This window comes from Scomber japonicus, chromosome 1, assembly GCF_027409825.1.
Source record: "Scomber japonicus isolate fScoJap1 chromosome 1, fScoJap1.pri, whole genome shotgun sequence".
Lineage (NCBI taxonomy): Eukaryota > Metazoa > Chordata > Actinopteri > Scombriformes > Scombridae > Scomber > Scomber japonicus.
Genome location: NC_070578.1, coordinates 37128404 through 37200246, shown reverse-complemented (window position 1 = coordinate 37200246; position 71843 = coordinate 37128404). Strand labels below are relative to the sequence as shown.

The 71843-nt window shown below is 41.9% G+C and overlaps 2 protein-coding genes across 2 annotated transcripts; both read right to left on the bottom strand.

Moving 5' to 3' along the window:
• Positions 1-19683: 19683 nt before the first annotated feature.
• LOC128355156 (gamma-aminobutyric acid receptor-associated protein-like 2) lies at positions 19684-32490 on the bottom strand. Its single transcript, XM_053315396.1, has 4 exons — positions 32255-32490; positions 27915-27970; positions 27020-27192; positions 19684-20077 (listed from the first exon to the last, which is right to left on the bottom strand). Exons 1-4 carry the CDS (start codon positions 32286-32288, stop codon positions 19984-19986), a joined length of 357 nt encoding a protein of 118 aa, XP_053171371.1. The 5' UTR covers positions 32289-32490; the 3' UTR covers positions 19684-19983.
• Positions 32491-34658: 2168 nt separating this feature from the next.
• LOC128364927 (NAD(P)H dehydrogenase [quinone] 1-like) lies at positions 34659-67303 on the bottom strand. Its single transcript, XM_053325579.1, has 9 exons — positions 67258-67303; positions 59260-59459; positions 58730-59029; positions 44267-44349; positions 40309-40502; positions 38509-38639; positions 37276-37389; positions 35962-36063; positions 34659-34988 (listed from the first exon to the last, which is right to left on the bottom strand). The coding sequence occupies exons 1-9, from the start codon at positions 67301-67303 to the stop codon at positions 34659-34661; spliced, it is 1500 nt and encodes a 499-aa protein (XP_053181554.1).
• Between the last annotated feature and the right edge of the window lie 4540 nt (positions 67304-71843).

The window sequence follows — 71843 nt, the reverse complement described above, 5'->3', positions numbered from 1 at the left end:
TCAATCACTGAATAGCTGTATTGATGCTTGTTAAATTTTCTGGAGAAGAAGCTCACGGGACAGTCTACAGCCTCTGCATTCTCCTGCAACAGGACAGCCCCAACGCCCACATTGCTGGCATCTACATGAAGCTTAAAGAGCTGATCAAATCTTGGTGCTGCCAACACTGGGGCTGAACACAACAAGGCTTTTACACTGTCAAATGCATTTTGGCATGTTGACGACCAAATATATTCGGCTTTAGCTTTCAAAAGGTCAGTCAAGGGGGCAACCACAGATGAAAAGTTCTTGCAAAAGCTGTGATAGTAGCCTACCAACCCTAGGAAGCGCATCAGCTCTTTCTTAGTGGTAGAGGGGGGGGAACTTTTGCACTGCCGTGTCCTTGGCCTCCACTAGTCGAACCTGGCCTTGACCTACCACCTTTCCAAGATAGGTCACCGTGGCTCTGGAAAACTCACATTTGGCCAGATTTACTGTCAAGTTGGCCCAGACCAACCTGTCGAAAAGAGCACCTATACGCTGGACATGTTCTTCCCAGGTGTCAGAATACACCACAACGTCATCTAGGTACACTGCACAACCATTAAGTCCTGAAACAACCCGATTCATTAGCCGTTGGAATGTTGCAGGAGCATTCCTCAAACCAAAAGGCATTACAGTGTATGAATACAAGCCAGAAGGAGTTATGAAAGCTGAAATATCCCTTGCCCTTTTGGTGAGTGGGACTTGCCAGTACCCTTTGAGAAGATCAAATTTGCTCACAAATGTGGCTGAACCTACCATATCAATACAATCTTCCATACGAGGAAGAGGATACAGATCAGGTTTAGTGATACTGTTCACCTCACGATAGTCAGTGCAGGGCCTCAAACTAGCATCTGCCTTTTTAACTAGGAGGCATGGGGAGGCCCAATTTGATGAACAAGGCTCAGCAATACCATTATCCAGCATGTACTGTACTTCAGCCTCCAACTGTCTCCTCTTCTCATCTGACACACGATAAAAGCGCTGCTTGATGGGCTCAGCAATTCCAACATCTATGTCGTGCTCAATTAAGTGTGTTTGGGTTGGGGTATCAGCAAACAGTGATAGATGGCTGTTAATTAGTTTAATCAACTCCTCACGTTTAGCCACATGTAAGTGTCCGACAAGGATATTCAGATCTTTTAATGTCTCTGAATTTTTCAACCGGCCCTGCAACAACCCATCATCAGGAGCAATATCCACCCCTTCCACCTTTTTCCAGTGCCCCCTTGCCTGACAGTACCTACAGGTGTCAGAATTGACGGCTGAACCCCGTCCACCACGACTAAACTTTTGCTGATCTGCCTCGTTGGCTATTCTTACTTTTCCAGACCTAGAATAAGTGTAATTTCTATGACAAGCACCGCCCATTGTGTCACCAAAACTTCTGTGTGTTAGAACATATTCATCTGCCAAAACTGCAGCATCTCTTGGAGTTTTTACCTTATGCTCAGTAATGTAGGTAGCCACCCGCTCAGGCACAGAATTTTTCAGTTGTTCCAGTACCACCAGGTTGCAGAGATCATCAAAGGTATTAACTTCAGATGCTGCACACCAGCGGTTAAACTGGGAAGTCAAATCACGGGCCAATTCAGTGTAGGTCTGATTATCCAGTCTCTTCCTAGATCTGAAACGCTGGCGATATGCCTCTGGCACCAGTTCATACACTTTTAACACCGCTGCCTTCACTATGTCATAAACCCTACTTTCTGATACACTTAAAGCAGAGTAGGCCTCCTGAGCCTTTCCAGTCAGAACACACTGCAGCAGCATTGTTCTGTCTGAGTCCAGCCAGTCTCGAGCATCTGCTATCCTCTCAAACAGAGAAAAAAATGAATCTGGATCAGACTCACTAAACCTGGGAAGCAGGCGGAGGTTATTAACCAGGTCACACTGCGAAGACTTGCCCCCTGAGGCCTCGAAACTATCAGCTCTGCCCATATCTGAAAGTTTATCCTCCTTTACCAGCTGTAATTGATGCTGTTGCACTTCTAACTTTGCACACTCAGTTTTATGCTTTATCGTTTCCAACTCTACTTCCTTTTCAAATTTCAACCTCTCCAACTCTAACTGCTGTTTTAACTAACTGCAGCAGCTCCTTCTGCTGTTCGAATGTTAGAGTTCCAGGATTAGGCACTACACTGGACACTGGACTGCTAACTTGCTGCCGGCCCAAGACTCCAGCCTCAAACAAACCATCCCTTAAGCATGCCTTCACACTCCCTTTTAACTTCCTATCTGAAATGTCAACTTCATAGTGCTCTGCTATCCTGAGAAGCTATTCTTTTGTGCACTGTTCCAGCAAAGACTCTGAAGGATCCTGGATGAAACTCTCCACAAGGGAAGCCATCCTCAAAACAATCAGCCTAACAAGTTACAAACCTTTGACTGGGACACACAGAAAACGCAAAACTGAGGTAACAGGTGAACAGGAGCCTCACCCCTATACTATTGTTAACTACAACCATTAAACTAGCTAACTAACTCTTCCCTAGTCTTCGTGCAGTTAATGGTGGGGGGTACTTATGCACGCTAAACCAGCGGTGTGAAGAAAGTAACCAGAAAACTGGCCACCCTCTCACAACCACGGAGATGCTCCCGAGCTAAAAGCTCTACCCACCTTCGCCACCGCCTAAAGAGATCACCACGAGCCCCCTAGAGGAACCCGCTGCCAAACCTAACAGGGGGAAGGAACTCCTGCTCAAACAGGCACCAACATACCCCAGATAGGTTATACTGCAAAGCCCCAGTCAAGTCCAATCACATTTACAACAAACAGATGGACCAAATACCTCTCCCAAATCTCCTACAACCTTCTCATACCGGAAGTAACCAGCACTAACGACCTGACATATCCCCTCCCAGAACCGTTGGTGAATAACCACAACACAGTCAGCTAGTAGTACACTTCAACCAGGCAAACCAAAGACCATTGTGTGCAATAAGAGGAAACACCCACCAACCTAAACCAGGTCAATTTACCAGTACAGACCAAATTCAAGCTAATTTAATCCTCATACTGGACCCCGGATGAGCCCCCACTTGTCACAAACTGGCTCAACATATGTGACATGGAGGGGAGACAAGTCAGGGTTTGAAGTGCCAAAAGAAAATATTTTATTGTAACTAAAACAACATATATACAAAAAGCATGAGGTGTGGAGTGTAGTGGTGTCAGTGGTGAATGTAGTGTGTGGATGAGTGAGATATTTGTGTGCGGCTGCTGAGTGTAAAAGGAAAACGCCAAAACGAACCCAGAACCTGTAGCGGCGTGGAGCCTAGGAGAGGGAGAGGGGGAGAGAGAGAGAGAGAGCATGAGACCAGGCTGGCATTTATCACCTTGCTAGAGGCCTAGCCAGGTGTCAGCACCTTGCCTTAACGACCCTCCCTGACTACCAACTCCTGCAGGAAGTGATCAACTGCATGATGGCGAGCAGAAAGGGAGGGGTCGTAACAAAGACAAAATAGCATTAAATAGACCTAGAAGTCACCTGAGTATTATTTGTATGTGCTTTAATTCTGTATATTTGTTGTGGATATTTTGATTGAGTAGGTAAGTTCAGGTGGTTCAGCCTTAGTTCCCTTTTGTTTGTTATTTTGCAGAGAGAGAGTGTTTTCTCTGGCAGCATCTCTCTCTGGTATGAGAACTCTTAACACTGAAGAGGAGAGTGGTGAGGACAGCAGAGAGGACTATTGCGGTCACACTGCCACTTATAGAGGATATGAGCCAAAAACGCATGCTGGCTAAAGCAACCAGCATCCTGACAGACTCCACTCACCCCTGTCACAGACTCTTTTGCTTGAGTAGGTAAGTTCAGGTGGTTCAGCCTTAGTTTCCTTTTGTTTGTTATTTTGCTGTTAGCCCACCCTGAAGCAAAGTATTTAAAATAAAACCTTAAAGTCCGGGTAAAGTAAGAATAAATATGTGTTCTGAGTTTGACATACCACAGAAAAGTGTGTTGTTAACCACCCTGCCAAATTTGAATGATTAAAAAAAATCGCCAAATATATGAAATTAGGCTTCAAAGTTGTGTAAAAATCAGCCTCTTTCTCTGCTCCCAAACGCTGTGGGCGTGGCCGCGGAGTTCGCTGAAGCCCCGCCCCCTACCAAGTGTCACCTGTCAATCAAAGTCACCACCTCTACCAGAAACATGGACGCTACGTCTGAGAGCTTTCTGCTGCTAACTCAGCTGCTAGCTCGGCGGCTAACTCAGCTAACTGGCTAACTGTAGACTGTAGTAGTAGTAGTGTGTGCTGAATGTATTTATACCTCTACAGCAGCAGGGGCGGGTTTATGCTAATCACTAAATCCTGAACACAGAAATCTTGAAACACAGTTTGTGAAGCCTAGCTCCACAATTCAAATCTAAATGGTTGAAATGCTTTTTACACCTTTTTTGAAATACATTTAGGAGGGAGGGTTAAGGATGAAATATGTTTACTCCACACCTGCACATACTGATTGAGTATGCTGTATTGTAACACACAGATGTGAAATGTATGAAACATGTAACCAAATACACTAATTCTTACATTATTCTTAAAAAATTTGCAGTAAGAGAAAAGGAAAAAACATAATGATATATTTTGAGGTTGAAACATTGTCTTAAAGAATCAATGTATGAAAGATTGAAACATAATAGTGTATTTTGAAAAGGGGACTGAGGCATATGACCTGAATTGAACTGAGTCAAATGTGTGGGTGGGGTTGGGTACTTCTCCACACAAACCACTGACCTCAGCAGTCTTTTTTGGGGGGTATAACTCACTGACATTGTAAATTAGATCATTTCACATAGACTTTCTCTGTGTGATGGTCTCGGGTTTTGCTGCCGGCAATAAAACTCTACTGCGCTCAACTTTGAAAACTCCTGAGACTTTTTGAAAGAGTCTGATTGACCAATTTGACCTCACACTTTCATCCAAACAGCAACACATCAGTCTCTGTCGGGGAACCATGAAGACGCTGCCGACTCTCATACTTCTGGCTCTGATCTGCTTCTTGCATCACAGCTCTGCTGCAGGTCAGTGACTCTGCTTGACTTCCTCTGCTTGAGACGCCACTATAACTGCATTTAAGAAACAAAGTGTTACAAATGTGTGTGTGTGTCACAGGTCCGATTCGTCCAGGTCTGGTCTTAGAGAAATGCTGTCCAAGCGTCAATCGAAGGCCAATTCCTAAGCAAAAGGTGAAACATGTGGCACGGACTTCGAGTGGCTGTAAAACCAAAGCCATTCTGTAAGTATACTGGTTTTTGTTGGTTTTGCATTAAATTGAGCACATGTTAATCATCTACTCTATATTATCAATACTTCTAATGCAAACTACTTTACATTGAGGGGCTAGTTCAACAAGGCCTCATATTTTATGAGGCTTCATATATTTTTGTATGTAATCCACGTCTAACTTTGCATATTACAATAATATTACACTTTAAAATGTTGTGAAATATGAAGATGAAAATGAGTAAAAGTACATGAAAATACAGAAAACATTACTTAGAGACCAAGTATTTTTCTACAACAATAAATATTTATGACTAGAAAAGCAACAAAACACAAATACAGAAATCTTGGATGTTTAGTAGTTTTCAGAGTCTTTACAGAGGGGAGCTGTTCATTTTTATGTTGTACATCAGTAAAGAGCCTGAATACTACAGCTGAAAATTAATGACTGTGTGTAATTATACTTCTAACAGTGCACAATATGTTTTGTGTGTTTCTTACAGAGTCACAACTGTGTGTGATACGAAGTCTTGTCTTGATCCCGAATGGCCATTTGCGAAGAATCTGTTGGCAGAGTTTGAGATGGCAACAGCTAACAACAGGTCACCTTCTGCCCCTTTCAACACGTCCTGGTGTGACAAACCAAAGAAACAGTAGTAATCCAGTGTGTGAATGCTGTTCCTTTGTCCGTTATTACATGTAATTATGTATTTTATTTAATTTTCATATTATTGTTTAATTGGCTGTATCAATGATGATTACTGAGAAAAGTATCTTTGTGCGTGAAAGCAAACTTTATCTGACATTTTCACTGTGAAAGTTTTGGAGCTCAATCAGTGGCATGCACAGACTTTTTGAAGGGCGGGGGCGAAAAGAAAAAAAAAGGGCACATACAGCACGTTCTCGCCACTGAAGAGGGCACTTTAGCGCGTTTTTCAACAATTGGGCCACGAGTGGGGGCGACCGACCCCCCCCCCCCCCCCTTGTGCACACCACTGAGCTCAATGTTTTTCTATGCATTGAGACAGAACGCAAAGGTTATTTAATACAATATAATACAATAATTTCATGTACATTATACTATTTTAAAGGGGGGAACGAACCGCTACACCTTCCATGTGAATACACCTCCTTCTACGCAAATACAAAAGTCATTCAGTGTTAATTTAGGTAGTATTAGAAAAAAATAAAATAAATCTGAAACTAAAATTTCATAATTACAGTAATTATAATAATAACAGTAAAAGTATATATGTGTGTATATATATTCGCCCAGCCTGAGTTTCTATGTACTGAAGAAGAAATAACCAGATTTACTTCTCCATATTTCCTTGTATAATTATATTGTGGTTTAACTTTATTAATCAAATAAAAATCTCTTTCCTTTTTTTCATCATAAGTGTGAACACAGTTTGTTTGTTCTCAGAATGAGCGCACGTGTTTGTTTCTGGTGGAAACAGACGAGGAAGTGAAACTCACAAAGTGTCGAGTGTGCAGAACATTTACATCTACTAATATTAATACAACTATGACTGCTTATAAGCTTCTGCATATGGAACAATATTTGTTTTAATCGGGTTTCATGAGCTTCAATAAGTGTAGCATGTTATTCTTATTCTTTATTTTTTTAGTCACTCTTACCATCAAATCTTTCCCTGCCAGTTGTTTCAGTTTTATTCATCCAGGTTTTCTTTTGTCTCTACTTTAAAACACCGGAGGAGAACTGAACTTCATGATTGCTTTGAAAACAAAAACTACAACGTCTCTGTCCTGGATCATCATTCTGATTCTCTGCAGACGTCACTGTGAACTTTATTTATAGGAACTATTTCTTCAGTTGTTCCAGTGATTGCTGACCAAGTCAGCAGACTCGTATGATCAGCAAAATTGACTAAAAGTATCATAAAGTACTCATTATGCAGAGCGGCTTATTTAGAGTGTTATATTATGCTTGTTTGTATCAATAAAAATCATCTTAAGTGTATCGTATGTTTTTAATATAAATAATAATAAACTGCATTTATATAACACCTTTCACACAAAGTGCATAACTTTTTTTTAAAAAGGAGGAGAAAATTAAAACAACAGAATATTAAAATATATTTTATGTAAGAACTTGTAACTATATGTGGCAAATAAATGTATTGGACTATAAGTACAAAATAGCATTAAATAGACCTAGAAGTCACCTGAGTATTATTTGATTCTTTAATTCTGTAAATTTGTTGTGGATTTTTTGATTGAGTAGGTAAGTTCAGGTGGTTCAGCCTTAGTTCCCTTTTGTTTGTTATTTTGCAGAGAGAGAGTGTTTTCTCTGGCAGCATCTCTCTCTGGTATGAGAACTCTTAACACTGAAGAGCAGAGTGGTGAGGACAGCAGAGAGGACTATTGCGGTCACACTGCCACTGCACACACAGGATATGACCCAAAAACGTATGCTGGCTAAAGCAACCAGCATCCTGACAGACTCCACTCACCCCTGTCACAGTTTGTTCTCCCTCCCACCTTCAGGATCGTTGTGGATCTTTTGCTTGAGTAGGTAAGTTCAGGTGGTTCAGCCTTAGTTTCCTTTTGTTTGTTATTTTGCTGTTAGCCCACCCTGAAGCAAAGTATTTAAAATAAAACCTTAAAGTCTGTGTAAAGTAAGAATAAATATGTGTTCTGAGTTTGACATACCACAGAAAAGTGTGTTGTTAACCACCCTGCCAAATTTGAATGATTAAAAAAATCGCCAAATATATGAAATTAGGCTTCAAAGTTGTGTAAAAATCAGCCTCTTTCTCTGCTCCCAAACGCTGTGGGCGTGGCCGCGGAGTCCGCTGAAGCCCCGCCCCCTATCAAGTGTCACCTGTCAATCAAAGTCACCACCTCTACCAGAAACATGGACGCTACGTCTGAGAGCTTTCTGCTGCTAATTCAGCCACTAGCTCAGCGGCTAACTCAGCTAACTGGCTAACTGTAGACTGTAGTAGTAGTAGTGTGTGCTGAATGTATTTCTACCTCTACAGCAGCAGGGGCGGGTTTATGCTAATCACTAAATCCTGAACACAGAAATCTTGAAACACAGTTTGTGAAGCCGAGCTCCACAATTCAAATCTAAATGGTTGAAATGCTTTTTACACCTTTTTTAGAAATACATTTATGACCTATTTAATGAGTTTAGAAGAAAATGTCTGAATTCACTTTACACAGTATTTAAAAGGGTTTCAGCTTTTTTGTTGCTGCTGAAAGAGGGAAACTGTTTATTTCTTGTTGCACCAGGGTTTCCCTTAAGCTGGGTTGTAATCATAGACTGTATATAAGAAATGGACGTAACGTCTGTGACGTCACCCATTGGTTTGTGGACTGCTGCTCGGAAGCCAATAGTTTCGAATCTAGGCAGCGCCATCTTGAAAATTTCAGGTGCATGCTGGGAAAAAAAAGAACACGGATTCTACTTATATGGGCATGAGGCGGAGCCATGGATGGAAGTATGGGCGGGGGTAATGGCGGAGCGGGGAGGCTGCGATTGGTTGCGAGGGCTGGATCTCAAGGACATTGGTCAATCAACCTGTCAATCAGGACGTAGCCACGCCCTAATGCATACCCTGCTTTATCGTCACATATAAAATCAGGGAGGCCAAAATGTCCCAAATGAACATCATACTGCATTGAAGAAGGCTTTAAACTAGCGATTGAGACCATAAACACATTTTGAAAACGTTTACTGAGGTTAGAAATCAAGTGAGAAGTTGGTGAATTCTCCATTGACTTGTATAGTGACGGTCGCCCCCTGGTGGCCTTTTGATAGAATGCAGTTCTAAGTTACTTCCGCATTGGCTTCTTTTCAGAGGATAGGAACTCCCCGCCTGGTCGTAATACGATTTGGAGGCTCGTCCGGGATTCAAACATCCATGAGGTGAAGTAAATGTGAGCGTAGTGATAATTTCTTGTTGTTGCTGTTTGTTTGGTTCTGGATTTGACTGGGTAATTGTTTCAGTAGCTTGGAGTATCTCACTAGCTAGCCCAGGCAGGTGTGAAGAGCTTGCCACTTTGTTGTTTTGTCTTTCTTAGTTTTGGTGCTGATACTGAGTGGGGGCACGCTTCAGTGTTTTACAGTTGGATACATCTTCAGTTTTCTGTGATAATCTCGAGCTTGGCAAGCCGCTCAAGAGGAGCTATGTTAGTTATTCATCTCAGTGGGCAGATAGTGGTTCCTCTCTACGACTTATTTCCCTGGTTTGGGAAGCAACTTGTTGTTTTGTATGAGCATCTCTACTTTTGTTTTTGCCATTTTTTCTTGTGCAGCTGTGATAATACTTCTGTGTGCAGTCGTCACTGAAAGCTGTGCAGGTGGACCGAAATGCAGGAGCCCAAAGTCAGAAAAAGGTTTCATTTACTAGATGTGTCGAAAACCAACAGGACCAACAAAAAACTACTGACAAGAACTTGTGAAAGCTCACAAATCTAGACGAGACTTGACAGAGGATCCAACAGACACCAAAACTTAAATACACAAGGGGGGATACAAACAGGACACAGGTGAGTAAAACAAGACACAGGTGAAGCACATGAGGGAATCAACTAAGACAGTGTGGTGGAAATCAGAAAATAAAGGCTGTAAATCAAACCTTGTGTTCAGATCTTTCATTATAAGCTTCCTGCAGAAAGGATTCGAGTGCCGTCTGGCAGTGTGTAGAGTCAAAAGTCAAGAACACAGGAATGAGCATGCACAGTGATATTTATACATTGTATGAAACAGTGAGAAACATGAGAAACCCAGACAGATAAGGAGTCAAACATTTCGTGGGAAACAGGCCCTGCTTACTCATTTGCAACTTAAGATAGTTACACGTATCGTGCATCAACTGCAAGTTGTACTAGAAGAGAAACAAGCGTCTTATGCAAGAACACATCATACTTTTCCATTACAGCAGGAAACCACAGGAAGGAAAGATGACAGAAACACGAGGAGAAAAACAGGAACTAAAACAGAAAGTTCAGGCGGCTGTACTGTTGTTGGGTCACTAACTTTCACAGATCATAACACAAAAGTGCAACAACCATTACATTATTGGGAGCTTGTCTGGGACGAAGTAGCATAAGATAGAAATACTCAAGTAAAGCATAAGTACCTTAATTTGTACCTCAGTGCAGTACTCAAATGTAAGAAGTAAAATCAGTCTGTGGATTATTGTCCTCCATCACTTCCATTGAAAACACATTTGAAGGAGATCTTTTAATAGTCAGTATGAACAGGAGGAATGATTACAGAGAAGAAAACCCTTTTCACTGTTCATATGGACACCTGACTGCTGGTTTAAGACACTTTAAAAATGGTGAACCTGTCCTTTACTGAGGGTCAGAGAGTGTTTCTGTAGGTTTTACACTACTTTTTAATGGAGAAAAAACATTCACAATCACATTAATAACGTCCTATGTCTTTAGAAAGAGCCTTAAAACTTCAGGTTAACAGAAGGTGCTCAGGGTGATTTTACTGCTATCAAATGTAAAAAATTGGTCAAATTTCACATGAACAGTATGTAAGGGTTAAAGAGAACACAGAGAACAATTGCTCCATTATTAGTAAAGGTTCAGAGACTGGTAACGTTACTATGAAATTGACTGACGTAGTTTTCTTTTCCTATTTTCACTTCCTCATGTGCAGCAGCCTTTCTACATACGTGCTATACTTGGTAGTAAACAAACAGACTTCCCCTCTCTTAATATTGAGAGGAACAAATACTCTGCCGCTGCTGCAGTGTGTTTATACTGATTTCCTCAGTGATTTTGGGGAAGTAAGAAGTATTCAGATCCCTTTTAGTTAAACATCTTCCAGTATTTCAGAAGTATTACAAAATGCATTTAAAGTATCAAAAATGTCCCACTTTGGAGTTTTTAATTAACATTCATAAATAATCATAATAAATTTATACATTTCCGTTCACCTATAGAACATTTCATCTATCATTCCAATCAGCTTGATATCAGTGCCGAAACTCATGAATCATATGTGTAAATTGTGCTAAAAAATGTCAACCAACTATCCTGATCAAAAATCAATCATCAAATCTTTGAGTAACTTTGATTTATAACTGCACCTTTTTAAAGGAATAAACTGAAAACTTAAACCTCAAACTACCTTTTTTCATTCTTCTCAGACATCTTAAAACTTTATCTGATTTTAGATTAGATTAGATTTCTTTATTTGTACCCGCAGGTAAATTTGGCTCGCAGTGAGAGACGTTCATACAAAACAATACAATAAAATGAAAACAGTAAAATAGGATGCCTCCACGGTAACCAAACTCAACACACGTCTGGAGTGCGTTCATTAAACATCCTATGTACTTCAATGTGATGGGCGTGACTAAACGGCTCAATGGCGCCCCCTTGAATATTTCAAAATTGAACCTCAGCCTTCCCGATTGACGTAGAAGAATGAAACTCGGTAGGTTTATGTATCATCTCCAGACGCACAAAAACGCCATTTGGACCCATACCCTAAGTCCAACAGGAAGTCGGCCATCTTGGGAAAAATGCTATATTTTGCTGAGTTTTTTGGTCATTTCCAGGCCTCATATTTGAACGAATTCATCCCCATCATCATTCCATGCTGCGTCATGAAGTGCATTTAATATGTAAGGTGGCTACTCTAAAAGTGCACGGCATAAGGTGCATAAGTGTACTCATCATCATATCATCATCGCCATCATCAACACAATCATCGTCAACATCAACATCATCATCAACGGACCTCCTCTATGTTTACCACCCTTCACGGGACCTGCGCTCCGCCGACTCGGGCCTCCTGTCCATCCCCCGCACCAGAAGGCAAACCTTTGGGAGCAGGGCCTTCAGTGTGGTAGCTCCTACACTGTGGAACTCGCTCCCTCCTAACATTCGCCAAGCACCAACTCTGGACTCTTTTTAAATCACTGTTGAAAAGGCACTTGTTCCTGCAGGCTTTTGGGTTAGGGTTAGGTCTGTGTTCTTGTTCTTGTGAAGCAACCTTGGGTTTCATGAAAGGCTCTATACAAAATAAAGTTATTATTATTATTATTTATTATCATCGTCATCACCATCATCATCATCATCATCATCATCATCAACTCCACAACTCCCCAACCATCATCAAGGGATCAACTGGTTCTTATTAAGATGTATGATGTCTGCAGGGACAAAGCTAAACCTGTGCCTTTTAGTTTTGGTCCTGATGGGAGGAGCAGGAAGTCACTATACAGGGGGTGAGACCTGTCCCCTAAGATGGAACCAGGAAGTCACTATACAGGGGGTGAGACCTGTCCCCTAAGATGGAACCAGGAAGTCACTATACAGGGGGTGAGACCTGTCCCCTAAGATGGAACCAGGAAGTCACTATACAGGGGGTGAGACCTGTCCCCTAAGATGGAAACAGGTAGTCACTATACAGGGGGTGAGACCTGTCCCCTAAGATGGAACCGGAAAGTCACTATACAGGGGGTGAGACATGTCCCCTAAGATGGAACCAGTGAGCCGCTGCAGCTGTCTTATATACAGGGCTTCTGGGCTAGGCTGTGACTCACCGATCGTCCTGCTAGCCCATTTGACGACCTGGCTCAGTGAGTTCCTGCTCTTTAAAGACAGGTTACCAAACCATGCCACCATACAAAAAGAAAGGACAGACTCAATAAAAGCACGGTAGAACAGCTTCATCAGTGATCTGTCAACATGAAAGTGAGACAGTTTCCTTAAACAGAAAAGACGCTGGTGTCCCTTCTTACACACAGCTTCACAATTTTCATCAAAGGTAAGTTTAGTGTCTATGATTGTACCCAGATACTTGTAAGATTGTACAAGTTCTTATCAGAACACAGAGACTGGCAGACACAAATGCAGGCAGGCAGAATCAGTTCTCAAGTGAATTTATTCAGTCCAAGAGTCGGAAACCAGGAAGTCCAAAATCACAGGACAGAAGTACAAAATCACAAGGCAAAACGCGTTGATAACACTGGGAATCTAAACTAGGGATAACGCTGGAACTCCTACAGAAAACTGACAAGACAATCTGGCACTGACACACAGGGGAGCACTGGTTATATACACACAGGAGGGAAGGGATAACGAGACACAGGTGAAACACATAAGGGCGGGGACAGGTAATCACACGGGGAGCAGGAAGTGAGCACAGAGACTAGGGTGTCAAAATAAAACAGGAAACAGACACATGACAGACCCTGACAGTTCTATTGTCTGACCCTTGATGTATGTGACCTCATGTGGAGGGGCTTGCTTCCTAAAATTGATTTTCATATCCTTGGTCTTTTTTGTGTTTATCTCTAAATGGGACTCCTCACACCACTAAAATGGTTGACAACCGGACCATGACCTGTCAGGCTGATGATGACTGTGTCGTCTGCATATTTCATAATGGTTCTCCTATCAAACCCACTCTGACACATGTTACCATACAAAATAAAAAATACAGGGGACAAAACACAACCCTGTGGAGGAGCAGACTTGGTCAGATAAGGATCCATTAACCCTCACTTTCTGTGTTCTGGCTGGGATTGTAACTGTTTCTATTAATCATTTGTTGATTGTAGGTGTCTGGCCTTTGCTGTGTTGTTTCTTTATGCTGATTGTGTTGCTGTCTCAATTCCAGTGAACATAGTTTTCAAATAAGAGAGCGTTCCTCAAGCTAATGTCTGTCTTGGATAGAAATCCCCTCATGCTTCTTGTCGACAGGAATATTACATGAATGTAACCTAAAAGGAGAAGCAGCAATTAAAACGTTTTAATTTCCCTAAGGCTTTTTTGCAGAATTGTATCACACGTTATTTTATTTTTCTCTCTGTGGACCACAAAATAGCACTCGACAGAGAAAAGAGGAAGAGAGATGGACACCACACGCTGCTTTCTTAGAAGAGTAAACACTTCGAAAATTATTAGAAATGGACTCAGCTGTGTATAAAGGTGTCCAGAGCAGAGTCTCCGGCACCAGGTAACTCCTGAAGATCAAGATCAAGCTTTCATCCAAACAGCAACACATCAGTCTCTGTCGGGGAACCATGAAGACGCTGCCGACTCTCATACTTCTGGCTCTGATCTGCTTCTTGCATCACAGCTCTGCTAAAGGTGAGTGACTCTGTTTGACTTCCTCTGCTTGAGACGCCACTATAACTGCATTTAAGAGACAAAGTGTTACAAATATTTATGTATGTGTGTGTGTGTGTGTGTCACAGGTCCGTTTGCTCCAGAGCTGGTCTCTGCTGAACTATGCTGTCCAGGCTTCAATCAAAGATTAATCCCTAAGCCAAAGGTGAAACATGTGGCGAAGACTTCACATAGCTGTAAAACCACAGCCATTGTGTAAGTACACTGGTTTTGTTGGCTTGCATTAAGTTGTGCACATTAATCATCTAGCCCATATTGTTAGTACTTCTAATGGAAAAACTTTATACTGAAGGGTAATTTATTTGTAACAATGCCAAATACTTTATGAGGATTCATATATTTTTGCATGTAAATCTACGAATAACTGTGCAGGTAAATATGTCAGATTAATGAGTTAAAAGTATAATATTACCCTTTAAGATGTGGTGAAATATAAAGATGAAAATTAGTAAAAGTATCAGAAAATAAAGAATACAGTACTTAGATCCCCCCAAAAGTATTTATCTAGAACAATCAATAATTATGGCTAGAGAAGCATCAAGCTACAAATATGGAAATCTTAGATGTCAGTCAGTAAATGATTGAAATGTAGTTTTTAGAGTCTCCACTGGGGGGAGCTGTTTAGTTATAGTGTGAACAGACCTGCAGGTCCAAAACAGGATCAATTTGATTATTTCCATTTTCTGTTACTTTACAATTATACTGCACTTCATTTCTGAATGACCTGTTCAGGCTACTTAAGTAAAGTAAATTAATAAAAGAAAATTAGTATTTTTATGTTGCACGTCAGCAAAGAACCCGAATACTACAGCTGAAAATCAATGACACTGTGTACACTTATACAAAAATGACAATGTACAATTTGTTTTGTGTGTTTCTTACAGAGTCACAACTGTGTGTGATGAGACGTCTTGTATTGATCCAAACTGGAGATGGGCGAAGAATCTGTTGGCAGCGTTTAAGACGGCAACTGCAAACAACACGTCATCTTCTGCCCCTTTCAACACGTCGGAGTGTGACAAACATCAGACACAGCAGTAAACCAGTGTGTGAATGCCGTTCCTTTGTCCGTTATTACATGTAATTATGTAGCCTATTTTATTTTATTTTTATATTATTGTTTTATTGGCTGTATCAATTATGATTACACAGAAAAGTGTCTTTGTGCGTTGAAGTTATCGTAAGCTAACATTTTTACTTTGAAAGTGTCATACCAGATTTTGGTGTAAGATTATTATAAAATGACAAATACTGTTTATTACTGATTTTTGACTGTATGTTTATTATTACTATGAGTTACTGTCCCTCTGTGTAACAGCTGTATCTTTGTATTTTGTATTTAGCTCAGCTTTTTGAGAGTTGGAGCTCGATGTATTTCTGTGCATTGGGACAGAAGTTAAAGGTTATTTAATATCAATAATTTAATGTACATTATACTATTTAAAAGGAGGGAAAATACCATATACCTTCCATGTGAATACACATCCATAATGTGAACTTCTGTGTTGGTTTCCAAGAATAAAACCTGTTGAGACATAAATACAACAGTCACTGAGTATTAATTTAGATAGTATTACAAATAAACAAACAGAAATCTGAAGCTTAAATTTCATAATTACAGTAATTATAATAATAACAAATAATAAAATAACATAAGTATTATGAGTGATGTAGTCAAAGTATTAAAAGCACATAAATATTATGAGCTTGATAAGTATAAGAGTGTAAATGACTCTTATAATGATCTGTTAATAATAATTTCAAAACCTTATTTTTTTCCTGTAGTTCCCTCACCCACTTCCTGTAAGCTTTTATTTTGAATGGGGGGGGGGGGGGCGATACTGTTCCCTATAGTTGCTATGTGGGCCTGCCTTTGTTAAACTACTGAAATTAAGTGATTGGGGTAAAATATTATGGAATAGTTATGGAAAAGTTTTGAGAATTCAATGATAAAAATGTGTTGTAACCCTGGTTTGTGTTTGTGAATTGTGTTTTGGAAGAACGGAAGGAAAAGTATTTACCACTTCATAGCGGTCGTAGTAAGCAAGTCTCAGTTTCAACTTTGAAGAGAAGACTTGGAGTTGCAGGTTTGACAGGTTGAGTTGCAGCAGATTTCTAAACCATTGCTAAGACGTCAGAAGAAGAAACACCACCAATGGACTACTGAAGACTGGAAGAAGGTGTTATGGATTGATGAAGGAGTTTTATAAGCCGTCAAGTAGGTGAAAGGATCCTCAGTGTGTGACATTAACTGTTAAACATGGAGGAGGAAGCGTGATGGTCTAGGGCTGTTTCTCTGGATCCAGGGTCAGCAACCACAGCATTCTGCAGCACCATGCAGTTCCCTCTGGTATGCACGTAGTTGGTCAGGGGTTCATCCTACAGCAAGATAATGACCCAAAACATACATCCAAGCTATGCCAGAACTACCTTAGGAAAAATAAAAAATTGGAAGCTTGAAAAACAAAATCAATAAAAAACTGGAAACATTCTGGGTGACACACAGTCACACACTGATGATATAATCTGATGCAATACTATTACCAATAATCTCTCTACAATAATATTTTGCTGATGCTACTATTTTGTTGATATGGTCATTATCCACAGAGAGGGAGCAGACCGATGTCTCATTTTAATGGGTGCGGTCACATTTTCACTGGAACTACTAAAGACAGACTTCCTATACTTCAAGTTCACATTTGATGTCTGTGGTCAATAAACAGTTTTTCTTCCCCCTCAAAGTGTATTTTGTTGTTGTCAAGCAGTTTCACATGTCAATGCTCATCACACCCGAAAGATAAAGGGGGAAAAAAGGATGTGGTTTCATTTTTATATTTTTATTGGTTAGGTCATCCAGATACTTTCAGCAGTGAATTGAAGCTATTATTATTATTATTATTATTATTATTATTATTGGTCCAAGGGGCAGACACCCTCTCTACATTTAAGAGTAGGCTTAAAACTTTCCTTTTTGATAAAGCTTATAGTTAGGGCTCTTAGAGCTCTTAGCTTATGCTGCTATAGGCTTAGACTGCCAGGGGACTCCCATGATGCACTGGGCTCCTCTCTCCTCCTCCCTCTCTCTCTCTCTATCCATCCATCTATATCCATTAACATTCATGTTCTATTAATTGCATTCAATAAGCTAAACTTCTTCCCCGGAGTTGTCTGTGCTTTCTGGTCTCACAGGTAATCTGGGCCTGGAGACGTCCGGATGACAGATTCCAGTCCCGGACCTTCTAGCTTCATTGTTGATTTACATTTTGCTTCTCTCCTCTATCCTTCATTTCTCTCCTCTCCTTCCTCTCTCCCCTCTATCCTTCATTTCTCTCCTCTCCCCTTCATTTCTCTCCTCTATCCTTCCTTTCTCTCCTCTATCCTTCCTCTCTCCTCTCAACCCCAACCGGTCGAGGCAGATGTTCTCCCACTCTGAGTCTGGTTCTGAGGTTACTTCCTGTTAAAAGGGAGTTTTTTCTCGCCACTGTTGCTCATGTGGGAATGTTGGGTCCTCTTTAAAGTTAAAACCTGAAGAGTTCGGTTTAGAACCTGCTCTATGTGTAAAGTGCCGTGAGATAACGCTGTTGTGATTTGGCGCTATACAAATAAAGATTGATTGATTGATTATTATTGTTATTATAATCTACCCAAAGTATCTGAAAATGGCTTGGAGTATTTTGTTGCTGATGCTACTATTTTCTTGATGTGGTCATAATCCACAGAGTGGGAGCAGACCGATGTCTCATTTTAATGGGTGCGGTCACATTTTCACTGGAACTACTAAAGACATACTTCCTATACTTAACGTTCACAGTGATGTCTGTGGTCAATAAACAGTTTTTCTTCCCCCTCAAAGTGTATTTTGTTGTTGTCAAGCAGTTTCACATGTCAATGCTCATCACACCCGAAAGATAAAGGGGGAAAAAAGGATGTGGTTTCATTTTTATATTTTTATTGGTTAGGTCATCCAGATACTTTCAGCAGTGAATTGAAGCTATTATTATTATTATTATTATTATTATTATTATTATTGGTCCAAGGGGCAGACACCCTCTCTACATTTAAGAGTAGGCTTAAAACTTTCCTTTTTGATAAAGCTTATAGTTAGGGCTCTTAGAGCTCTTAGCTTATGCTGCTATAGGCTTAGACTGCCGGGGGACTCACATGATGCACTGAGTTCCTCTCTCCTCCTCCCTCTCTCTCTCTATCCATCCATCTATATCCATTAACATTCATGTTCTATTAATGCATTCAATAAGCTAAACTTCTTCCCCGGAGTTGTCTGTGCTTTCTGGTCTCACAGGTAATCTGGGCCTGTAGACGTCCGTATAACAGATTCCAGTCCCGGACCCTCTAGCTTCATTGTTGATTTGCATTTTGCTTCTCTCCTCTATCCTTCCTCTCTCCTCTCAACCCCAACCGGTCGAGGCAGATGTTCTCCCACTCTGAGTCTGGTTCTGAGGGTTCTTCCTGTTAAAAGGGAGTTTTTTCTCTCCACTGTTGCTCATGTGGGAATGTTGGGTCTCTTTAAAGTTAAAACCTGAAGAGTTCGGTTTAGAACCTGCTCTATGTGGAAAGAGCCTTGAGATAACTCTGTTGTGATTTGGCGCTATACAAATAAAGATTGATTGATTGATTGATTATTATTGTTATTATAATCTACCCAAAGTATCTGAAAATGGCTTGGAGTATTTTTGTTGCTGATGCTACTATTTTGTTGAACATACATCCAAGCTATGCCAGAACTACCTTAGGAAAAAAGAAAAAATTGTAAGCTTGAAAAACAAATTCAATAAAAAACTGGAAACATTCTGGGTGACACACAGTCACACACTGATGATATAATCTGATGCAATACTATTACCAATAATCTCTCTACAATAATATTTTGCTGATGCTACTATTTTGTCTCTGTGGTCATTATCCACAGAGAGGGAGCAGACGATGTCTCATTTTAACGGGTGCGGTCTCACTTTTACTGGAACTACTAAAGACATTGTTTTTATTCCCCTTGAAAAATATATTTAATCGTCGTCATGAAACCAAAAGAAAAACAAGGACCCAGTTTAACTTTAATATTTTTATTGGTTAGGTCATCCAGCTACCTTACCTTCAAATAATTAAATTAAAATTCTTTTAAATATTGTCTTTTAAAGAAGAAAGCATAACTAAAAAGCAAAAAAAAAAAAAAACCCTCATTCACACGCATATCGTTTCAAAGGTGGAAAAAAAAAAAAGAAAAGAAAAAGCTAAAAACACTCAAATCACAACATCAAAAACAAATAATAATAATAATAATGATAAGAATTGAGATTGAACACACTATACACAACTTAATCTATGACCCTATAAAGAACTGGTGCAACATGGGCCAGAACAAACACACCGGTGCACTCGTTTAACTTCTATCCAGTCGAGGTGAGCGGTCAAGTCAATCTTTCTGTGGCGTTCATGTTCGCTGAATCTCTCTCTCTCTCTCTCTCTCTCTCCCTCCCGCGGGTTTCCCCAGCGGGAAGGGGGGGGGGGGGGCCGAGTCAGGGCTGTGATTAGATGTTTGGGGTGGGTGGGTGTCGGTAAGGCCGGTCACCATCGTCGGCTTTATTGAAAACCAAAGGTGTTCTCACCGCTGTAAGCCACGTATAAAAAGCCGTCCTCGTCCTTCTCTTTCTCGTACAGCTGCCCCATCGTGATGCTGAAACAGGAAGTGGAGACGCAGCGTTATCAACCCATTATAACAGCATCATCATGTCTATATATGGACTTATCATATGATACATGGACATGACCTTTGACCTCAGTATTGACACACTTCACATTAGCAGCCAAGAGTCTATTCATGTCACATTGGCTCAGTGAGTAGTGTCCTCCTGTTGATGATTTTTAAATATGCAGCCCCCATATGTCAGTGGAGAGAGTAGACAGAGAGTCCAGGATGCGTTGAAAAGGAGATGTGTCTTTAAACCACACAGATAACGATGCCATATGAGAGCCATGGTCAAATAAGGATAGATCTAACACATTTACAGCATATTGAATTTACTTTAAAACATTGCCTAAATGCAAATCAGGGCCTTTGTCCTTTATCCCTCAGCGTTTTCTATATCCACCTCTGACTCAAAGCTGCTTAATTAATCTAAATTAATGTAATTTAACTAATTTAAGTTTGACACCTCTGCTTTACAGTTATCTTACATATGTGTAAAGACTATGTGCAGCTGTTAAAAGGGGAAAATGTACAAAAAAAAGTAAAATAAATAAATAAAAGGTATTTATCATGACAGGGTTAGATGGGATATTACAATTTAAATCTTCTAAAACTGTGAATTCTGAGTAACTAATACTTAACAAATCAATTTATTTCATCACATTGTCACAAAAACATATATCAGCAGCACATAACACTCAATGAACTGATTATTTGATTCATTTTAGTAATTTTTTTAAGCAAAGAATTTCAAATATTTACAGCTTACAGCATCTCTAAAGTGCTGATTTGTTACTTTTCTGACAGTAAACTTAATATTTATGGATTTTAGTTGGTTGATCCAAAACTATAATCTGCTCTTATTATGATTACCTGGTGTGTTTACTAGTTTGATTGATCGTTTCCGAGGTAACAACAACAAAAGCAGGCAACACTTAATCATTACAGCACCGAGCATGTGATGTTTACGGGGGTTTGGGATCAATCTGACTCATGCTAGTGAGACTCCAGTAGAAACGGGGGCGAGAGTCTCCTGGTTTAGAGCCAAAACAAGTTTATAAGTCTGGTTGGAGTCTCCCTCTACTCCTCCTCCTCCTACTACTACTCCTGCTCCTCCTCCTCCTCCTCCTCCGCCTCCTCCGCCCCCACACAGGCCACTTTCCCTTCCTCTTCTGTAATCCTCCCGGCCTGTTGCTCTCACTGGCGGCTCTAAAAATACTGGCTCAAAGTGCTGAGTAATGACGAAGAGAAATCGGCATGCTGGGTGTGTTTACACATCCAACACATTTACAGCACATTGAATTTACTCTGAAACATTGCCTAAATGCAAATCAGGGCCTTTTTCCTTTATCCCTTAGTGTTTACCATATCCACCTCTGACTCAAGGCTGCTTAATTAATCGAAATATGATCGTGATTACGATTTAGGGGCCAAATGATCTTGAAAACTAATAAAATGGAGGGGAAACGATTTTTAATAATAATGAGATAGCGCTCAATAACAAAGGTTTTATTTTGAAAAGCTTAGACAGGAAGCCGCCGCAGCTCTGTTAGTTTGACAGAAGCTGAAACACACGGTGAAATGTTTTAACTGTAAATAAAAGTGCAGAGTTTCCAGCCTGCGTCAGACGATGCTGAGTTTACTGACTAATTATTAAAAACCAGGAAGTGATGTGTGAACTGTCGTCATGGTAACCAGCTCAGCACTAATATCTCTGCACATTTTCTGCTGTGTGTTGCGTTAAGCGGCAGATAAAAGGCTGCTGCTGGGAGAGAAAATTAATTAAGCCGAATGGACAATAAATGTCTAATATCCAGAAAGCCATTTATTGATGATGTAATCTGCTTTTATTATGATTACCTGGTATGTTTACTAGTTTGATTGATCGTTTCCGAGGTAACAACAAACAAAAGCAGGCAACACTTAATCATTACATCACCGAGCATGTGATGTTTACGGGGTTTTGGGATTGATCTGACTCATGCTAGTGAGACTCCAGTAGAAACGGGGGCGAGAGTCTGGTTGGAGTCTCCCTCTACTACTACTACTCCTCCTCCTCCTCCTCCTCCTCCTCCTCCTCCTCCTCCTCCTCCTCCTCCTCCTCCTCCTCCTCCTCCTCCTCCTCCTCCTCCTCCTCCTCCGCCCCCACACAGGCCACTTTCCCCTCCTCTACTGTAATCCTCCCAGCTTGTTGCTCTCACTGGCGGCTCTAAAAATACTGGCCCAAAGTGCTCCTTCCTCCCTTTCTTCCATCATCCATTCCTCCTTCCTTCCATCAGTCCTTCCTTCCTTCCATCCTTCCTTCCTTCCATCAGTCCTTCCTTTCTTCCTTCCTTCCTTTCTCCTTTCTCTGTTCCTTCCTTCCTTCCTTCCTCCCTTTCTTCCATCATCCATTCCTCCTTCCTTCCATCAGTCCTTCCTTCCTTCCTTCCTTCCTTCCTCCTTTCTCTGTTCCTTCCATCATCCATTCCTCCTTCCTTTCTTCCTTCCTTCCTTTCTCCTTTCTCTGTTCCTTCCTTCCTTCCTTCCTTTCTCCCTTTCTTCCATCATCCATTCCTCCTTCCTTCCATCAGTCCTTCCTTCCATCAGTCCTTCCTTTCTTCCATCCTCCCTCCCTTTCCTTCCTTCTTTCTTTCTTTCCTTCCTTCTGTCCTTCTTTCCACCCTCCTTTACTTCCTTCCTTCCTTCCTTCCCTCCTTTCCTTCCTTCTCCCTCCCCTCCCTCTACTCCTCCTCCTCCTCCTCCTCCTCCTCCTCCTCCTCCTCCTCCTCCTCCTCCTCCTCCGCCCCCACACAGGCCACTTTCCCCTCCTCTACTGTAATCCTCCCGGCTTGTTGCTCTCACTGGCGGCTCTAAAAATACTGGCCCAAAGTGCTCCTTCCTCCCTTTCTTCCATCATCCATTCCTCCTTCCTTCCATCAGTCCTTCCTTCCTTCCATCAGTCCTTCCTTCCTTTCTCCCTTTCTTCCATCATCCATTCCTCCTTCCTTCCATCAGTCCTTCCTTCCTTCCATCAGTCCTTCCTTCCTTTCTCCTTTCTCTGTTCCTTCCTTCCTTCCTTTCTCCCTTTCTTCCATCATCCATTCCTCCTTCCTTCCATCAGTCCTTCCTTCCTTCCTTTCTCCTTTCTCTGTTCCTTCCTTCCTTCCTTTCTCCCTTTCTTCCATCATCCTTTCCTCCTTCCTTCCATCAGTCCTTCCTTCCTTTCTCCTTTCTCTGTTCCTTCCTTCCTTCCTTTCTCCCTTTCTTCCATCATCCATTCCTCCTTCCTTCCATCAGTCCTTCCTTCCTTCCTTCCTTTCTCCTTTCTCTGTTCCTTCCTTCCTTCCTTTCTCCTTTCTCTGTTCCTTCCTTCCTTCCTTTCTCCCATCATCCATTCCTCCTTCCTTCCATCAGTCCTTCCTTCCTTCCTTTCTCCTTTCTCTGTTCCTTCCTTCCTTCCTTTCTCCCTTTCTTCCATCATCCATTCCGCCTTCCTTCCATCAGTCCTTCCTTTCTTCCATCCTCCCTCCCTTTCCTTCCTTCTTTCTTTCCTTCCTTCTGTCCTTCTTTCCACCCTCCTTTCCTTCCTTCCTTCTGTCCTTCTTTCCACCCTCCTTTCCTGTCCTTCCTTCCTTCCTTCCTTCCTTCCCTCCTTTCCTTCCTTCTCCCTCCCCTCCTCCTCCTCCTCCTCCTCCTCCTCCTCCTCCTCCTCCTCCTCTTCTTCCTCCGCCCCCACACAGGCGACTCTCTCCTCCTCTACTGTAATCCTCCCAGCTTGTTGCTCTCACTGGCGGCTCTAAAAATACTGGCTCAAAGTGCTCCTTTCTCCCTTTCTTCCATCATCCATTCCTCCTTCCTTCCATCAGTCCTTCCTTCCTTCCTTCCTTTCTCCTTTCTCTGTTCCTTCCTTCCTTCCTTCCTCCCTTTCCTTCCTTCTTTCTTTCCTTCCTTCCCTTCCTTCTGTCCTTCTTTCCACCCTCCTTTCCTTTCCTTCCTTCCTTCCTTCCCTCCTTTCCTTCCTTCTCCCTCCCCTCCCTCTACTCCTCCTCCTCCTCCTCCTCCTCCTCCTCCTCCTCCTCCTCCTCCTCCTCCTCCTCCTCTTCTTCCTCCGCCCCCACACAGGCCACTTTCCCTTCCTCTACTGTAATCCTCCCGGCCTGTTGCTCTCACTGGCGGCTCTAAAAATACTGGCTCAAAGTGCTGAGTGAGTAATGACGAAGAGAAATCGGCATGCTGGGTGTGTTTACAAGCATGACTGCTGCTCAACGCTGGATGTCACTCTGTAGTTAATCATTTCCATATTTCAACTTTTATCTCCATGAAAACATTAAAAGGCAAACTGTCTAGACTAGTGATAATAATAAAATGAAACAGGGCCATAAATGTGACTTCACTGCTGATGGTTTAATCTTAACTTAGCCTTATATGACCCTGAAGGTTTCTGTACATCATGAGGTCACATTGTTACAGAGCTAATTAAAAAGGTGATTTCCAAAGTCCCGCTGTTTAACCTTTACATACTGTTCAGGTCAAATTTGAGCCGTTTTGACATTTCACAGCTTGTAAAAACATCCCAAATGTATTTTATTCTGAAATTACTATACTTATTACTTTTGTCCATTGAGGCTGGTCTGGGTCTGATACTACTTGGTATTGCTTTATTTCAGTCGATACCTTAAAAGGTATTGAGCACTGATACCCAGACTAATAGGGAGGTTAAGATTAGATCCAGTAATTGTCCAAATTTGCTGCCTTTCTTTCTCAAAACTGCACAAAGTGGCGTCATTAAATATTCTGTTTTATGTCCAATAAATAGTCAGTTTACTATCATGTAATAATCAATAAGAGCAGTAAATTCTCACATTTAAGAACCTGGACAGGAGATGTTTAGTGGTGTTAAAGCTAAAAAATACTGAATTAAAGGTTTAATCACATTTATTGATCAGTCAGATTATCGACTATTGAGGCTTTCTAAACACATCTGTGGATCAACATTTGGTTTAGACTCTTTTTATGAGGAGATTCTTAGACCGGGTCAAATCTGACCGGTAACACAGGTGTAGACTATGAACAGTATATAAGGGTTAACCTGATATCATTTTGACAGATTTATGTCAGATGAGGGCATGGCCTAGTTCAGATCTGGTTCAGCTTGTTTATGAGGCTACATGACCCCCCCGCCACCCCCACCCCCCCCCCACACACACACACAACCTTTCCGCTTTGAAAATCCCCCTAACTTTCCGAATGTGACAATCTGACACTCACAACAACTTTCCTGATTGATTGATTGGCCGAGTGCTGCGGAGGAGGAGGAACTATTTCTGTCTCTCTGTGTTCATATGAAAGCATGTGAGTGTGACGCTGTGAGAGGACCGATGAGCACTTTATTTAAAACTAGTGTTGTTTATATTATTATTAATTATTTTCTCTGTTGGTCGTTATTCATCTTGGCCTGTAAAACGTTTGGTGATGTCTTCAAATTTATCATTTTGTACGACCAACAGCCTAAAACCAAAATATATCTGGTAAAAAGGAAGATGCTCATTTTCATAATTAACAACTTAACTAGGCTTCTTTTAAATTATTATTCTTTTTACCCTCCTGTTGTCCTCGAGTCAAGGAAGGGTGGAAGGGAGGAAGAAGGAAGGAAAGGAGGAAGGGAGGAAGGAAGGAGGAAGAAGGAAGGAAAGGGAGGTCCAATCCGGCCCAGTTTACTTCTTCCTCTTTTCCTTCCTTCTGTCTGTCCTTCCTTCCTGTCTTCTCTTCCTTCCATCTGTCTTCTCTTTCTTTCCTTCCTTCCTTCCTTCCTTCCTTCCTGTCTTCTCTTCCTTCCATCTGTCTTCTCTTTCTTTCCTTCCTTCCTTCCTTCAATCTGTCTTCTCTTCCCTTCCTTCCTTCCTTCCTTCAGGTCTTCTCTTCCTTCCTTCCTGTCTTCTTTTCCCTCCCTCCCTTCCTTCCTTCCTTCCGGTCTTCCCTTATCTTCCTTCCATCTGTCTTCTCTTCCCTTCCTCCCTTCCTTCCTTCTCTTCCTTCCTTCCTGTCCTCCCTTCCTTCCTGTCTTCTCTTCCTTCCATCTGTCTTCTCTTCCTTCCTTCCTTCCTGTCTGTCTTCTCTTCCTTCCATCTGTCTTCTCTTCCTTCCTGTCTTCTCTTCCTGTCTTCTCTTCCTTCCATCTGTCTTCCCTCCCTTCCTCCCTTCCTTCCTTCCTTCCTGTCTTCTTTTCCCTTCCTTCCTTCCTTCCTTCCTTCCTTCCATCTGTCTTCCTTCCCTTCCTTCCTTCCTTCCATCTGTCTTCCTTCCCTTCCTTCCTTCCTTCCTTCCTTCCTTCCTGTCTTCTCTTCCTTCCATCTGTCTTCCCTCCCTTCCTTCCTTCCTTCCTTCCTTCCTGTCTTCTTTTCCCTCCCTTCCTTCCTTCCTTCCTTCCTTCCGGTCCTTCCTTCCTTCCTTCCTTCCGGTCTTCCCTTCTTTCCTTCCATCTGTCTTCTTTTCCCTCCCTCCCTCCCTCCCTTCCTTCCTTCCTGTCTTCTCTTCCTTTCATCTGTCTTCTTTTCCCTCCCTTCCTTCCTTCCAGTCTTCCCTTCTTTCCTTCCATCTGTCTTCTTTTCCCTCCCTTCCTTCCTTCCTTCCTGTCTGTCTTCTCTTCCCTTCTTTCCTTCCATCTGTTTTCTTTTCCTTCCCTTCCTTCCTTCCTGTCTTCTCTTCCTTCCTTCCATCTGTCTTCTCTTCCCTTCCTTCCTTCCTTCCTTCCAAGCTCAAGGTAAAAACTAGCCCATAAAGTTATCTAAGCATCTACAGAATGGTGCAGTTTACTCTCAGCCTGGTGCTAAGTTTCATGAGGTCCAGTACCAGTCAGTCGGTACTGGTACTGGGACTGGTACTGGTACTGGTACTGGTACTGGTGCCGGTACTGGTACTGGACCCCTCCTCCTGTATCCCGGCCCTCACCTGGACTGAGGCACCGTCTTGTCCACAAACAGGAAGATGGCCTTCTCTGAGGGCAGCTGGATGCGTTTCCTGATGATCCACATGAACTGAGCCACTGTGATGTCGGAGGGGACCAGGTACTTCCTCTTATCGATGTCCACTATCTGCGACCCCGACACTTTCTCTACGATCACCTGCCGAACCACAACAGGAAGCACACACACACGCACACGCACACACACACACACACACACACACACACACACACACACACACACACACACACACACACACACGATTACAGCCGACACGCCGACTCAAACTGAACTTCTTTTAACCCTCGTGTCATCCTCCCGGGTCAAATTGACCCAGTCTGTTTTGACTTGTTTGACCTCCTTTCCTTCCTCCTTCCTCCTTTCCTTCCTTCTTTCCTTCCTTCCTTCCTCCCTCCCTCCCTCCCTCCCTCCCTCCTTCCTTCCCTCCTTCCTTCCTTCCTTCCTCCCTCCCTCTTTTCCTTCCTCCCTCCTTCCTTCTTTCCTTCCCCTTTCCTTCCTTCCTTCTTTCCTTCCCTTCCTTCCTTCCTCCCTCCCTCCTTCCTTCCTTCCTCCCTCCTTCTCTATTTCTTTCCTCCTTTTCTCCTTTCCTTCCTTCTTCCTTCCCTCCTTCCTTCCTTCCTCCCTTCCTTCCTCCTTCTCTATTTCTTTCCTCCCTTTCCTCCCTTTCTCCTTCCCTTCCCCCTTCCTTCCTTCCTTCCTTCCCTCCTTCCTTCCTCCCTCCTTCCTTCTCTCTTTCTTTCCTCCCTTTCTCCTTTCTCCTTTCTTCCTTCTTCCTTCCCTCCTTCCTTCCCTCCTTTCCTTCCTTGACTCAAGGACAACAGGAGGGTTAAAAAATTGGTGGTGTTGGTTTTTTAACTCACCGGGACCCTGTCAGGGTACTTGTTGCGGATTTTGGCTGACTCTATGCATCGATGTTCTGCAGGACAAGAACAGAAACATTCATGTTAGTCAGGTTTATGTTTCAGGTTGAAATCTCTCGACCGGTGACGGACGCAGGTCGATGTCTTGACGGCTGAGTTGAAACACTCACTACTGTTGACGAGTTAAACCTCCACATGTGTCACTCCTCATCCTTTCAAGCTTCTATAAAACATTTATATACATTTATATATAGGAAGAAGGAAGGAAAGGAGGGAGGAAGGGAGGACAGGAAAGGAAAGGAGGGAGGAAGGGAGGACAGGAAAGGAAAGGAAAGGAGGGAGGAAGGAAGATGGAAGGAAAGGAGGGAGGAAGGAAAGGAGGGAGGAAAGAAAGAGAGAAGGAGGGATGGAAGGAAGAAGGAAGGGAAGGAGGGAAGTAAAGGAGGGAGGAAGGAAAGGAGGGAGGGAGGGAGGGAGGAAAGAAAGAGAAGGAGGGAAGAAGGAAGGAAAGGAGGGAGGAAGGGAGGAAAGAAAGAGAGAAGGAGGGATGGAAGGAAGAAGGAAGGGAAGGAGGGAAGTAAAGTAGGGAGGAAGGAAAGAGAGAAGGAGGGAAGAAGGAAGGAAAGGAGGGAGGGGGAAGAAGGAAAGAGAGAAGGAGGGAAGGAAGAAGGAAAGAAGGAGGGAGGAAAGAAAGAGAGAAGGAGGGAAGGAAGGAAGGAAGGTAGGAAAGGAAAGGAAAGGAAAGGAAAGGAGGGAGGAAGGAAGATGGAAGGAAAGGAGGGAGGAAGGAAAGGAGGGAGGAAAGAAAGAGAGAAGGAGGGATGGAAGGAAGAAGGAAGGGAAGGAGGGAAGGAAAGGAGGGAGGGAGGAAAGAAAGAGAAGGAGGGAAGAAGGAAGGAAAGGAGGGGGGGAGGAAAGGAAAGGAAAGGAAAGGAAAGGAGAGGAAAGGAGGGAGGAAGGAAAGGAGGGAGGAAAGAAACAGAGAAGGAGGGATGGAAGGAAGAAGGAAGGGAAGGAGGGAAGTAAAGTAGGAAGGAAGGAAAGGAGGGAGGAAAGAAAGAGAGAAGGAGGGAAGAAGGAATTAGTTGTATATAGGCCTACTTTAGTACATTACATTGTATTTATTTCATTTGCTATTTTATTATATATAATTTGTTCTTTATATTCTTATATTATATGTTAGTTATCGCCACTGTGTGTAATGCTGCTGCTGCTGCTGCACTGTAAGTTCCCAGCTTGGGATCAATAAAAGTATATCCATCCATCCATCCATCCATCCATCCATCCATCCATCTATCTATCTATCTATCTATCTATCTATCTATCTATCTATCCATCTATCCATCTATCCATCCATCCATCCATCCATCCATTATTATAGACCATCTCATATCAATAAGGTATCAACCGAAATACATCGACACCAAGTACTATCGAAACATCTCCTGTCAAATGAACCTGCAATCGATCCTTTTTTGCACCCAGAGCTAGAAAATATGAATATTGAAGAAGGAAGGAGCCTATGGTCTCAAGTTTTTCTCTTTTGTTTGTCCTCTAATCATTTTTATACCTTTTCTTTATGTCACTTCTTCTGTCTTGTTATCAACTTGTGAAGCACTTTGAACGACATTAATCTGAATTAAACGCTGCTATATTAATAAAGTCTTTTGGTAAATTGATTGATAGTCCTTTTATTTTAATTTGGCAAAGTTATTTAAATTATTATTGTTATTTAAATATATTTTGGGTTTGCTAAACGTTATTCTTCATCTACTTAACTCTGACCCGCTGTCCTACTTCCTTATCACCTTTCTGTGCCCCCTAGTGGTCACAAAAGCTCATTACAGTGTAAAAAAAACCAGATAGTGGGACAAATATGGATCTAGTTCAAAACCATCTAAAATTTTATTAAACTTATGTATTTATGCTTATTAACTTTGTAGTTTGATTAATAAGTTTGTTTAATTTGAATTCTGGGTGAAAAAAGGCATTTCTATATATATATACAGTCAAGCCCGAAATTATTCATACCCCCTTTTGGACATGCCACTTTTTGTTCAAATGTAAATAAAAGCTGACTGAAATATTTTTTTTACCACAATGATGCCTTTTGTACATCGTCTTTTTATCTTCTTGGAGACGCCTGTGTCACTTCCGGTCAAAAAACAACTTGCTGGTTGAATAAAAGTAACTTTAAGTCAAAATTTGCCAGAGGTATGAATAATTTCGGGCTTGACTAAATATATATATATACACAATACTGTATCACAGATGATTAAAGATTAAATCCATATTATATGATGAGCTGCTTTTTTAAGGTTTAAAATGTACTGCTTAGCATGAAGATAAATGAACAGATGCTGTCTCTGACTTCATCTCTTTCTGTCATGTTTTCTTATTAAAGCACTTTGAACGACATTAACCTGAATTAAACGCTGCTATATTAATAAAGTCTTTTGGTAGCTTGATTAATAGTCCTTTTATTTTAATGTGGCAAAATTATTTAACCATTATTTCATCTACTTAACTTTCACCCGCTGTCCTACTTCCTTATCACCTTTTTGTGCCCCCTAGTGGTCACAAAATCACATTACAGTGTAAAAAAAACCAGATAGTAGGACAAATATGGATCTAGTGCAAAACCATCTAAAATTTTATTAAAGTTATTTATTTATGGTTAATAACTTTGTAGTTTGATTAATAAGTTTGTTTAATTTGAATTCTGGGTGAAAAAAGGCATTAATATACATATATATATAGATTAAATCCATATTATATGATGAGCTGCTTTTTTAAGGTTTATAATTTACTGCTTAGCATGAAGATAAATGAACAGATGCTGTCTCTGACTTCATCTCTTTCAATGTTCAGCTAATATTTCCTCATCTTATTATTTCTGTCATGTTTTCTTATTAAAGCACTTTGAACGACATTAACCTGAATTAAACGCTGCTATATTAATAAAGTCTTTTGGTAGATTGATTGATAGTCCTTTTATTTTAATTTGGCAAAGTTATTTAAATTATTATTGTTATTTAAATATATTTTGGGTTTGTTCCTTATCACCTTTTTGTGCCACCTAGTGGTCACAAAAGCACATTACAGTGTAAAAAAAACAGTAGGACAAATATGGATCTAGTTCAAAACCATCTAAAATTTTATTAAACTTATGTATTTATGGTTAATAACTTTTTAGTTTGATACACATTTGACTAATTTTAGCAACAGCAAGAAACTACGATACCGATAATCAGGAAGTACTCGTCTGAGGACATTGGGACTTTATTATCATTTGTTCAAAAGGAAGATATAAATGTAAGGAAATAAATAGTTTTATACACACACCGGTGAATTATGTTATAGAGTTAAATAAATTCATGTCTTATTTTATGTATTTATATTATTATTACATTTTTTAAATTGTCTCATTTTTACAAACCCTCTGTTTTTTATTCTGTTTTATTGTTTTTTTCTGTAAAGCCCTTTCAGCCTTGTATGAAAAGTGCTCTGTAAATTATTATTATTATTATTATTATTATTATAAATCTACATCCTGCTCAAATATTATAATACTATGCTTAGTTTTTGTATTTATCTGCTCTTACTAAACCCTAAATATCTAAAGAGAAATTTAAAAATACATCCAAAACAAAAGCTCAGGTCTCAGGAGGTTAAAGCTTAGTCAGTTTATTAACACTAATATCTATTTTAAGCATGAATAAGACTCATTATTCAACTCATACTAGAAGATTAGATGCAAAACAAACAAACAAAAGCTGCCTGCAGGCCTTTTAAATGTTCAACCATATATCAACTCTCTCAGGCCTCCAGTTTATGGCAGTGTGATAATATCCTGTTCTGTTTAACCTACATGAACAAGACACTTATATAAATTAATAAATAACTAAATAACTAAATAAAACATGTTTAATATCCAGCTGTAAACAGTCGACACAGTGCAGAGAGAAAGAAAGGAGCTTAGCTGCAGCTTTAATGTGCCAATATCCTGTTATGGAAAATAAGAACAATGACACACACACACACACACACAACCTTTAAAGCATCTATTTATAAGATATGTGTTTTATGTTTTGCATGAGCTGACATTAATATTTATAAGCTGTATGTCCAAATTAAACTCAACCAAAAAAAAAGAAAAGCCTAAAACAACAGGCCACTCTTCACGACAACACGTAGTTTAAAGGGACATTTTCTGCACATTTAACTCCAATTTATGGTAAAACTAGAGGTATAAAATGCTTGTTAATGGTATAATATGAATGTTTAGGTGTTTTAATCACTCGGGTGTACTAAAAAATAACATCTCCCTCCTCCCTTACCCAAGGAGTGATCCTCTTTGAACATCCATTTCATGTTTCCGCAGGGGCCTTCTTGTCTTTTTCCACTCGATGCAGCTGATTATAAAAACACAACTTAAAGGTTAATTTGAAGTGTTTAAATATCTTATCTGTTCTTCTTTCTGTTGTTCACCACCACCACTTGTATCCTTTTTGAATTTAAGGAAGTCTTAAATCGGTGTTGAAGCGGTTACAGCAGCTGCCTCTCTCTCTCTCTCACTCACTCTATAGCAAAAAACAACAACAACGTCCCTCTTTACAGTCAGAACGCAGATGGTACGGTCCGGGAGTGACGTCACCTGGCTCGAAACGCTGCGACTGCGGTGACGTCACTCCGGGAATGTTCCAACTCCTCTGCATACAGAAGGGGTGGAGGGAGGAGCGAGAGCCTAGCATTATCCACTACTACTACTACTACTAACGCCTCGATTTTTATTTTAAGTAGATTTTACTAATAAATAATAATAATAATAAATAACCCACCATCATATATTTATTTTATTATCAGCAGATTAATAATTGTATTGTTAAAGTCACATTGAAATTGTACAATAAATGAATAGTAATAGTAAAAACAATAACGTCATCAACAGCATGACAAAACAGTTTTACTAGTGGAGGAAAGTTCAGTTTCATTTTCTCAAGTCTTGTGTCCATATATATATATATGTGTGTGTGTGTGTGTGTATGTGTGTGTGTGTGTGTAATATAAATGTAATATTTAGAACAATTATTCCATTAGCTTTATTTAATATAAAAAAGTTATAATGTAAGATCATGCCAAACTAGTTGATATGGTGTTTTATTGACTATTTACTGTTTTTAAGCAAGTTGAATTATTTGGTACAAAGTTTTTATGGTTACACCACTTAGACATTTTTGCCATAATCCTCTAATATATTCTCTCAAAATGGATTAAAAGCAGAAATTTGATGCTGAGTCCACAAAAAAATGACGTGTGCAAGTTATTAAAACATTTACTTTCGCATTGTAACCCTTTAAATTTGAACTAAACCACATGGACACAATAAAAAAAAACCCTAATGGACTCAAATGTAAATTTTAAAAAATCAACCTGTTATGCATCTCAATAAAAATAGATTCAAGTCATTGATCTAAATCAGAGGTGTCAAACTAATTTTCATTCAAGGGCCACATACAGTCCAATTTGATCTCATGTGGGCCGGATCATTAAAAAGATGGAAGGAAGGAGGGAAGAAGGAAGGAAGGAAGGAAGGAAGGAAGGAAGGAAGGAAGGAAGGAAAAAAGAAAGAAAGAAAGGAAGGAAGGAAGGACAGATGGAAGGAAGGAAGGAAGGAACGAAGGAAAAAAGAAAGAAAGGGAGGAAGGAAGGAAGGAAGGAAGGACAGAAGGAAGGACAGATGGAAGGAAGGACAGAAGGAAGGAAAGAAGGAAAAAAGAAAGAAGGAAAGGGAGGAAAAAAAGACAGGAAGGAAATTGGGCCGATGTGGACCCCTCGGCGGGCCGGTTCTGGCCCATGGGCCGCATGTTTGACACCTCTGATCTAACTCATTTTATTTCAGTTTCAGTAAACATGAAAACAATGAAGAAGACTCACATGGACACTGTTTCACTTCCTGCTGGAATATTTATTAAATCACAACGTTTCAGTCCGTCCGACCTTCATCAGATATACATACAGTACAAAGAGGGGCTTCCTCAACCAATATATATAAAAAGACAAAAACATCCATGTAACCCCAAAGATTAAAAAAAACAAAAAAACATAGAAACCAAAAGAATTAAGAGAAATATACTGATATAATATCTCAAATCTTACAGTGTTATCAAACATATGTGGAAGTGTGCAGTGTTTGAGACTTCAGTAAACATAAAAGTAAAATTAAATCACATGTTTTCTGGTTTTTAACCCTCCTGTTGTCCTCGAGTCAAGGAAGGAAGGAAGGAAGGAAGGGAGGAAGGAAGAAGGAAGGAAAGAAGGAGGGAAGGAAGAAGGAAGGAAAGGATAGTAAAGGAAAGGAGGGAGGAAGAAGGAAAGAGAGAAGGAGGGAAGAAGGAAGGAAAGGAGGGAGGGAGGAAGGAGAGGAGGAAGGAAAGGAGGGATGGAAGGAAGAAGGAAGGGAAGGAGGGAAGTAAAGTAGGGAGGAAGGAAAGGAGGGAGGAAAGAAAGAGAGAAGGAAGGATGGAAGGAAGGAAAGGAGGGAGGGAGGGAGGGAGGAAAGAAAGAGAGAAGGAGGGATGGAAGGAAGAAGGAAGGAAAGGATGGAGGAAGGAAAGGAAAGGAGGGGGGAAAGAAGGAAGGAAAGAGAGAAGGGGGGAAGGAAGAAGGAAAGAAGGAAGGAAGGGAGGGAGGAAAGAGGGTTAAAGTGATCATATGGATGGTTGATGAGTGAAGACGAGGTTTCTACTTCCTGTTGTTCTCCTCTGCTGCAGGTTGAGCTTTGGTTTGGTTGTCGGGCGGCAACGGTTTCCCTAAATGATGTCCGGTCGAGATGCCGTAGGGCTGCGACTCTCTCTCCTCCTTCACCTCGGGCCGCAGCATGAACCCCCCTTGGAAGCTGAGGTCAAACAGCTCGCAGGGGGCAAAGGTCAAACACTTTTCGGCCGACAGTCCTTTCAGCCGGGCGCGCCACCCGTCTAGCATCGCCGTCCGCACCGCGGGGGGGCAGTGACCCGGACTCCAGAAGATCTGAGGAGGCAGAACCTGAAATCCACAGAAGTGCAGCGTGCCGTTCTGAAAGAGAAGAAGGAGGAATACCATGTTTAGTAATTTGACTGTTCCGTCTTTCCTTCCTTCCTTCCTTCCTTCCTTCCTTCCTTTTCTCCCTCCTTCCTTCCTTCCTTCTTTCCTCCGTCCGTACTCCCTTCCTCCTTTCCTTTCCTCCCTCTTTTCCTTCCTTCTTCCTCCCTTCCTTATTTCCTCTGTCCTTCTTTCTTTCTTTCCTCCCTTCCTCTTTTCCTTCCTTTTCTCCCTCCCTCCTTTCCTTTCCTTTCCTCCCTTCCTTCCTCCCTCTTTTCCTTCCTTCTTCCTCCCTTCCTTATTTCCTCTGTCCTTCTTTCTTTCTTTCCTCCCTTCCTCTTTTCCTTTCTTCTCCCCTCCTACCTTCCTTCCTTCCTTCTTTCCTCCGTCTGCACTCCCTTCCTCCTTTCCTTTCCTCCCCTACTTCCTCCCTCTTTTCCTTCTTTCTTCCTCCCTTCCTTTCTTCCTTCCTTCTTCCTAGGGAATCTGATGCTAAAAAGACTGTAAATGTGTCAGATATCACTTGATATGACTAACTCACACTGTTACCATAGTAACTATAATAACTATAGTAACTCACACTGTTACCATAGTAACTATAATAACTATAGTAACTCACACTGATGAAGCTCAATAGAAGCTGATCAGAGACTTTAAAATGACTGTGTGGAAACACTGTGGATTTAGTCCTCCATCACTTTACATTGAAAACACATTTGAAGGATGTGAACCTCTTTCACTGATCATATGGACACCTGACTGCACTTATTAATTAATTATTAACACTTATTAATACCAAGTGACTTCATCATCTAATAGTGCAGAAGAAAGAGTAGTGTCAAAATGTTGGTTTGTTTGCACTATTTACACACTATACTACACATTTGACTGGATGTAATGATATTTAACACTCTGTTAATGATGGGAAACTGTTTTTTTTCTGCTTAAACACGCTGTTGATACTCACCTGCAGAGGCCACAGTGTGACGTTGATGTCTCCGTTGATGCCGTCAGGGTGGAACATAGACTGCGTTGCTCCGGTTGAGAAGGACAACATCGCTTTCTTTTCCTTTAGAGAAACACAACAGTGAACTTCAGTACGACCAGCGTGATGAGAGGAAGCACTAAAACATAATTACTCTCATGGGTGCTGTTCTGCTAGGACAATACAGGAACTGCATGTTTATTGTATTATATCTCGTTCAATCACAACCTCTATTGTGTTTATGTGACCTATGAAGTGCATATCATTTATTATCTGCAGAGACGGAAGAAGTATTCAGACAGCTCGATGTAGTATTATGAGTGATGTAGTATGCAGTATTACAGTAAAAGTACTGCAGTATTATGAGTGATGTAGTATGCAGTATTACAGTAAAAGTACTGCAGTATTATGAGTGATGTAGTATGCAGTATTACAGTAAAAGTACTGCAGTATTATGAGTGATGTAGTATGCAGTATTACAGTAAAAGTACTGCAGTATTATGAGTGATGTAGTATGCAGTATTACAGTAAAAGTAGTGATATATTATTATATATGACATCATTAGATTATTAACAGTGAAGCATCAGTGTTAGAGCAGCATGTTACTGTTGTAGCTGCTGGAGGTGGAGCTAGTTTATACTACTTTATATACAGCTAGCTAGTTTATACTACTTTATATACAGTTAGCTAGTTTATACTACTTTATATACAGTTAGCTAGTTTACACTACTTTATATACAGTTAGCTAGTTTATACTACTTTATATACAGCTAGCTAGTTTATACTACTTTATATACAGTTAGCTAGTTTATACTACTTTATATACAGCTAGCTAGTTTACACTACTTTATATACAGTTAGCTAGTTTACACTACTTTATATACAGTTAGCTAGTTTATACTACTTTATATACAGCTAGCTAGTTTATACTACTTTATATACAGTTAGCTAGTTTATACTACTTTATATACAGTTAGCTAGTTTATACTACTTTATATACAGTTAGCTAGTTTATACTACTTTATATACAGTTAGCTAGTTTATTGGATCATTTGAACATTTATTGAAATGAAAGCATGTGAGAAGTTTAGAGGGAATAATCAGTATTTGGTGGAGCTGTTAACAACTCATAGACATCTGAAATGTGAGCCGACTACACACTGCTTTCTGGTTTCATCTTTAACAATGTGTTGTATTTTAAAAGCTTGTTATATTATCCATTGTGTCAGATCTTCATTTTCTATGTCCTGTGTTGGTTCAGTATGTTTACTTTCGTATTCCCCCCTCAGACAGACCTTGAAGATGCCGTTATCGTACATCTTCTCCAGGGAGAAAGCGAAGCCTTGTGCCAGCACTCTGTCCATCCAACCCTTCATGATGGCCGGCACACTGAACCAGTACAACGGAAACTGCAGAAAAACACACAACAATCTACATCAATGCAGTTAGCTTACTGTTTTCTTTTTGTCTTTGCTTATCCCATAATTTACTGAATCTGTGTTCCTTGTTTTATTAAGTAGTCTGAATGGTCCGATGCTCTGGTTTAGAAATGTTTAAATGCAAAGGAATGATCTTGTATGAATGTTTTTTGCGGGGTAAATGACCAAATGTCCATAAACAGTCGATTCATGGTTTAACGTGTGTTCATATCAGAGTGGGACTTCATCAGTTTCTTTAAACCCTTAATTAAGAAACACAGAAATCTGAGATAAATTGTGCTAACATGGCAGATTTTGTAATAAAGTAACATTAAACTCAGTCATCAAAGCTCCTAAAAGTCTTTAAATTGTATTAATGGAGCAATAATTTCCAAAATCACTACCAGCACACTTATTAGAGTGCCCAAAGTAGTGATTTAGACTATAATGACTCATTAAAAACAATGATTTCTTTCTATAGAGAAGTTTTGATCAATCCAGCCCACTTAGCTCCTTCCTTCCTTCCTTCCATCTATCCTTCCTCACTTTCTTTCTTCCTTCCTTCCTTCCTTCCTTCCTTCCTTCTTACCTTTCTTTCCTTCCTATCCCCCATCCCCCTTTCCCTCCCTTCCTACCTTCATTCAATGTGTCCTCCTTCCTTCCTTCCTTCCTTCCTAACTGTCTTCTTTTCCTTCCTTCCTTCCTTCCTTCCTTCCTTCCTTCCATCCTTCCTGCCTTCATTCTTTTCTTCCCTCCTTTCTTCAATCTTTCTTTCCTTCCTTCCTTCTTCCCTCCCTCCCTCCCTTCCTTCCTTCCTTCCTCCCTCCCTCCCTCCCTCCCTCCCTCCCTTCCTTCCTTTTAATGGTTCGGCCCACATGAGATCAAATTAAGCTTTATGTGGCCCTTTAATGAAAATGAGTTTGACCCCCCTGGTCTAAGGGTTGGTGCTAGATCGATCAGGCCAGAGAGACGACTTCCAAAACTTATACGCTAACCTTAATCATCTGTGGCACTTTAAGGTACTTCAGCCTCAAGCTGTGGTAGCTGCTGCTTGGTCGGCACATAATAAACAACAAACAGGGCAGACGAGAGATTTGAGTGACCTCTGACCTGGAAGATGATGAGCTCGGCCTCTGCTACTTTGCACTGCTCGGCTACGATGTCCTCACTGAGCCGATCCTCCATCCAGGCGTGCATTGTCTCCTCTCCATACTGGAAAAGCACCGGGTTCTTCAGATCACCTGGAAATGAATAAATAACACACTCAGCACTTGAAGGATAAATCTGGAAACTGCAAAAAATAGCATGAAAAGCCCAAAATCAGTACTTTGTGTGTATTTATAGCCTGATTCCTCTGTGCCTTAGACCTTCATTATTGTCCAAAAACTATTAAATCACTATGTTCCTTAATCACCATGAACACACACACACTTTAGTTGATTTATTCAGACTCATACACACCATCCTGCTGCAAGAAATACTCACTAGAGCACCTAATGTGGATTCATCCGCTGCTGAAAATAGTCCCCAACCAATGCACTATTACCTTCTGTTTGAGTAACGTTTACTGAACATTACAGATACAGCCGATTTAGTAAAGTATTGATTGTTTAAACAAAAAATATGTGCTTGGGGATGAGTGTACAGACAAAAGGAAGGAAGTAGTGATTAATAAACTAACATATTGTTGGTTTTGGTATGTACATGGGATAAAAAGACTATAGTATAACTTTTAATTGTTTATCAGCTAACAATGTGAACATAATAACCTTCTTTAGGTCTGAAGGATTTTTTGATCTGATTTGATTTTTTTTATTAACGTGTCAAGCACCAGAAGTGCCCAGCCCAAAACAAAAGAAGAAAGGGTCAAATAATAACAAATGAAAACCCAGATAACAGACATTAGAGCAATTAAACATAAAGACCGTCCTGACCAGGCGAGGACTTCAGGTCCTCTGAAATGAGGCCAATGCGGAAGTGACTTAGAGCTGCATTCTATCAAAAGGCCACCAGGGGGCGACCGTCTCTATACAAGTCAATGGAGAATTCACCAACTTCTCACTTGATTTCTAACCTCAGTAAACGTTTTCAAAATGTGTTTATGGTCTCAATCGCTAGTTTAAAGCCTTCTTCAATGCAGTATGATGTTCATTTGGGACATTTTGGCCTCCCTGATTTTATATGTGACGATAAAGCAGGGTATGTATTAGGGCGTGGCTACGTCCTGATTGACAGGTTGATTGCCCAATGCCCTCGAGATCCAGCCCTCGTAACCATAGCAACCTCCCCGCTCTGCCCATGGCCCCGCCTCATGCCTATATAAGTAGAATCCGTGTTTTTATTTTTCCCAGCATGCACCTGAAATTTTCAAGATGGCGCTGCTCAGATTCGAAACTATTGGCTTCCGAGCAGCAGTCCACAAACCAATGGGTGACGTCACGGATGTTACGTCCATTTCTTTAATACGGTCTATGATCCTTTGACGCTTTTTCCAGGCTTCGGATACATATTTAGTTAAACAGCCAGTCCATTCTGTCATCATCAGAGCACCATTTCTGGGTTTTTAACAGACATTTCAGTAAGTATAGGAGTTCTCAGTTCATCATACAAGGGACAGTATAAAAGAAAATGTGATTCATTTTCAACTTCATTGAGTTCACATAATTTACATAACCTTTCATCTTCCAAAATGTTTTTAAATCTGCCAACTTCAAGATTCAAGGGAAGGATTCCTGTTCTCAGCTGAGCCACTAAGGACCTTTGATTTCTTGTTAAGGATTTGCCAAATCAGCTGCAGAAATCAGTAAAAGTATTTGACTCTAAGTTTTGAGTCAAAAGATTTGACTCAAAACGTATTTGGATCTCACACATGCGTCCACCACTCAGATCTTGTAACAGAAAGAGGATTACCGATGATGTCGTCCCGCGTGGCGCTGGCTCTGAAGTTCATGGCGTAGAGGTCAGACACGATGACCTTGTAGCCCTGCTCCGTCAGCTCCTCCACCGCCGCGTCTCGGACCGCCGCGTTAAACGAGCCGGGGCTCTGGTGGGCGTACACGATCAGAGCCGTCTTCTGAGCTGTCACACACACAGACAAACACAAGCTTTAATCCATGTAACATATATAAAAAGACACTTGTATTATTAAATCCCTATTGTCACTTTGTCTAACTAGTAGATTAGTAGAACATATCGGGTAAAGAATGAATCAGCAGAAGATGAGACCAAACTTTTCTATGGATGTCCTGAATCAGACGAGGTAAGCTTTGATATGTTGAATTGTAAAAAGGAGAAGGCTGCTGGAAAGATGAAAGTCTAAGGCAGGGGTGTCAAATATGCGCCCTGTGGGCCAGATGTGGCCGGTCAAGGGTTCCTATCCAGCCCACTTTGCTTCTTCCTTCTTTCTTTCTTTCTTTCTTTCCTGCCTGCCTCCCTTCCTTCCTTCCTTCCTTCTTTTTCTTCCTCACTTTCTTCCTTCCTTCTTTTCTGCCTGTCTTCCCCTATCCCCATTTCCTTTCCTTCCAACCTTCATTCCATTTGTCCTTCTTCCTTCTTTACTACTTTTCTTCTGTCCTTCCTTCCATCTTTCCTGCCTGTCTTCTTTTCCTACCTTCTTTCCTTCCGTCCTTCAATCTTTCCTGCTTGTCTTCTTTTCTTTCCTTACTTCCTGCCCTCCTCCCTTCTTTTCTTCCCTCCTTCCTTCCATCTTTTTAATGGTTCGTCCCACATGAGATCAGATTGAGCTTTATGTGGCCGTTTAATGAAGATGAGTTTGACCCTATGGTTTCACCCCCTGGTCTAAGGGTTGGTGCTAGATTGATCAGGCCGGAGAGACGACTTGCAAAACTTTGTACGCTAACCTTAATCTAACCTTAACCCTAAATTTACTATAGCTAAATGCTCTACTGAAGGGATGAACTAGGCTTAAAGTCAGGTTTAGGGTTAGATCTATCCAATCTAGCTCCAACCTTTATATGCTCATAAAGAATGGTGTTGAATCACTGCAACCACAAGAGGTCCTTGAGCATACAGTCATGAATGTGCACAAGAAATATCTGATTAATGGATCCAGTAGTATCCCAGATAGCAAAATTCTTTTGGCCCATATCTGGCCCACACCTGACATGTTCATCCGGCTCACATACAGCATGGAATGATGGCACTTGGGCGGTCCGCTCATGTTTGCCAAAAGTGGGCCATAACCAAGCCATCACAATGCCAGATGTCAACCAAAAACACACCAAATAAACCAGTTCGGCCAAGACTGGCCCAAATATGTTTCAACAAAGGTGGACCAAGTATGTTTCCTTATATGTGGGCCTCTTTAGGCTCACATCCGGATTAGTCATTGCCATACTTGCCATATTTCGGCCAAAGATGGGCCATATTCGTTTTGTGATATTTGGCCCAAATGTAGCATTTACTACATGGGCCAGTTTAGGTTCACGTCTGTTTTGTCCGGGCCAGAAGAATGCCTACAGTGCCGGATCATTGCCTCAAGTGGCCCACATCCGCATGCTATCTGGGATGAGGGTAGATTAGCTGCTGACAGATAAACACAAAGACACACACAGAAACATGCACACACACACACGCACACGCACACACACACACATACACACACACAATGAAATGCATGATTCCCTGCAGATGTGCCAGCTGTAGCTACTTGGGCTGCAGTGGTGCACTAAGCTAAATGGTAAACAGTCTTTAGACACATTCACCCATTCATACACTGATGACAGGAGCTGGAGGAGCCAAAAATCAACCCTCCGATCTTCTGATAAGTGGACAACTCTGCCTCCTGAGCCACAGACGCCCCTATGCCCCTTAAATACTAACGTCAGCATGCTATGTTCACAGTGACGATACTAACATGCTGATGTTTAGCAAAGGCTATGTAATTAGTTTTGCAGGGGTTTGGTCGTAAGGCAAATTATTGCACCAACTGAAATTTTGACCTTTGTCCCTATAAAGATTATAGGGGCAGGGGTGCAGTTATAAATATCATTAACTCTCCTGGTGTCCTCGAGTCAAGGGAGGAAGGGAGGAAGGGAGGAAGGAAGAAGGAAGGGAGGAAGGACAGAGGAAAGAAGGATGGAAAGGAGGGAGGAAAGAAGGAAGGTAGGAGTGAAGGAGGAAAGAAGGACAGAGGAAAGAAGGAAGGGGGAGGTAGGGAGGAGGAAAGAAGGAAGGGAGGAAGGAGGGAAGGAAAGAAGGATGGAGGGAGGGAAGACAGAGGAAGGAAAGAAAGAGAAGGAGGGAGGAAGGAAGAAGGAAGGAAGGAGAGAAAGAAGGAAGGAAAGGAAGGGAGGAAAGACAGAGGGAATAAGGAAGGTAGGAGGGAGGGAGGGAGAAAGGGAGAAAGGAAAAGAGGAAGGAAGGACGGAGGAAAGAAGGAAGGGAGGAAGGAAGGAAGGAAGGAAGTACGGGAGGAAAGAAGGAACAGTCAAAACAGATGGGGTCAATTTGACCCAGGAGGACGACAGGAAGCTTAATAAAGTGTAGTCTAGAGTCCATCATTAGACTCGATCACACTATTTGATACAATTCATAATGGTTGCCATATTAGAGAGTGGAACCATATTTATTTTAACGATAATTCCTATTACCAAAATAAAAGCCGAACTTTACAGCAACAAATGGGATCTTTGTCTAAGTGAGCCACAGACTGATTGCGTAACATTAAGACAATCAGTGGTATGATCTTTTAGCACATGCACGCAGAAAACAACCAGACAGATGAACTGAAACAGAGACAGTTGCTCCACCTGAAACTCAGCTCCAGGTGAAACGATGACGCTGTGAAAACATGTCCGACGAGACACACACACTGACACACACACTGACACACACACTGACACACACACTGACACACACACTGACACACACACACTGACACACACACACTGAACTCTATTGTTGTGACATAACAAAAAAAAAAAAGAGGACAGTTAAATTGGTTGTTAAATTCAAGGCGTAGTCTCTCTGTATGTTGTAAAATCTATTTAACACAGTCTGCTGATCTGTGAGGTTTCCTGTGTGTGTGTGTGTGTGTGTGTGTGTGTGCGTGTGTGTGTGTGTGTGTCAGTGTGTGTGTCAGTGTGTGTGTGCGTGGAGAGAAAACATGATCTGAATGTTCCTCGAAGCCAAAGACAGAAAGGGAACACACACAGACACACACACACACAGACACACACACACACACAGACACACACACACACACACACACACACACACACACACACACACACACTCTTTACAAGCCAACAGCTCAGACATTGTTATGGGGATAAATATGGATTATAAAACCGCTTTACTTTAAATCAAAGACGATCATGTGACACATCTGAGACTCATGTAGGAGGAAGTACACAAAGAGCCTTCTTGTTTCATTTGATGCTTTGTGGAGATCTAAATAAATGAGCTAACACTGTTTCCACACAATTTCATTCGATAGTGAACTAATCGTTTTAAGTCATAAATGATTGTCAATAAGCTGACCTGATTTAAAACTAACAATCTTATCTATACTGTAGTTAATAATTGACGTGAGTGCTGATTAAATACAACGGATCATTTGGTAGATTTTACAACCTTGTCTTACACCTTGTTCCATATTTAAAGTAATTTAATTGCTTTTAACTTGAAATGATCAAACCATCATTGTTTTTACAGAGTGCTGAGGGTGTTTCACAGATTGACAGTTTTTCAAAATAAAAGTCAAAAGCAAAAGAACATCGATAATCTAACCAGGTTTTCTTTGCACTGAGAGGTTTTGTGTGTCAGAGCAGCAGCAGTGGAGAAGAAGAAGAAGAAGTAGTTTTTTAAAAAAGTAGGTGTTGGTAGTAAATGAGTGCAGACTTACCCATGCTGTGTGTCTGTCGGGTCCGTCTGTGCTGTAGTCCTGGTCCCTGGTGGCACCGTGGCTCTTATAGGCCCTGTGGCTTTCTGTGCGTGAGAAACATGGTTAGATTGGATATCAGATGGAGCAAAGTGTTTTCTTGAAGTTACAACTACACACTGGAGGAAGGGTGAAAAAAAAAAAAAAAAAAAAGTCTGCTGTCAAACTGTAGGACCGGTTTAGTTCAGTGTTTTGAAAGGGAGGAGGAGGCAAGATTGTGTGTGTGTGTGTGTGTGTGTGTGTGTGTGTGTGTGTGTGTGTGTGTGTGTGTGTGTGTGTGTGTGTGTGTGAGAGAGAGAGAGAGTCAGTGGAGGTTGTGGATTCACTGGTGCAGCTGAATGAGATTGGTTTCATTTGGCCTGGAAAAGAATGTTTGGGTCACTTTCAAGGGATTATCCGACAGGGTCATGAGGCTTAATGAACGCCTTAATCCCGATTTAATTTCACCTCGTTAGAAGAGAAGCGGAGCAAGGCGTCGGTTCAGCAAAGCCCGAGCTGTTGGGGTCAAGTCCCCGTGGTTAATATCACCTGTCACTACTTTCTGTTTTCAGGCTTTTATGACCGATTTAGTTTTGAGTCTGTCAGCGTGACAAAAGCTGGTCGAAGAGGTGAGAAAACTTCTCACAAGAAGAAATATTTTTTCTGATATGATGCATTAATGTTAACCCTCCTGTTGTCCTCGGTTCAAGGGAGGAAAGGAGGGAGGAAGGGAGGGAGGAAGGAAGGGAGGAAAGGAAAGAAGGAAGGGAGGAAGGACGGAGGAAAGAAGGAAGGCGTTCCCAGGCCAGCCGAGAGACATAGTCTCTCCAGCGTGTCCTGGGTCTTCCCCGGGGTCTCCTGCCGGTGGGACGTGCCCTGAACACCTCACCAGGGAGACGTCCAGGAGGCATCCCGACTAGATGCCAGAGCCACCTCATCTGGCTCCTCTCGATGCGGAGGAGCAGCGGGTCTACTCCGAGCTCCCTCCGGATGACTGAGCTTCTCACCCTATCTCTAAGGGAGAGCCCAGCCACCCTACGGAGGAAGCTCATTTCGGCCGCTTGTACCCGCGATCTTGTTCTTTCGGTCACTACCCAAAGCTCATGACCAGAGGTGAGGGTAGGAACGAAGATCGACTGGTAAATCTCTACACCACGACGGATCTGTGCAGAGTCCGCATTACTGCCACACCGATCAGCCTGTCAATCTCACGCTCCATCCTTCCTTCACTCGTGAACAAGACCCCGAGGTACTTCAACTCCTCCACTTGGGGCAGGATCTCACCCCCGACCCAGAGAGTGCACTCCACCCTTTTCCGGTTGAGGACCATGGCCTCGGATTTGGAGGTGCTGATTCTCATCTGATGTGTCAATGTTTTCTTCATAACTTGTTTCAACTGAAAACAAGTGCACAAAAAAATCAGTTGATGCAGGTTTAACTAGCCTATGTGCTTATTATTGTAACCATGACAACTTATTTGAAACTTAAATGATCTTTTCCTGAACCTATAACCAAACTTGAACCATTGCATTGTTGCATAGAGTCGTAAACTACAAGGTTTCTCTCTCTTGACCACCACTGACTTATTGTTCTCCTGTCTTTATCTTCTTATCTAATCTTCTTCTTCCAGGCTTTCTGGCGCCGATAATAAAATGAGGAAGGAAGGAAAGAGGGAGGGAGGGAGGGAGGGAAGGAAGGAAAGAGAGAAGGAGGGAGGGAGGGAGGGAGGGAGGGAGGAAGGAAGAAAGGAAGGATGGACGGAGGGAAGGAAAGAAGGACAGAAGGAAGGGAGGGAGGAAGAAAAGGAGGAAGGGAGGAAGAACAGAGGAAAGAAGGAAGGTAGGAGGGAGGGAGGAAAAGAAGGAAGGAAAGGAGAGAGGAAGGAAGGGAGGAAAGGAAAGAAGGAAGGGAGGAAGGACAGAGGAAAGAAGGAAGGAGGGAGGGAGGAAAGAAGGAAGGAGGAAGGAGGGAGGGAGGAAAGAAGGAAGGAGGGAGGGAAGGAGGAAAGAAGGAAAGGAGGAAGGGAGGAAGGACAGAAGAAAGAAGGAAGGTAGGAGGGAGGGAAGAAAGAAGGAAGGAAAGAAAGGAGGGAGGAAGGAAGGAAGGTAGGAGGGAGGAAGGAAAGGAGGAAAGGAAAGAAGGAAGGAGGGAGAGAGGAAAGAAGCAGCATGTCAGTGTTTTTATAGATTACATTATTAGACAGAGTTATCCTGCAGTGGATCAGACACGTCTCCACATGTGTGTTGCATGTCAGGCTCGGCGGGTTTGATATATGACAGGAATGTTACCTGGACACTTCTGTCACCTGCCGATCACCTGCATGAGACTCGGCCATGACAGCTGCTCAGATTACCTGCCCGCACGGAAACACTGCAGTGAATCAGCAGGCCAGTCACACGCGAGGCAGGGCGGCAGCTTTATTGACTTTATTGGCCAATTCAAAGTTCAAGTGCAAAATACACTTCACATGCTTTATGCTCACGTCTTTTGTACTGCCCATGAAGATTTAACCCTCCTGTTGTCCTCAAGTCAAGGAAGAGAGGAAGGAAGAAGGAAGGATAGGAGAGAGGAAGGAAGGAAGAAAAGGAGAAAGGCAGGGAGGAAGAAGGAAGGATAGGAGGGAGGAAGGAAGGAAGGAAAGGAGGAAGGAAGGGATGAAGAAGGAGGGACAGGAGTGAGGGAGGAAGAAAAGGAAAGAAGGAAGGCGGAAAGGAAAGAAGGAAAAGAAAGAAGGGAGGGAGGAAGGAAGGAAAACAAGGAGGGAGGAAGGAAGGAAGGAAAGGAGGGAAGAAGGAAGGAAGGACGGAGGACAGAAGGAAGGACAGACGGAAGGAATGAAGGGAGGAAGGAAGGAAGGAGGGACGGAGGGAGGAACAAGGAAGGAAGGAAGGTGGGAAAGAAAGAAAGACAGACGGGGTCAATTTGACCCGGGTTAGGGTTAGGGGTTAACCAGGGTTGATCATATTAAGAATGGGAAGTGTGTTACAGGGACCTACAGTAATTCATTTGGACTATATTGTATTATACTGTATTGCATTGAAGTGTAATGTGCTGTAATCCACTTGGTTAAGTTTTTTCCTGACTTTCCTTGACATCCCTGACTCAACCCCTGACGCCCCTAATTCACCTATGGACGTTTGAGTCATTGCACGGATTGACAGAGGAGCATGTGTCTGCAGACCCGGAGACCTGCAGACTCAGACCCGCACTTTTGGACCTGCACATTCAGACCCCTTGTTTTTTGCTAATGTTACCGACTCAGAATATGGAGGATGTGTCTGCAGACGTTATTGAACGTTAATCTCATCATTGGTTTCATGTCAGAAAAGTATTCGGATTTTATTTATTTAGTCCAAAAGATTTTTTTTAAAGTTTAACCACTTAACACACGCCCCTGTTTTTTATGCTGTTAGCCTAAACGACATGCCCAAGTTGTGAGCATCACAGATCCCACATAGTTTGAGACTCAGAGATGTGTCTGGTATCATTGGAAAGGAAACACTCTCAGGATTCTTGTAAAAGTGTCTGTGTGATTCTGTAACTTACTGACAAAGAGTGGCAGAGGTTACAATGATGGGGTTGTTTACTCGCCCGTAGGTTTGCCTTTACAATGACATGTGTACAGACATTCAGGGACCTCTCAGCAGGATATAGACACAATGAGGCCACAGCCACATGTCTTGGCTTCATGCAGTCCAAATTTGGAGTCAAAAGACCAAAAGATGAATTTTTCAGAATTATTTTTCAACAGGTATGTCCATGCGTTTTCCTTAGGTCCTTTTTGGAGACTCCAAATGGACACTTGGTTACCATGGTTACCAAAGCTGTATAACCACAATCAAACTCCTATAACTTCACATCCCCTTTGCCTACAATCAAAATCTTGGTCTCTAATGAAAGCTGACGCCATATTATTATTATTATTATTATCATTATTATTATTATTATTATTATTATTACATATAACCATATTTTTTTGTTTGGCCATATCTATCTATCTATCTATCTGTTTATTTTGGTATAAGTCATATGTCAAGTCGAAGAAGAACCAACCGTGTACCAAAATGCCGAGTGCGTAATGATACATGGTTCAAGAAGAAGCAGAAGAGGCTCACGGTCGTAAACATCTAGTCACGTGTACTCTGAGATGGACGTGCAAGTCAGGAAATGACGTAAACGGAACGTATATGGTTTGTTCTGTGTGTTACGTTCCTAAACCTCTTCTGATGTTAAATGGACTTGATGTAATGGATTCTAAATGTAACAACAAGCATATACGTAATATTTTTTATGAAAAGAGGAAAATTACTCCACGAGGGAAAGCTTTTTGGGATAACATCTTTATGGACACTGACTGGAAGAAGGCCTGGACCTTGCCTTATAAGTTCTGTATTTCCAATAAAATAAAAGAGGTTCACATCAAAATTTTACACACTATATATCCAGCAAATTTATATTTCTCTAAATTTTTAGATATTGAAAATAAATGCAGTTTTTGCAATACGGAACCAGAATCCTTAACTCATTTATTCTACCACTGTGCTCAATCTATCAACTTTTGGACTCAACTTGAACAATATATAGTGTGTAAAATCAAGATAAACATTGTAATTGACTGCAAAAGTGTGATTATGTTTTTTGTTCATAAAGAAAACTTGATGAACTTATTCATTTTGTATGGCAAATTCCACATACATAAATGCAAATACTCCAAAACCTCACCCAACTTTAGAAGTTTCTTGCACGAGTTCAAAGAGTACATGAAATCCCTTACACTAATTGACACTAAACAAAGTATCACATCCATAGATATTTACGAAAGATTTTTCAAGGAAGAATAAAGCTTACACCCCCCCCTTTTTATTCCCCCCCCCCCCCCTTGTGTTATATTATAGTTTCCTTTCCTTGATTTTGTATTTTCTTACAATATTTAAATAACTTTATTTTTTTTGTAATTTATTTATTTTTGATACATATTGGAGCACCTGTCTGATATTTCATGTGTTATTATCATAGAGGTTATTATCTGTACAACTGTTTTGTGTACATCAGTTGTTATGCACAATGTTTAAATAAAGATCATTGAAAAAAAAAAAAAAAAAGTGTGTTACGTTCCTATGGTTACCTTACGTGTTGGACTAAATACATGGACATATTGAGGAAAGTATTTCGGTTTTATGGAAACGGATTTCATATTTCAGCAGAATGGATACTTGGCGAGCTGTACAGAAAGTGCTGAGTCATAAGATGATCGTTGTGGATAAAGGGAAGACTTTGAAGGTATGTAGCATTATAGCTTTTCTTACTTAGCTCAGGGGCTAGCCGAGCTAATCGCTAATACTATTACGGCTGTGAGCAACCATATAAGTCGTTGGCTTGAATGAATCAGGACAATCTAAGCTTTCCAACGATGTACGGCATGAATATATATGTTTAAGGGTTGGTGTTTAAAACATTCAGAAGAACTTGTGGCTACCTCCTAACTTCCGGTCCGTCCCGTAGACGGAACAGCGTGCGTTAAGTGGTTAAAAGTAATCCAAGCTTTTAGATTTTGTTGTTTTATTTGGACTTTGCTCTGTCAAAAAACCATAAGGGGTCTGCACGTGCGGGTCCATACGTGCAGGGGGTCTGACTGTGCAGGTCTCCGGGTCTGCATACTACATACTATTGGATTGACATGCATGTGGTGCGTCTTTACTGTGAGCTGGCTGGTGTGTTTTCTATTTTGTTCTCCATGATGTACAAATGCAAAACTCTTAAATAAAGATAATCATTTCCTGTTACTGTAATATTTACCCAGATTCAGCGACGGTGTAGAAATAAGCATGCAGTATACAGACCTCGGCTGTGTGACCCTCTTCTTGTATTTAATAGACGAAACCAACTAAGACAGCTCCTGATGACGGGAAACTACGCCACCCGCTGGCAGAGAAGCATAAAGACAGAGTCACTAAAAATAAAGGCGCTGGGTTGTGACTTCCCTCCTTCCTTTCCTTCCTCCCTTCCTTCTTTCCTCTGTCTTTCCTTCCTCTTTTCCTTTCTCTCTCCCTCTCTCCTTCTTTCCTCCCTCCCTCCTACCTTCCTTCTTTCCTCTGTCCTTCCTTCCGTCCTTCCTTCCTCCCTCCATCCCCTTTTCTTCCTTCCTTCCTTCCTCCCTTCCTTCTGTCCTTCTCTCCTCCCTCCCTCCTTCTTTCCTTCCCTCCTTCCTCTCTCCCTCCCTTCTTCCTACCTTCCTTCTTTCCTCTGTCCTTCCTCCCTTCCTTCTTTCTTTCCTTCCTTCCCTTCCTTCTGTCCTTCTTTCCACCCTCCTTTCCTTCCTTCCACCCTTCCTTACCTCCTTCCTTCTTCCCTTCCTTCCTCCTTTCCTTCCACATTTATTGATCCACTCTGAACAGCACAAAATGTAGTATAGACACTTTTTATGAGCTGACTCGTAACATGTTGCTAGGTTGGAGACAACAACATGACCTAATCTAGTTATTTGTGCAACATCTTTGCTCTTTGATTTCATCATTAATCAGAGCCTACACACACACACACACACACACATCCATGAATGGTTAAAAATAAAAGGACATTTGACTCATGCAACACCATTCTCTGTTTTCACTTTCATTCTTAAATGTCAAAAGCATGACTCATTCAGTTTCCTCAGAGCCGCTCTATGATTACACTCCATGTCGTAATCATAGTGGAGAGAGTAGTAATGAGGTCACACCACTGTAGTAATCACGTGTGGTTGCAGAGGGCGCTATTGTCAACACATGCCAATGCAGTTTTCATTACAGTAATGTATTGCAGAATAGAGTCCACGTGCTGCTCTCAGGTCGTCATGGAAACAACGAGGACTGTAGTTGTTGATAGTTTATCTTTGGCAGCCAGGAGAACAAGCCAGCTGTTTTAAGCCGAGTCCAACTGTGTGTGTGTGTGTGTGTGTGTGTGTGTGTGTGTGTGTGTGTGTGTGTGTGTGTGTGTCCAGTAGGAGTGGAAGGGAGAGCCTTTGGTTATTAATGATGATGAATAACTATCATAAATCATTATTAATTATTAAAAGGACATAACACATGCACAATAATCACAAAACACTTCTCTCAGTTTATTAACCGTCCTGTTGTCCTCGAGTCAAGGGAGGAAGGAAAGGGAAAGGAGGGAGGGAGAAGGAAGGAAAGGAGGGAGGGAGGGAGGGAGGAAGGAAAGGGAAAGGAGGGAGGGAGAAGGAAGGAAAGGAGGAAGGGAGGAAGGACAGAGGAAATAAGGAAGGTAGGAGGGAGGGAGGAAAGAAGGACAGATGAAAGAAGGAAGGGGGAAGGAAAGAAGGAAGGGAGGAAGGAGGGAAGAAGAGAAGGAAGGAAGGAAAAGAAAGAAGGAAGGGAAGAAGGACAGAGGAAATAAGGAAGGTAGGAGGGAGGAAAGAATGAGGGAGGGAGGGAGAAAGGAAAAGAGGAAGGAGGGACAGAGGAAAGAAGGAAGGGGGAGGAAAGAAGGAAGGGAGGGAAGGAAAGAAGCAGAGAAGGAAGGAGAGAAGGAAGGAAGGAAAGGAAGGGAGGAAGGACAGAGGAAATAAGGAAGGTAGGAGGGAGGGAGGGAGGAAGGAAGGACAGAAGGAAGGAAGGAAGGAAGGAAGGGGGGAAAAAAGGAACAGTCAAAACAGACGGGGTCAATTTGACCCGGGAGGACGACAGGAAGGTTAACCAACTATCAATCAACAAGTTAATCAATGTATACTTATGAACTGTCCAGGGATTTAGGTGTGTGTGTGTGTGTGTGTGTGTGTGTGTGTGTGTGTGTGTGAGAGAGAGAGAGAGAGTGTGTGTGTGAGAGTGTGTGTGTGTGAGTGTGTGTGTGTGTGTGTGTGTTCAGGAGCGTGGGAATTCAAGATGGCAGACCCCACAAGGAAGTCTCACTTTTCCACTGGACAAAAAAATGTCACCATGGCAACGACTCATGATCAACGCTCCCAAACACACTGACTCAGCAACAACACATGTGACTGAGGTGAGGTCCCTTAGCACACAGCTTAGCATTATCCTTATCCTGTGTGTGTGTGTGTGTGTGTGTGTGTGTGTGTGTGTGTGTGTGTGTGTGTGTGTGTGTGTGTGGGCGTGTGTGTGGACGTTACCATAATTAGTCCCACTAACCCACAAGCAGCTGAACTGACTAACAGAGGTGGAGTCATGATTGTAAAGGAAATGAAGCGGCTGCTGAATAAACAGATATTCATGAGACACAATGAGGTCGGTCACTTGAGCTCAGGGTGGTTTGACCTCGGGCCAGCAGGGGATGGGGGGGGGGTTGGGGTCTTCCTGGTGACCTTTCCTTTGTATAAGGGACAAAAGAAGACTCAAATCAGGCTGGACTGATTCCATGTAGGCTTCTCAGCAGACAAGGGAGGTTCATGTGCTCCTAATTGCTGTGGATTAACCATTTCTCTTTTTTTTTCTCTCCATCTGATGTAAAACTAAGGATTTCTCAACTGAATCCATTCCCTGAACCTTCATTCACCCCACCCATCCCTAACTGGAAGTTTTTAGTAATTCAAATTTACGTGCTGTGCTGCAGGTTATATGGCAGGAAAACCAAATTATCGGCATTTTCTCTAGGGAGCCTGCTCCTCCTTGTCATCAATCATACCAACTCACTGAATACTTCATTGCTGGGAACAGAGGAAAGAAGTGGACGTTTCTTGTAAGTGGTGCCAGAAGATGTTGGGTGGTGCGATGTGTTTCTGTCCTTCCTCCTTTCTGTTCCACCTCCTTCTGTTCACCTCTTCCACTTCCTCCTCCAACTTTCTCCGTTTTGGATCCGGTCAGTGTGTTTTATAAATAAAAACTTGCTTTTAATTGAGCACATTCAGACAATAGACTATCAATCAACCAATCAATCAATCTTTATTTGTACAGCGCCAAATCACAGTTATCTCAAGGCTCTTTACACATAGAGCAGGTTCTAAACCGAACTCTTCAGGTTTTAACTTTAAAGAGACCCAACATTCCCACATGAGCAACAGTGGAGAGAAAAAACTCCCTTTTAACAGGAAGAAACCTCAGAACCAGACTCAGAGTGGGAGAACATCTGCCTCGACCGGTTGGGGTTGAGAGGAGAGAGGAAGGATAGAGGAGAGAAGCAAAATGTAAATCAACAATGAAGCTAGAAAGTCCGGGACTGGAATCTGTTATCCGGACGTCTACAGGCCCAGATTACCTGTGAGATCAGAAAGCACAGACTACTCCGGGGAAGAGGTTTAGGTTATTGAATGCATTAATAGTACATGAATGTTAATGGATATAGATGGATGGATAGAGAGATAGAGGGAGGAGAGAGGAGCTCAGTGCATCATGGGAGTCCCCCGGCAGTCTAAGCCTATAGCAGCATAAGCTGGATCCACAATTAGAGTTTTATTTAAAACCTCTTATATACTGTTCGGGTCAATTTGACATTTTAAAAACATCCCAAAAGTCTTTTAACCTGAAATTTGGTGGGTTTTTTTCCTCATATGGTCCAACATGCATGAAAATTGAATTATTTTACTTTAGTATAGGTGCTACAAATGTTTGTCCATTGAGGCTGTTTTGGGTCAACTTTGACTCCTATCTATTAACATGTGTTTTAGTGAAATGAATAGTTAATAGTTTTAATAAGATAGTAGTTATGACGATTTCTTTTATGATGTAGCAGTGAAGACTGATGGCTCTAACGGTTCTACAACCCCACAGCACCATAAAGCTCTGCTCATTTTCATTTTACATATAAAATAACATTTAAATCATTATTGCTATGTTATATTTTCATGTCTGAGGTAAAATAGGACATGATATTGTGTGATAGGAGATGTTTAGTGGTGTAAAAGCTAACAAATACTCTCTCTCTGCTCTCTGAAACATGAATCAAGGTTTAATCACATTTATTGATCAGTCAGATCCATCCTATTGATCCACTATGAACAGATCAAAATTTAGTATATACCCTTTTTATGAGGGTCAAATATGACCCGTAACATGCTGTGAGGTTGCAGACAACATATTATTTGTGCAACATCTTTGATTTCATCATTAATCAGAGTCTACACACACACACACACACACACACACACAGCCACGAATGGTTAAAAATAAAAGGACATTTGACGCATGCAACACCATTCTCTATTTTCATTTTCATTATTAAATGTCAAAAGCGTGATTCATTCAGTTTCCTCAGTTTCCTGCATAGTCGTATCCATCCTAATGATCCACCCCCTTTATAATCATCATCATAATTTATACCAAATCACTGAAGCCTTTCTCGCTGGGAACAGAGGAAGGCAGTGTGTTCTGTTTCCGTCATTCCACCACATTTGTTCATGAATGTCTGCGGGGGCGGGTTCCTCTTCCATTTCCTCCTTTAACCATCTCTGTTTTGGATCCGGTCCATGGTTTCCAGTGGTGGCTGCTTTTTTTTGTTCCGACAAAATGGCATGCTCTTCTTTAAGCCATTGTTTTGCCTTGCTCAGTGTGTCCATTGCAAAGACATGACCCTTTAACCCGAGGAGTTGGCAGCACCAAACATTTGGTCTCTTTGATCTTTGCAAATCTTCTCTCCAAGCTTTGCAACATGTTGGTGGGATGTTGGTGGGATGTGTTCTGTTTCTATCATTCCACCACCATCTATTCAAGAAGATCAGAGGGGCCGTGTTCCTCTTCCACTTCCTCCTCCAACCATCTCTGTTTTGGATCCGGTCCGTGGTTTCCAGTGGTGGCTGCTTTTTGTTGTTCCGACAAAATGGCATGCTCTTCTTTAAGCCATTGTTTTGCCTTGCTCAGTGTGTCCATTGTGAAGACATGACCCTTTAACCCGAGGAGTTGGCAGCACCAAACATTTGGTCTCTGATCTTTGCAAATCTTCTCACTAAGCTTTGCAACATGTTTTCCTGGAGTTTATTTTAGCCTAATCCCCTTGTGGTGGTGGTGAGATGATGCCAGGCCTGGACTGGGACAAAAATTCGGCCCTGGACTTTTTGGTCCAGACCGGCCCACTACAATCCACGCGCAGATACTGTGCCAACTCACGTTGATGTACATTTAAACACACAAGCCCTTAATAACAGTACTATACTGAACAATATCCCTTCTGGAGACTTGAATAGGCTTGACTTAGTTTTAACTGTATCATGTGAAACTGTTGAACGAGCAATAAACCATAAACACTGACTGAAAAAAAATATGTAAAGCATCATAGGCTACATATGTGTTATGTTGTCCTTCATGAACAAATTGGACTGTGGGCACAAAGAAAGGTGCATATTGACACTTAAAACCCTTTAACTCTGGTGACCTGATTTGGCGGATGTCATTATAGGTAGAAATTATCAAAAAATGTGAAAATAGCAGATCTACATGCTCAAACCACATCACATTGCAACATGTGAGTTGAGTGGTAAGCTTGCAGATTTGTAATTATGTGGCATCCTTTGATGAAAATAGTGGTTAAGTGGTTAATAAAAGCAACTAATCAATTAATCAGGATAGTATATGAGTATGATTGTTTTCCAATACTTTAGATAACTAGATTTAGGCCTAGTTGTAACACACCACACTACGCAGAGTTTGCTATTTATTATGTCAAGTAAAGTTCATAGACAGTTAGTAACCATTCTGAACATTTAATGAGTGTTTATCCACACCACGCTGGCAGGCTCACACCTGCTTAAAACTCTATCATCACTTCCACATGGTGGAGAGTCTTCCTCAACCTCCTGCTCCTGCACCACCATGGCAGCGGGAGCCTCACTTGACTCACTGTCCGACACCTGCTTCTGAGAGGGACCCACTCCTGAAGCCACTCCGGCCACGATGGCAACATTTCTGAAATGTTTTTGCTCGTAGCAGCGTCGGTTGCTAGAGCTTTTCTTTTTTTTATCTTTTTGTTTTTCCGCTCCGCCTTTTCGCTTTTTAGCCGCATTATCCATTTTGTTGTAGTGGTATCTCTCACTATCTCTCGTCTGATTGCTTGTCATCAAAGGTGATTGGACGAGGGGGGGGGGGGGTTAGTGGGGGGGGGGGGGGGTCAAGAACCAGCGTGGGTGGGACTCCTGGGCCTCTGTAGCCTATCATAGGGCCACTGGGCCAGGTATTCTTTAGACAGACAAGCCAATGGGCCTCTGCTTTGTCTGCAGGCTGCAGCGAGGCTCTGTGGGCCGGTGCATGTCTCTGCCCCTGGGCCGGGAGAGTAACCATGGCAAGGCGCAGCAAACACTAAATAAACAAATAAAAAAAATAAAAAAACGGCAGCCACCGGCCCATTATTGACGGGCCCACTGGGAAAAGTCCCTATGGCCAATCCACCCCTGGATGATGCAGGAGATGAGATCATTTCAAAAGTCACTTCCTCAATCAAATTTGAGATGATAGCACATTTATCTGCAGTTACTGTTGACAATTTCCCATGCTCTCCTGCATAGATGTTCAGAGCACACTTCTGATCCATCGTGGAGACCAACCTGAATGATGCTGTGCTGGAGGAACTCAAGTTCACAGCCTGCTATGCAAGGCCTACACAAGCCACTAGCGATGACGTTGTGGAAGTTACTGCATGTACTGGCGGACCTTAAAGCAGACACTAACAGCACACAAGTCATGTGCACTTTTTGCAAGACATTTCGATAAATGGTGGTGGAAGACAGGAGAATGGTGGCCAAGCTGCCCTCTTTGACGAACAATGACTCCCACACCATGAAAGACAGAGAGCTCCTTCAGCGACAGACTCCTTCACCCAAATTGTGTGAAGGAGCGATATCGCAGGTGCTCCCTGCAGCTGTCGGACTGTACAACCAGCATTGCTATCAGTAGCTGTCGTGGTTCTATTGACGCTCTTCTGTTTTTACTATCCACTTTGCTTCTGTAATAATGCAAATTTCCCCATTGTGTGACTAAAAAAAGGAATATATCATTATAGAATAGCTCTGAGGTAGATCAACAACAAATAAAGTAATGGAATATTACAGAGAGAATTACAGAGATTAAATAATAAAAATAAAAATAAAATGCTTTAAGAACTGATAAAAGAAGAAAAACCCCGATGTGCAGACAGAACTCTGTTCATAGAGACAGACAAACACATCTCTGAGCCTGGCTGCCATAGCAACACAATCAGGGTGCGTCCTGTTTCTCCCTTTACTATCTCTAGGGGAGACTGTCATAGTCGAGATTTAGGGCCCCATCTTGCAGTCGGCGCACAGCGGATGGCGGGCGTGACGCATGTGTCTTTGTTAGTTTTCCCACAATGTGAATTCGTATTATGATGTACAACATATTAAAAATACATGTCATATTAATTAGTCATAATATTTATCAGATTTAATTGTAAAAAAAATGGAGAGTGCCGCTGCGGACAGTCCCTACAACCTATGAACGCGCAGTGCCATTACACACAGCCAATTAACCCTCCTGTTGTCCTCGAGTCAAGGAAGGAAGGAAGGGAGGAAGGAAGGAAAGGAGGAAGGAAGGAAGGAAGGAAGGAAAGGAGGAAGGATGGGTGGAAGGGAGGAAGTATGGATGGAAAGGAGGAAGATGGAAAGAAAGGAGGAAGGAAGGAAGGAAAGGAGGCAGTATGAATGGAAGGGAGGAAGATGGAAGGAAAGGAGGGAGGAAGGAAGGGAGGAAAGAAAAGAAGGAAGAGAGGAAGGAAAGGAGGAAGAGAGGAAGGTAGGAGGGAGGAAGGAAGGAAAGGAGGGAGGAAGGATGGAAGTATGGATGGAAGAGAGGAAGATGGAAGGAAAGGAGAAAGGAAGGAAGGAAAGGATGAAGGAAGGATGGAAGGGAGGAAGATGGAAGGAAAGGAGGGAGGAAGGAAGGGAGGAAAGAAAAGAAGGAAGAGAGGAAGGAAAGGAGGAAGAGAGGAAGGAAAGGAGGAAGAGAGGAAGGTAGGAGGGAGGAAGGAAGGATGGAAGTATGGATGGAAGGGAGGAAGATGGAAGGAAAGGAGGAAGGAAGGAAGGAAAGGATGAAGGAAGGATGGAAGGGAGGAAGATGGAAGGAAAGGAGGGAGGAAGGAAGGGAGGAAAGAAAAGAAGGAAGAGAGGAAGGAAAGGAGGAAGAGAGGAAGGTAGGAGGGAGGAAGGAAGGATGGAAGTATGGATGGAAGGGAGGAAGATGGAAGGAAAGGAGGAAGGAAGGAAGGAAAGGATGAAGGAAGGATGGAAGGGAGGAAGATGGAAGGAAAGGAGGGAGGAAGGAAGGGAGGAAAGAAAAGAAGGAAGAGAGGAAGTAAAGGAGGAAGAGAGGAAGGTAGAAGGGAGGAAGGAAGGATGGAAGTATGGATGGAAGGGAGGAAGATGGAAGGAAAGGAGGAAGGAAGGAAGGAAGGAAAGGATGAAGGAAGGATGGAAGGGAGGGAGGAAGATGGAAGGAAAGGAGGAAGGAAGGAAGGGAGGAAAGAAAAGAAGGAAGAGAGGAAGGAAGGATGGAAGGGTACAGTGCCAGTGGTGAGGGAGGAGTTAATTATGTTGGTGACCATGGGAGAAATGGATGGCGGACAGGCGTTGACGAGGGAGGTGGGAAGAGGATCAAGCTGACAGGTGGAGGCTTTGGCTTTGCGGATGAGTTCAGAGATGGTGTGTCCTGATACTGGGGTGAAGTCGGAGAGGGAGCTGATGAGAGGTTGTTCGGTGGTGATCATCCATGTTGGATCGTTGGAGGAGGTGCCAGAAGAAGAGGCCAGTTGTTGGTGAATGGTGTGGATTTTAGAGTCGAAGAAGTCCAGGAAGGCAGTGGACTGAAGATGTGGAGATGTCTGGTGGGAGGGTTCTAGGAGCCTGAATTAGGTGGCTGACTGTTGAGAAGAGGACTCTGTTGTTACCTGTACCAGTGTTGATGAGGTTGGAGCAGTATGAAGATTTGGCAGTGTTAAGGGCGTTTTTGTAGTGATGTAGCTGGTCGGCGGCCTGTGGCTTTTAGCTGACGTAGGTCTGGGGTAAACCAAGGGGCAGGGTGAGTAAATGATACTGAGCAGGATTTCAGGGGAGCCAGGGTCATTAGGGAAGATGAGAGACAGTTGTAGTGAGTAACCAGGTCAGCAGGGGTTGATGCTGGGGGAGAGCTGAGGTAGGAGCCGATCAGGGTGGAGAGATCTGTGGTGTTTCCAAAGGAGAGGATCTGTTGTATTTTGGCTTTGTGTAATTGGGTGTGAATGTTGAAAAGTACAGCTTTAGGGTCAGAAATGGGGAAATCAATGGGGAAATGTCAAAAAAGTTTAAATAATAGTGGTAACCTTGAGATACTTTCATAAATTAAGCTCCCAGTGATATAGAAGTATCCAGGATCCGCTTTCCATGCTAGAGAACTTTATCCTTTCTAAGTGCAACACATTAATCATCTCCTCCACATAAAATATGCTGGTGCGTTATCTGACTTCCACATAAGTTTTTCTGACGTTCATAGTTATTTATCAAAACTCTCCCATGGTTCCTAAAACAGCTGCAGCTACTGGGTTAGGTTCCCAGTTTTTTATTAAAGGCTTCAGAGAAACATTCCAATTTCCGTCTCTTTACACCTGCTACAAAGGAGGGAAACCTCGGGGGAAATCCTGTGTAATCTGTTTTTGGAATAATACAATGGATATATTTTAGGGCTGTCAAACGATTAATTATTTTAATCAAGATTAATCGCAGAATTTCCATAGTTAATCGTGATTAATCGCGTTTTGAATTGCATGTTTAAAATCCTGTTATTTTACATTTGAAGGCAGTTTTAAGCCCATAATGTAAAGCATTTCTTACCAGAGTGTCTTAACTGGGAATCAATCACAGCTCTGCTGCGACTCCCACACTCCAAAATGGTCCTTTGGTGGAGCTGAGGCTGGCTTGGCTGCACCTGGGTGTTTAGCGTGGAGGTGCTAACTCAAACTCCACGTACTCCGGTGGTAGTTAAACTCCGTTTGACACAGGTTGCATTTTACTTTTGACTTGTCAACTGAAGCGTCTGGAAGTGTTTTAAAGTTAAACAAGCCGTTCAAAAGTCCAGTAGCTCTCTTACTTTCCATCAGCGCGGTAGGTTTACTGCAGGAGGCCACTTCAAAGCATAGCGCTACAGCTAGAGGAGCCGTCTACGGGGCAGTAGAAGGGACAAAAAGGCTTGCAACATTAAAATGAGATTTTAAAAAATTAACACGTTATGGATTGCATTAATCTAATCGCGATTAACGCGTTATCGCTGACAGCCCTACTTTATATATATATATATATTTTTTTTTAACTTTATCAGATTGTGTCTGGAATTAATTGAACATTTATGTACGCTTTCAAGACTTTCCTCCCAGGTCTCGTCATCTATCACCTCAGCAAAATAAATATGAAATAAAACCTAAGTTGAAGTTTTTCTATGAATTTAAAATGATCACAATATACTGTAATAACTTCAGTCTGTAAATATTGTTGTTGATTTATTTTAACCCTCCTGTCGTCCTCCCAGGTCAAATTGACCCCGTCCATTTTGACTGTTCCTTCCTTCTTTTCTTCCTTCCTTCCTCTCTCCTTTCCTTCCTTCCTTCCCTCCTTCTCACTTTCTTTCCTCCCTCCTTTCCTTCCTTCCTTCCTCCCTCCTTCCCTCTTTCTTTCCTCCCTCCTTCCCTTCCTTCCGTCCTTCTCTCTTTCTTTCCTCCCTCCTTCCTTTCTTTCCTTCCTTCACTCCTTCTCTTTCTTTCCTCCCTCCTTTCCTTCCTTCCCTCCTTCTCTTTCTTTCCTCCCTCCTTCCCTTCTTCTCTCTTTCTTTCCTCCTTCCCTCCTTCCTTCCTTCCTTCCTTCCTCCCTCCTTTCTTTCTTTCCTTCCTTCACTCCTTCTCTTTCTTTCCTCCCTCCTTTCCTTCCTTCCCTCCTTCTCTTTCTTTCCTCCCTCCTTCCCTTCCTTCCCTCCTTCTCTCTTTCTTTCCTCCCTCCTTCCTTCCTTCCTTCCTTCCTCCTTCCTTGACTCAAGGACAGTAGGAGGGTTAACCCTTGTGACGTCCTTCCGGGTCAAATTGACCCCGTCTGTTTTGACTGTTCCTTCTTTTCTCCCTTCTCCCTCCCTTCTTCCTTCCTTCCATCTTCCCTTCTTTCTTTCCTCTGCCCTTCCGTCTTTCCTCTGTCCTTCCTTGCTTCCTCCCTCCTTCTCTCTCTCTTTCTACCCTTCCTTCTTTCCTCCCTCCCTCCTACCTTCCTTCTGTCTATCCTTCCTTCCTCCCTTCTTTCCTCTGTCCTTCCTTCCTTCCTCCTTGTCTCTCTCTCTCTTTCCTTCCTTCGTTTCTTCCTTCTTCTGTTTTCTCTCTTGCTTCCTCCCTCCTTTCCTTCCTTCCTTTCCTTCCTTTACTCCTTCTCTTTCTTTCCTCCCTCCTTTCCTTCCTTCCTTCCTTCTCTCTTTCCTTCCTTCACTCCTTCTTTCTTTTCTCCCTTCTTCCTTCCTTCCTCCATCCTTTCCTTCCTTCCTTCCTTCCTCCCTCCCTCCTTTCCTTCCTTCCTTCTCTCCTTCTCTCTTTCTTTCCTCCCTCCTTTCCTTCCTTCGTTCCTCCCTCCTTCCTTCCTTCCTTCCTCCCTCCTTTCCTTCCTTCCTTCCTCCCTCCTTTCCTCTTTCTTTCCTCCCTCCTTTCCTTCCTTCCTTCCTCCCTCCTTCCCTCTTTCTTTCCTCCCTCCTTTCCTTCCTTCCTTCCTCCCTCCTTCCTTCCTTCCTTCCTCCGTCCTTTCTTTCCTTCCTTCACTCCTTCTCTTTCTTTCCTCCCTCCTTTCCTTCCTTCGTTCCTCCCTCCTTCCTTCCTTCCTTCCTCCCTCCTTTCCTTCCTTCCTTCCTCCCTCCTTTCCTCTTTCTTTCCTCCCTCCTTTCCTTCCTTCCTTCCTCCCTCCTTCCCTCTTTCTTTCCTCCCTCCTTTCCTTCCTTCCTTCCTCCCTCCTTCCTTCCTCCGTCCTTTCTTTCCTTTCTTTCCTTCCTTCACTCCTTCTCTTTCTTTCCTCCCTCCTTTCCTTCCTTCCTTCTCTTTCCTTCCTTCACTCCTTCTCTTTCTTTCCTCCCTCCTTTCCTTCCTTCCTTCCTTCTCTCTTTCCTTCCTTCACTCCTTCTCTTTCTTTTCTCCCTTCTTCCTTCCTTCCTCCATCCTTTCCTTCCTTCATTCCTTCTTCCTTCCTCCCTCCCTCCTTTCCTTCCTTCCTTCTCTCCTTCTCTCTTTCTTTCCTCCCTCCTTTCCTTCCTTCGTTCCTCCCTCCTTCCTTCCTTCCTTCCTCCCTCCTTTCCTTCCTTCCTTCCTCCCTCCTTTCCTCTTTCTTTCCTCCCTCCTTTCCTTCCTTCCTTCCTCCCTCCTTCCCTCTTTCTTTCCTCCCTCCTTTCCTTCCTTCTTTCCTCCCTCCTTTCCTTCCTTCCTTCCTTCTCTTTCCTTCCTTCACTCCTTCTCTTTCTTTCCTCCCTCCTTTCCTTCCTTCCTTCCTTCTCTTTCCTTCCTTCACTCCTTCTCTTTCTTTCCTCCCTCCTTTCCTTCCTTCCTTCCTTCTCTCCTTCTCTCTTTCTTTCCTCCCTCCTTTCCTTCCTTCGTTCCTCCCTCCTTCCTTCCTTCCTTCCTTCCTCCCTCCTTTCTTCTTTCCTCCCTCCCTCCTACCCTCCTTCCTTTCCTTCATTCTTCCTCCCTCCCTTCCTTCCTTCCTTGACTGAAGGACAACAGGAGGATTAAATCTCTGTGTTCTCACAAAGCAGATGTGAGTCAAGCCCTAAATGCTGGATCTGATTTTGGGAGTCGGATCCAAAATGAAAAATGGAAATGTCACATTCAAGCATAAAAGTACTATGTCAATAAATGTTTGCACGTTCGCCTATGTGCAGCCTGGGAAAGTTACAACGATTACTCAATCAGCAGAAAATGATGAATGTCATATTTCATTTCATTTTATGTACCCATGAGCATGAACGAACCCGTTATGGATTGCATTAATCTAATCGCAATTAACACGTTAACGCTGACAGCCCTAATTTAGCCCTTTTCTTCCTTCCTTCCCTCCTTCTCTCTTTCTTTCCTCCCTTCCTTCCCTCCTTCTCTCTTTCTTTCCTCCCTCCTTTCCTTCCTTCCTTCCTTCCCTCCTTCTCTCTTTCTTTCCTCCCTCCTTTCCTTCCTTCCTCCCTCCTTCCCTCTTTCTTTCCTCCCTCCTTTCCTTCCTTCCTTCCTCTCTCCTTCCTTCCTTCCTTCCTTCCTCCGTCCTTTCTTTCCTTCCTTCACTCCTTCTCTTTCTTTCCTCCCTCCTTTCCTTCCTTCCTTCCTTCTCTTTCTTTCCTCCCTCCTTTCCTTCCTTCCTTCCTCCCTCCTTCCCTCTTTTTTTCCTCCCTCCTTTCCTTCCTTCCTCCTTCCTTCCTTCCTTCCTTCCTTCCTTCCTTCCTCCGTCCTTTCTTTCCTTCCTTCACTCCTTCTCTGTCTTTCCTCCCTCCTTTCCTTCCTTCCTTCCTTCTCTTTCCTTCCTTCACTCCTTCTCTTTCTTTCCTCCCTCCTTTCCTTCCTCCGTCCTTTCTTTCCTTCCTTCACTCCTTCTCTTTCTTTTCTCCCTTCTTCCTTCCTTCCTCCATCCTTTCCTTCCTTCCTTCCTCCATCCTTTCCTTCCTTCCTTCTTCCTTCCTCCCTCCCTCCTTTCCTTCCTTCCTTCCTTCTCTCCTTCTCTCTTTCTTTCCTCCCTCCTTTCCTTCCTTCGTTCCTCCCTCCTTCCTTCCTTCCTTCCTTCCTCCGTCCTTTCTTCCTTCCTCCCTCCTTCCCTCCCACCTACCCTCCTTCCTTTCCTTCATTCTTCCTCCCTCCCTTCCTTCCTTGACTGAAGGACAACAGGAGGATTAAATCTCTGCAGTTGTGTGTTCTCACAATGCAGACGTGAGTCAAGCCCTAAATGCTGGATCTGATTTTGGGAGTCGGATCCAAAATGAAAAATGGAAATGTCACATTCAAGCATAAAAGTACTACGTCAATACATTTTTGCACGTTCGCCTATGTGCAGCCTGGGAAAGTTACAACGATTGAAGATGATGAATGAATTTCATTTAATTTTTTTTTTTTTTTTTAATTTTTTTTATTGAAGACCAGCATTTTACAAACAGTAGTGCAAAATACATTTTCAGCTGATTTCCACTTTTCTTTTTTTTTTTTTTCTAACATTGCATAAACGTAACATCCCCCCCGAGAACAGAGAGGGAGAGAAAAGTAAACAGAATAGATAAGTAACAAAAAATACACAATAATAAGAAACTAAAAAGGGAGGCGAAAGAGACAAATAAATAAAGATGATGATAATAAACAGTAGAAAATTACATACAGGGTGCACAGTGTGCTCAATGAAAAATCAAAATAAAATGAAAAGGTGGAGTGGATGCTTCAGATCACTTTAATTGGAGTCCAGAGAGGTGAGGGTGTTTGCATATGTAATGAGGGGTTGCCATCTTTTATAAAAGTGTATTTCTGAGCCTCTTAAGGAATATTTAATTTTTTCCAGAGATAGAAAGGACATTAAATCACTCAACCAAGAGGTGGTGGGAGGAGCATTTGGACTTTTCCAATGTAATAGAATACGTCTGCGGGCTATAAGTGAGGCAAAAGCGAAGACATCAGAGTTCATCTTATTGAGACTAGTCGGAGCATTGGAGACCCCAAAGATAGATATTAGTGGACAGGGTTCAAACATGATGTTGAGGGCTTCACTTAATGATTTGAAGAAATTAGACCAATAGTTGACTAACTTGGGGCAGGAGAAAAACATATGAACATGGTCTGCAGGAGATAGACCGCATCTGTCACAGACGTCATTAGTGCCTGGAAATAGCTTACTAAGTCTATTTTTTGTCAAATGAATTTTATGCAGAACTTTAAATTGGATCAGACTAAGACGAGCACATGAAGATGAAGAGTTGACCCTGATCAACGCCTCCTTCCACCATTCATCTGTCAGATTAAAACCAAGTTCTTTTCCCCAACTATCCCTGACCTTCACAATAGATGGCGTATTAGAAGATGATATAAGGTCAAATAATACTGAAATCTTACAGCGAGCTGTTGAGAGAGAAAGTATTTCAGTGATAAGAGATCCCATTGGAGGTTGAGGAAAGGACGTAAAGTGTGTGCGTGCATAATTTCGTGCTTGAAAATATCGAAACATATGAGAATGAGGTAAATTATATCTAGTACGGAGATCATTAAATGTAACAAATAAGCCCTCAGAATATAAATCTGAGAAACGAACCAGGCCCCTCTCTTTCCACAAAGTGAAAGCAACATCTGTATTGGAGGGGGGAAACAGGTGATTGTTGTTGATGGGGCTTAATAATGTGGGTAATGAAAGTTTGAAATGTTGCCTGAATTGTTTCCAAATTTTCAAAGAAGAAAGTACAACTGGGTTTTTAATATAACTAGGATAACGAGAAGATAGAGGGGCACAGACCAGAGCTGCCAGAGAAGAGGGGTGGCAAGAAGCTTCTTCCATTATGCACCAGTCCAAGCTGGGAGAGTTACACCAAGCATGGATTATCTGAAGATTGGCAGCCCAATAGTAGTACAATAGGTTAGGTAGGGCAAGACCCCCTTCCGATTTACTTCTTTGGAGAGTTGTTCGCCGCGTTCTTGGGTTCTTGCCAGCCCAGATAAATTTAGAGATCATTTTGTCCAACGTTTGTATAAATGATTTAGACAAAAAAATTGGAAGACACCGGAATAGAAACAAAAATCTCGGAAGGACGTTCATTTTAATAGAATTAATTCTGCCTATCAAGGAGAGGGGGAGAGAGTCCCAGCGTGCTAAATCAGCTCTTATTTCCATAACCAACTTTGTAAAATTATTTTTGTAAAGTAAGGGGAGAGAGTGAGAAATGTTGATACCTAAATAACGAAAGCTGTTATGGGCTAAACGAAATGGTAATACGTTTGGTGGGATCTGTTTCGCTGCTGTGTTTACCGGAAAACATTCGCTTTTACTGATGTTTAATTTATAACCCGAAAAGGATCCGAAAGTTGTCAAAATTTGTAGAATATCATCTACACAGCTAATTGGGTCTGTGACGTATAACAGCAAGTCATCAGCATAGAGAGACACTCGATGTTCCAGTCCAGCTCTAGAAATACCAGTAAAACATGAAGAAGATTTGAGAGCAATGGAGAGAGGCTCTATTGCTATAGCGAAAAGCAAGGGAGACATAGGACACCCTTGACGTGTCCCTCTAGATAGAGGGAAAAATTCAGATCTTTTAAAGTTAGTTGTCACACAAGCAGAAGGGGCAGAGTAAAGAAGTTGTATCCAAGAAATAAAATTAGACCCAAAGCCAAATTTTCCCAAAACGGTAAACAGGTAATTCCATTCGACACGGTCAAAGGCTTTTTCCGCGTCTAAAGAAATAACCATTTCAGCGGTATGAGATGTGTTGGGAGATAGAACAATATTTAAAAGTCTTCTAATGTTAGACGATAGTTGGCGACCTCTCACAAACCCTGACTGATCCAAAGAAATTATATCTGGAAGACAAGGATCTAGACGACATGCCAGTACTTTTGCTAAAAGTTTTACATCTGAATTTAATAGACTTATCGGTCTCCAGTTGCCACATTCATCTAAGTTTTTGTCTTTTTTAGGAATGAGTGAAATAGAAGCCTGATTTAAAGTTGGAGGCAGAAGGCCTTGTTTCAATGAATCATTAAACATGTCTAATAACAAAGGAGCAAGTTGGTGGGAAAACCTCTTATAAAAGTCAATCGGAAAACCATCTGGTCCCGGAGCTTTGTTATTTTGCATTGATTTAAGACAAGAAATTAATTCTTCCAACTGTATGGGTTTTTCCAACTCCTCTTTAATGTGAGGATCTATGGTAGGTATATCTATGTTATCTAAAAAATTATCCATTATGCTTTTATTTAGAGGAGGTTCAGATTGATACAGATTAGAATAATAGGCAGTAAAGGTGGAGTTAATTTCAGATGGATTGGTAGTAAGGGAGTGAGAGGAATCATAAATTTGTGATATGAAATTTGAAGCTGACTGACGTTTAAGCTGGAGGGCGAGGAGACGGCTGGCTTTATCCCCATATTCATAGTAAGTCCCTTTGGTCCGTCTTAAAAGGTACTCTGCTTTGTCTGTAGAGAGAAGATCATATTCAGATTGTAATTTGACCCTTTTAGCATACAGTTCTGGACTGGGAGAGCTGGAATATTCTCTATCTATGCTGAGAATTGCATCAATAAGTTCCTGTTGTTTTTGTTTATTTTTCTTAGCCAGATGAGTGCTGTATGAAATGATATCTCCCCTAATTACTGCTTTTAATGTTTCCCATAACAGAGAGGGAGATGTGGATTCAGATTTATTATTTTCAAGGAAAACATTAATTTTTTTGGAAATATAATCACAGAATTCATCTCTAGCTAGTAGCCCTGTATTGAACTTCCATTGCTTTGTAGTGTTAGATGAAAGTGCTAGATCCAAAATATGAGGAGCGTGGTCAGAAATAATGATAGCAGAGTATTCAGTGGACTTTACAGCAGGTAAAAGAGCTCTATCTATAAAAAAATAATCGATACGAGAATAAGCTTGATGAACTTTTGAAAAATAAGAAAAATCTTTTGAAAATGGGTGGAGGAGGCGCCAAGCATCTATGCAGCCCAACTCGCTCATAATAGACGATAATGCTTTTGACATAGCGGTAGGTGTGAGTTTTTTTGGATGGGATCGGTCAAGTTTGGGGTCTATTACTAGGTTTAGGTCTCCCCCCAGAATGAGATGACGAGTGTCCAAATTAGGAATTTTTGAAAAAAGTGAAGTCATAAAATTTGGGTTGTCCCAATTAGGGGCATAGACATTAACCAACACAACTGAAGTCTGATATAATGTGCCACTCACTATAACATAGCGTCCATGGGGATCTGATATAATCTGATCAGGGGAGAACTGGATACGTTTATTAATAAGAATAGCGGCACCCCTAGATTTACTATTGAAAGCTGAGTGGAATATTTGCCCAATCCATGGTTTACGCAATCTGCAATGATCATTTATACACAAATGAGTCTCCCGGAGGAAAGCAATGTCAGTGTTAAGACCTTTGAGATGAGAAAACACTTTGGATCGCTTTACAGGGCCCCCGAGACCACGAACATTCCAACTCACAAGTCTAATATTGGACCCACTCGATCCTCTCTGGGAGATATTTGGGTTAACCATCAATCACCCACAGATGAAAAAATATACAGGTAGTAAGAATGGCAGGAAATAAATGAGCATCCTGATTAGAAATCAAAAGGGCATTAGGGTTGCATCCAGATGTACCTTTGAGGAAGAGACACAAAAAACCTCCCAGAAAATAAAGAAAAAACACATTTCTCAAAAAACACAATAGCCAGTGTTTAGACAGTAAACCATCCAACAGGTTGTTTCCTAGGCTCGTCATAACAGAACAAGACGAGTCGCAGGACAGGAGTACACACATCCGATTTGCCATGCTGTAGGTCTTACCTCCTGCTTAACCAATAAGCCTATACGCCATAAAAAAAAGTTTAGCTTATAACTCTTAATCTGGAGTAATATTGAAAAAATAAAAAATAAATAATAATAAAAAAAAAGGGGGTGGGGGAGAGGAGAGGGAGGGACCAAAATATTTACCAGGCTAAGCATGTCATCTTCCAGCCAAAATGTGCAGGCAGAGAAAAGAAAGTGCACTACAAAAAGTAGTTTCAGGCCATAAGCTTATGATTTCAAGCCATATAAAAAGTTTTTTTTTTTTTTTTTTTTTTTTCATCCAAACAATAAGCAATAATATCCACGTCAGGGAATTATAATGTTCTTCTTAAAGAAATTAGATAGATAGTCTTTGATGAACAAGAAATAGGCCTACATGCATAAAAAATACATGTGGAGTAGAGCAAAGCAAATAAAAATAAATAATAAATAAATAAAAATGAGCAATTGGCCACATTATTTGATCATTGTCTGTTTGACTGGAGATGTGCAAATAGTTTGTGGTCCATTTCAGTAGTGTAGACGCGGCTTACCTCAAGGAAGTCCAGCAAAAAAAAGAAAAAAATATGATAATAATAATAATAAAGATGGTCCTTGAAGATTCGTTAAGCCTTACATACAGGTGATTGATCCGCTCGTTCCTTCTCCCTCCTTCATGCGTCGCGTGTGTCAAGTATGCGCTGCTCGTAAAACTGCTCCGCTTGCTCCGGGGAGTCAAAGATGTGGGTCACGCCGTTGAAGGTGATGCGCAGCCGGGCAGGGAAGATCATGCCGAAGCGTATTCCTTTCTTGTACAGCGATGCCTTCACCTGGTTGAAAGCTGCTCTCTTCTTCGCCACTGCAGCACTGAAGTCCTCGTAAAACTTGATGTTGTGACCACGATAAGTCATGTCGCGGTGTTCCTTTGCCCACAGTAACACTCTCTCTTTGTCGATGTAGCGGTGAAAGCGCACTATCACCGGGCGGGATCCTTGCCGTGGTTTGGGTCTGAGGCTACGGTGGGCCCGGTCTAGCTCAGGTGTTGAGCCGGCTAGTGCCTCTGCAGCCACTTCTTTGAATAAATCTGCCATGAATTGTCTCGGGTTGTTACCTTCAATGTCTTCAGGGAGCCCAATCACTCTTAGGTTCTGACGCTTTGAGCGAGACACCAAGTCCTCCACGGCAGCCTGGAGAGCAACATGTTCTTCTGTTATCGAGGTCAGCTCAGAGCGTAGCCCCGCAACTTCTAGCTCCAGGTTAGCGACGCTATCCGACTGGGCTGAGAGGGCTGTTTCCATCTCCGTGATCGTGGAGGTGTGTTTGGCCACGGTAGTGGTAATGGACTCAAGAGCTGAATTAATTGGGGCGAGGGCCGCATTCAGGGAGGCGGTAAGTTCTGCAGTGGTGCTCTTTCTGGATTTTTCCAGTTCGATAACTAGCGTTTCCAAAGTGAGGGGGGAAGGCCCCGGCGCCATGTTGCTAGCACCCCGACCACCAGAGAAGGGAAGAGTCTGTTGCTGTACGTGGCTTCTTCGGTTTTGGCTATTCATTTTATGCAGGTTCAGCGCGACGTTGATTAAAACAAGTAGATACGCCGAAAAAATGAGCTTGAAAGAATGACGTATTTAACAAAATTTACGAAATGGTACGGAGGTTTGCCCCACACGTCCGTCCTCTACATCGTCAAACCGGAAGTCGAATTTCATTTAATTTTATGCACCCATGAGCATGGACAACATTTTGATTTCAGCGGTGGGGGACACACAACTGGCTCGATTACTGAGGTGGTGGGGGCTATCAGTGTTGCCAATTGGGACCAAAACTGCCTTTTGAAAAAGTGCAGGAGACATATCCCCCCTGCCCCCCCCCACCCCCCCCAAAATTACGTCCATGCCCATGAGTCACCCAGTTAATCAAATTTAAGCTCACTGACTTCATCTGTTTGAAAGAAAAAACAATGCCAAAACACCAGAGTTACTTCATGTTACATTGTGCTGCAGATATGTTATCGTGTAACTGTCTCTCAGGATAAGGCTGGGCATTTATATTTCTTATTGTTAACAAAAAATTATCTACTAACAAGTGTGTATCTCCAAAGCCTGATATATTTTATTCACTCACTGAAGGACTACTTATCTAAATTCCTTTATTGTGTAATAATATGACTTGTATGCCTTAGAATAGTGTTAATTGTTTACATACAGTCATACCCATATTGAGAGCTTACCGCTGCACTGGGTCATCTCATATTACATTACATACTACTCGTACTAACTCTGACGTCATGTGAAGTATGTCGTGTGTTTCAACTGTGTAGTATGTGATTTAGAGTATGTGAGAAGTTCCTGGATGGTTTACTAGATTCTCCAGAAATGCAGAGTATGCATCAAGAGCTGACTACTCACACTCACATTACCCAAGATGCAATGCAACTTCTGAAAAAAAAACCCCGCAAAATACAAACAAGTTAGCTACAGCGAGGGTATGTTCGCTTCCTGTTTTCAAAATAAAAGCACCAATTCTATCGTTATGTTTTTTTTAATAATAAAAGGCAACGGGTGTTTTACTTTGTGAAAATGACAGGAAGTGCGTTACTCGCTACGGCTAACTTGAGTGGCTCCGAATCCGCAGGAACAAAACTTTAAACAGGTGTTATTTGGACAAATTAGCGTCACATTGTGGATCTAAAGGGCTACTTTACTTTCTTCCTAAAAAGGTTAGAAATGTGGATAAAGTGGTTTATTTACAGAGTTAGAGCTAAAATGAAATCAGCTTCAGCCCGATGATTTCAGCTCGGGTAGGAACGCAATGCATTGTGGGTAATCGTGTAGTTTACTACAGTGTAAACGGTCTGCTTACTATCTGGTCCTTTAGTGTGTAGTATAGAAATATGTAGTATAGAAGTATGTAGTATAGAAGTATGTAGTATGTAGTATAGAAGTATGTAGTATGTAGTATAGAAGTATGTAGTATAGAAGTATGTAGTATGTAGTATAGAAGTATGTAGTATAGAAGTATATAGTATAGAAGTATGTAGCATGTAGTATAGAAGTATGTAGTATAGAAGTATGTAGTATGTAGTATAGAAGTATGTAGTATAGAAGTATATAGTATAGAAGTATGTAGCATGTAGTATAG

Coding starts and splice junctions, on each gene's coding strand:
- LOC128355156 (XM_053315396.1), bottom strand. CDS start 32,288: ATGAAATGGATGTTCAAAGAGGATCACTCCTTGG. Junction 27,971..32,254: donor CAAAGAGGATCACTCCTTGG/GTAAGGGAGGAG, acceptor CTTGTCCTGCAG/AACATCGATGCATAGAGTCA. Junction 27,193..27,914: donor AGTACCCTGACAGGGTCCCG/GTGAGTTAAAAA, acceptor GTGGTTCGGCAG/GTGATCGTAGAGAAAGTGTC.
- LOC128364927 (XM_053325579.1), bottom strand. CDS start 67,303: ATGGGGATAAAGCCAGCCGTCTCCTCGCCCTCCAGCTTAAACGTCA. Junction 59,030..59,259: donor CTCCCCTGAAATCCTGCTCA/GTATCATTTACT, acceptor CCACATCTTCAG/TCCACTGCCTTCCTGGACTT. Junction 37,390..38,508: donor CCGAGCTCATCATCTTCCAG/GTCAGAGGTCAC, acceptor GTTTTTCTGCAG/TTTCCGTTGTACTGGTTCAG.